The 72,089-nt window shown below is 33.2% G+C and overlaps 3 protein-coding genes, 1 long non-coding RNA gene and 1 pseudogene across 7 annotated transcripts in view; 1 reads left to right on the top strand and 4 right to left on the bottom strand.

Moving 5' to 3' along the window:
- Positions 1 to 2,964: 2,964 nt before the first annotated feature.
- LOC114375049 (protein CHUP1, chloroplastic-like) lies at positions 2,965 to 6,216 on the bottom strand. 3 transcript variants are annotated; one of them, XM_028332795.1, is made up of 6 exons: positions 6,091 to 6,216; positions 5,172 to 5,826; positions 4,339 to 4,655; positions 4,138 to 4,249; positions 3,385 to 3,516; positions 2,965 to 3,292 (listed from the first exon to the last, which is right to left on the bottom strand). In XM_028332795.1, exons 2-6 carry the CDS (start codon positions 5,805 to 5,807, stop codon positions 3,212 to 3,214), a joined length of 1,278 nt encoding a protein of 425 aa, XP_028188596.1. In that variant the 5' UTR covers positions 5,808 to 5,826; positions 6,091 to 6,216; the 3' UTR covers positions 2,965 to 3,211. The 3 variants fall into 3 exon arrangements, with proteins under 3 accessions (XP_028188596.1, XP_028188595.1, XP_028188594.1); XM_028332794.1 differs by lacking the exon at positions 6,091 to 6,216 and having other exon boundaries at positions 2,965 to 3,285; positions 5,172 to 6,084; XM_028332793.1 differs by lacking the exon at positions 6,091 to 6,216 and having other exon boundaries at positions 5,172 to 6,084.
- Positions 6,217 to 16,841: 10,625 nt separating this feature from the next.
- Positions 16,842 to 21,556, bottom strand: LOC114374375 (potassium transporter 1-like). Its single transcript, XM_028332018.1, has 9 exons — positions 21,428 to 21,556; positions 20,429 to 20,672; positions 19,623 to 19,868; positions 19,224 to 19,274; positions 18,879 to 19,139; positions 18,747 to 18,799; positions 18,522 to 18,636; positions 18,189 to 18,443; positions 16,842 to 18,110 (listed from the first exon to the last, which is right to left on the bottom strand). The coding sequence occupies exons 1-9, from the start codon at positions 21,470 to 21,472 to the stop codon at positions 17,095 to 17,097; spliced, it is 2,286 nt and encodes a 761-aa protein (XP_028187819.1). The 5' UTR covers positions 21,473 to 21,556; the 3' UTR covers positions 16,842 to 17,094.
- Positions 21,557 to 43,438: 21,882 nt separating this feature from the next.
- On the bottom strand, positions 43,439 to 44,991 carry LOC114373085 (mitogen-activated protein kinase kinase kinase 17-like). The gene has a single exon (XM_028330630.1). The coding sequence runs from the start codon at positions 44,819 to 44,821 to the stop codon at positions 43,439 to 43,441; it is 1,383 nt and encodes a 460-aa protein (XP_028186431.1). The 5' UTR covers positions 44,822 to 44,991.
- A 19,417-nt stretch (positions 44,992 to 64,408) lies between these two features.
- Positions 64,409 to 72,089, bottom strand: part of LOC114375300 — a 14,050-nt gene continuing 6,369 nt past the window's right edge. Inside the window, exons 5-10 of one of the 2 annotated variants that reach the window (XR_003658747.1) lie at positions 67,323 to 67,474; positions 67,124 to 67,233; positions 66,352 to 66,559; positions 65,538 to 65,880; positions 64,825 to 64,925; positions 64,411 to 64,659 (exon numbers count right to left, since the gene is read on the bottom strand). This is a non-coding gene — a long non-coding RNA (uncharacterized LOC114375300). Of the gene's footprint in view, positions 64,660 to 64,824; positions 64,926 to 65,537; positions 66,560 to 67,123; positions 67,234 to 67,322; positions 67,475 to 72,089 lie in introns of both variants that reach the window. The other variant, XR_003658746.1, reaches the window with a different exon arrangement.
- LOC114375299 lies at positions 68,911 to 69,921 on the top strand (annotated as a pseudogene).

Here is a 72,089-nt window from a genome sequence, read left to right on the forward strand (position 1 = left end):
AGGTCAATAGAGTTTGCTAGCAAATTCCCCAACCAAATCTTAGACAAAACCCAGTTACAAAGATTTCTAGGTTGTCTAAATTACGTAGGAGAATTTGTCCCCTATTTAAATAATATTGTCAAGCCATTACATGATAGGCTGAAGAAAAATCCGCCTCCTTGGTCTGACCTCCATACACAAACGGTTAAAGAAATCAAAGTCAAAGTCCAATCCATTAAATGTCTGTATCTTCCTATTCCACAGGCATTTAAAATTGTCGAAACTGATGCTTCAGACATAGGTTATGGTGGCATCCTCAAACAAAGAGTCCATGGCCAAGATCATGTCATTGCATATACATCAAAACATTGGAATCCTGCACAATTAAAATATTCAACTGTTAAAAAAGAAGTTTTAGCAATTGTTTTGTGCATTTCCAAATTTCAATCGGATTTATTAAACCAAAAATTTTTAATCAGGGTTGATTGTAAATCAGCCAAAGATATTTTACAAAAAGATGTTAAAAACCTTGCCTCAAAACAAATTTTTGCACGATGGCAAGCAATTTTAAGTGTCTTTGATTTTGACATAGAATACATCAAGGGCACCTCAAATTCACTACCTGACTACCTTACCCGTGAATTCTTACAGAAAAGTGGTAATGCCTCCTAAGGCATCGGGAATCTCCCTACGGGGAGGAAGGAGTACAGGCAAAGGAGCCAGGCTGGCTCTTCCAGAACCAACCATGAAGAAATCATCTACCTCTTCTGGGTCACCAACCCAGGCTGGGTCATCTACCCAGAAAACCAATTTAGAAGGGTCATCAACCCAGATTGCCTCAATCAAACCTGAGCCATCCACTCAGGAATCTCCCAAACCGGCAACCGCCAAACAAACATCGGCCGACTATGCTTGGCCAATTGAAACCCTTCAGGCCCTTCAAGACATGGGTCTGACCAAATTTCCAAAAATAATCAAAAAATCTTGGGCAGACATTGCCTCAGAATCTGATGATGAATCTGAATCAAATTTACAAACAATGATCCAAAATGCGTCAATGACCAAAATAGCCACCAATACTAAAGGAAAACTACCTTTAGCCAAAGCTCAAACACCACCTACCAAACAAACTAACAATTATATTTGTAAAAATAAATTGTTAACTGTTTTGCAGATGGAACCTGAATTTTGGGACAAAAATCCCTTCAAGGCGACGGCCAAGGCTTTCCCACCAGGATTTCACTACAAACCAACCACCATCCTGAAGACAAGAACTTTTTATGAATTGATTTTGGTAGATTCAAACTCAGTATCTATCAAACATTTCAAAGATCCAAAAGACCAAACCTTAAACACCCACTCAACCATCCAAATACTAAAAGTTCTTCAACCAAGACACTTTGGTTCGGACTTGAACAAAGGAAAGAGATTTTCAGTTCCATTTGATCCGGTAGGTTATACCTATTGGGATTACGTTGATGCTTGGACTAAGGTGTTTTGGCACCAAAATACCCGCTTCAAGCATTCATGGCTGATATATTTCAAGACCAACACAATTTACAATTTTCCCAATTGGTTTTTGCAATGGTGGGACTTCTTTGGACCAATCCCAGAGATATTCCCAGAAACGGTCCAACAAGGATTTTCCCAATTTAAGAAACAATACAATTCGCAGGAATCACGAATTCCAGCAGATCTTAAATACTTTTCAAGCTTTGCACTGTCATGGATATTCTCATGGCAATATCGTTACAGCAAGATTGAAAAGACAAACCAATATCCATCACTACAAAGACACGCATTTGTAAAATGGTGGACACAATTTGACTCATCCAAAGCGGATCCAGAACAAGTAAAACTATGGTTCAAATCCCATCCAGAATTCCTCAAAGCGGCTGATCCAGAGACTTCTGTGTTTTTGAACCAAAAGTCTCATCTGGCAGCATTTTTAGCAGGATCGACATCAAAGGAGGTCTTAGCTAAAAATCTGAAGGAAGTTCTACAAATGTTACAACAGGAAGAAGAAGCTTCATCCTCAAAGAAGGAAGAAACAAGTTCTGCTGAAGAAGACGAAGAAGATCCCTTTTACCAAAACGAAGATGATTGTTTTGGTATCTGTTTAGTTTAAATTTAATTTCGGTCACAAAACCGTCTGTTTGTAATTAATGTGTAATTAATGATGGACAATACTACCTGTCCTGTAGCCATTAAAGTCCCGGTCAAAACTACTTGTCTTGTAACAAACAGTCAAATAGTCCCGGTCAAAACTACCGGCAACTACCGGTCTTAGATTTTTGGCTATATAAGGAGTCCTCAAGTATGTTGTGAGGCACCCTTTCATTTAGCCATTTTTTCAGGTTTCGGAAGAGAGGTGCTCTGAAACAAGATTTTTGTAAGCGCTTCTTTCTAGATTCAATAAATTTCTATTTTTCATCCTTCTCTCTTCTCCCTTCACCGATCCTGTGCGGCTCTGCCGCCGCTTCGGTTTCTTTGTTTATGAAAACCTGGGGTTTGTAAGCCGGTCTCCGGTGTGCCCTTGATATCTGTTTTCAAGTTTATATTTTCATTTCAATCATACTGCATTCTTACTTCCTATCTGTCCGTTTGATCCTAATCCGCTGACCCTCTGGTATATATATATATATATATATATATATAGTCATGTCCGTGCTCTATATTTTGGGTATTACAGGAGTAAATGTGTCTGTGTCATGTTCGGTGTCCGTATCAGTGTCGGTGCTTCATAGGTTTTTACTGCCATTTTTTTTACAGAATTATAATAAAATTTCTTGATGTAATAAATAATAGATCTTACATAACATTATATTATACTTATGTTGATATTATTATTTTAAAATATATAACATAATATATATCTTGATTTATTAAAAAAACGATATATCTTGATTTTAATTTTGTGATTTATAAATGTATGTGTCAATATTTGGTTATCGCCTACAGAATACTCGAGTTTAAAAAATAAAATAAAAATAAAAACCTCTATCGTGGGTTTGGCTCTTCAGGTATAGTTGCATAATCAGGGAAGCATAAGCCTACATGTCAAACATAGGCAATGCATTGAAAAAGTACATAAATATGGGAGCATATGCATGCTTGTCAATTCCACCTTCGAAGTGTGAAACATCACGCAGTTATGGGAGGAAGACAATATAGGAAACACATTTGTGGTCCATTTTGGTAACAAGTTTGGTTTGGAGTAATGATCAATTTCCTATAGCTTGGTACTAGCACTAACAATCTTCTTCAATTCTTGGAATGCTTGTATGGTCTCTGAATCAAAGCCACCTGCAAACTGAATGTTTTGGTGGTTCATGACATGACCAAATTTAAATTAATGTTCCTTTTGTGAATATCTGAGGTAGTGCAAATGTGTAATCTACCTACCTGGTGTACTCTGAATGCGAACCTAACTCCTTGTACCAAGAGGTTATCTTCTTTTGAGGCTTCATTAGATTCCAACTCTTTGGTTACCCTTTTCATGAATTCCCTTGATAACTTCAATGAACTCAGCTTCATCTGCATGCAGCCAAATATACTAGGTTAATCAATTATTGTCATGTCATTAATTAATAGTTAACTACCTTGGTTCATGAATAACCAAAACTAAATTTCTTCATACACATTAGTTAACTAACCAATATATCCTATTTCTTTAAGTGCTTACTTTGTTTAGAGCAAAGCTTCTCTTACTTTCCAAGTGTACATGTCAGGTTGTTGTTCTTTTAAGAATAAAGGGTATTGTTCTCTAAGTAGAAGGGTATTAATTATCAATGTAAAGATTTTTATATCATAATCAGAAATAATTGTTGGTATGACTTTTAATAAATTTATCATACATTATGATTTGTAATTGGTTGATAATATAAAAGATGTTTATAGTGTTACTTTTTTTTATCTAGACCGCATGTATATTCTAGTGGAGGCAATCCTGTTGAAGTTGAGTAGAATCATTAAGGACGACAAAACTATTCATTTAAGTATTTAACACGATTGTGTATTCAGGACTCAAATCTGAGACCTCTAAGCTGAAACAATCTCATATCAGTTGATCCTTGGTGGTGTTTATAGTTTACTCGGTTAGTGCATGTATTCAAGTTTTTATTACACAATTGCAAAAATAAGCCAAGTATTGCCTACCTGACCAATGAGGCCTGTGTCCAGCATCCACTCCCAAGGGATATGGAAACTCCTATATCTTTTACTTGCACTCTCCCTTGTCCTCTCTGCACTGTTCACACTTCTCTCCAACCTGCACACTCAAAGTGGATCTTGGAATGACTCTAAAGCACTGAACAAACACACTAAGCTACTGAACATTCTAGTTTTGCACATGCTCGCCTGTCCTGGAGTGCTTGCATCTTTTTCAAAGCCTGGGCCAATGGCTCCTTTGGATTGTTCTCAAATGATGAGACTTCTGATTCAAGGCTCTTCAGATTTCGGTAGTTGCAAGAAGCTTCTCTGAGTGCATCTGTTTTTTGCTCTGGCCAGTGTGGAAAATGCTTTAGCACTGAACGTTCATCCACCAGTGATGATAGCTCCCCATCTAGCCATTTCACAAATGCTTCTACTTCTGAAATGTCTGCATATGTGGCTGATTCTACCTCTTTTATCAAGAAACTGATGAACTCCCTTTGTCTTTGAACTTCTGATTTTATCTGTTCCGTAAGTATAACATAGACACTGATATGACAACTTGACAAGACTATTTTTTTTTTATCCGTAAGAATCCAAGAGAGGGTTAGAAGATTACAGCAACTCATATACTCTGTTCAACTAACTGAGTTAGATCCCCTTCACACATGACAACACTATAATACCATGTATAAAATTAAAACAAATGTAACATAAAACACAAATACTTTATCAGAAGAGAAAATTGATGTTTTGAAAATAGGCATATATCTTTCTTAACATGAAATAATTTATAACTTATCTAATTATTGTGATATTCCCATCTCCATCTCAATTAATACCAAGGTTTCAAAAATAATATAAAATGTAGCTAAGAGTATTCAAATTTCAAAGTGTTTATGCTTATCTAATTATGATGAGATATTATGACACAACTACTATTTAGTGTTTATGCTTCCTTGAGTATCAAGATAGCATTGTGTGATATATGTAAATATTTATCAAAACTTGAAAAACAGGCAGACAGCAACTAAACTTACAGCTGACAGAAAAGTTGATCGATTTTCAATTTCCTCAATCATGTTTCTGGTGAATGCAGCTGCAGGAGTTCCATTGGTACTTATTTTGTTATCATTGTTGGCATCCTTTCTTGTGAGAGAACGATATAGTTCTATTACTTCTGGCACACGACGCACTGATTTCAATCCAACTAGTGATTTTGGTGGTGTTGGAGGAGGTGGTGGTGCTGTTCTTGGCAATGCCAATGGCTGCACTTTCATTCCTTTCTCAGTTTTGTGTGAAGGAAGAAGAGGGTTGGAAGAGGGTGCAGGTGGTGGTACTTTTACTGATCTGTCCTTAACTTTAGGTGTTTCTAGCAAATCTGAATTTGTATGCACTCTCTCATTTGGTGGACTCTTTTCAAGCATTGTTACCTTAACTGCTGCTTTATGCTGAAGGGTATCTGAATTATTACCATCCATGGCTTTCTGTATCTTCTTCCACAGCATGGATTTCCTCTCTATGTTATGTGCTTTGAGTGACATTATCTGTGACTTCAAACGTGCTACTTCTTGTCTGTGATTCTTGTTTTCTTTCTCTAGTGACACATTTCTTTCCATTTGGACTTTAAGATTTTTCTTGAGATGGGTGATCTCAGACTCATTCTCTAATGACATTTTCCCTCCTTCTTCCCTCCTTAGAAGGATGGTTATAGTGTGTGTTGTTATACAGAAAAACAAAGCAAAAGCAAACTGAGAAAATATGAAAAGGCAGAAAAATAGAAGACTGGAATTTATAACAGCAAGTACACTAATTATAAGCATGTTAGTGCTCCTTATAGAACTAAAGCATAACAGAAAAATAAAATAAAAATAAAAACACCACAAATCAGTGCTCTTAAAAACAGAAACATATCAGAAAACCTCACAATAACATCTTTTAAAGACTTGGCCTGCTTACCATTTATTCAGCAACTGAAAGCTAAGGCATTTTTCAACATTGTGATTATAGAATTGATATTTGTATGATTGAGTCGTTTTCTTTTCATATTTGGTTTTACTTTTGAAGTAAGGTTGGTATTTTTTATTTTTATTATTATATTGAAATAAGGTTGGTATGTTTAGGAGTAGGGGTTAATATGAAAGAAGCCAATGACCTTTTGGACATGCTGAGTAAATAAGTCTTAATAAGGATGCTTTGGACATTTCACAACTTCAATGCTCTATGCTATGAAGATTCATTATGATGCCTTTGTAGCAAATATTATCGTAGATGAGAGATTACTTCGGCTTTCTGGAAGTCACTAATATCTGATAACTGCCTTTAAAATGTTAAGTTAGGTACAACCTTAAATTCTTTTAGTCAAACTTACAAATTAATCTCTCTCTCTCTCTCTCTCTCTGTTACAATGTCATATGTTTAAGGGTTAGTGGAACATTCATGTACACTACTGAATTTTTTTTACAGAGATCATTGTAGGAAAAAAGGTGTTCAAAAAACACACATTACGAAATAAAAAAATCTATTTTGTATTTAAATTATATTATAAACAAATGACATATTAAAAATGTATCTGTTCATGAACTCTTGAAGCATAAAAATTCTTTAATAGTGTGAAGACTCTAGGTGTATCCACATCGATATTAACCACTATTCGCCAACAACTTTGACAAGTAGAAAAATAAGAATAAAGAAGTGATATTTTGAGATATTTCAACGTCCAGTCCAAGACTCTATTTATAGCACACTAAGGATACTAAATTTCTGATCAAATCAAAATCATTATTGATAGTATCCCTTTTTAAGCTATATTTGTTACCTTTTATTGCTAACTATTTAGTAGTTAAAATTGAAATAATAATTGACCAAGTTAAACTTGTATCTAATTGTTTTTTCAACCCAAATTCCAAATACAAAATCATACATGTTTGTTTCTCTTCTTTCACCAAATCTTTCATATTATTTATATTTTTAGTGCTAGCAAAAATATAATAATATTCTACCTTTTTTAAAATCAATTAATCATTTGATTATTTTAAATTCTCTAATTTAATTAATCATCAAATATTAAAATAATTTCTTTAACAAAGATTAAAACACTCGTTTGTGTGTGACTCCATAGGTTCAATACTAAGCCAGTAATATATTAATCAAATTAATATACTAATCAAGGTAGGCGTCTAGCAATACTCCTTAACGTCCGGCTAGCATGAAGTAGCATTTTACTTTCAAGAACCATTAGAAGAGTAGTGTGATAATTTATTTCATCTTTACAGCTCTGGGTTAACTCTAGAGTATGATATTATTGTCAAATCCTTTTGAGTTAACTCATAGTAACTTAAAAAACTCATTTCTTCTTTCATTTAATTTCCCTGGTCAGGATATAATTTTATTCATAGAGCTCAAACTCGTTACCAAGAGTTGATGAATTCTTTCTTGATTAATCATTAATTTTACAAGTATTTAATCATATCTAATATGCATTCAACAAGTGCTCTAAAGCATTAGGTGTTAGAAATCAAAATACGACAAATAACCTGTCAATTACTATGACAATCTTGGGTCAAAGAAAATTATTATACCTCTTCTTGAGAATTTCAATTCAATGACCATCTATGCAAATTAATAAATGAGATCTATTAATATTTATCCAATAAATACTATCACATATATATTAATCTATCCGGATTATTGATATCCTATTTACAATAATCTTATGACCAAAAGCGATTTAAATTAAAATTAGAACAAACTTGTTTCTCATTATCATAATCTCTATTATAATAACAAGTCTTTAATTTTAATCAAGAACATTATCAAATGAATCATTTAATCAAATAATGAAATATAACAATAAAAATAAAATAATACTTTATTATTAAAATTAAAATTGATTACATAATGACTTGAATCATGTACATACAAATTTATTCTTAATAATCATTTGTGCTTTCACACTTTTATAACAAGGGGCCACGCTTGTTATGTTTCTTATCTGAGTCCTACTCCTATCTTTCCTTTTTCAAATGCAATTTGATTTGGAGTTTCATGTATATTATTATACACGTGGTATGAATGTGATTGATGACTACTCAACTGATCACAAAGTCCTAACAACCATCCCAACATGGCAAATATCTCTTGTCCAAGTGTAATATATGGAGTGGTAACATTGGAAATTGGAATCATTGGTCAAGCTCTCGTCATTGTGATGGTTTCCTTTCATCTTTTGTGAGTGTTGTAATTTGAATGGCATTTGGTTATTCATTGCTTATCAAGCAACGAGGGGGGAAAGGACAAAGGTGGGTAGGAAAAAAAGGTACCATAGTGAGGTTTCTTGAAGTGAAAAAGTTTTCACAAGGAAAAGAAAGTTGTTGATTACTACAGCATAACAAATAAGATCCCTTTGATATCAACTATTTTTTATTTTATCAATTTATTATGTTGTTCAATGTCCCTTGTGAACTCCTTTACCTCCTTTTCTTTCTTCCTACTCCTACCATAGACTTCAAAGTTCAACCTCTATGCTACCAAAAGAGTGTGAAGTGATTGAAATTGGTAGTTTTCTGTATTGAGTGAGGCTTAGCTTCTCTTATCATTTGGGAGAAGAACGAGAAAGAAGTCAGTCAAAAAAAAAAAAACAGCTTTCAATTCCTTCAAATATTTGTTCAAAACTACAAATAAAAAGTTATACCAATACCAACCCAGATTATGAATCAATACCATTGAATGAAAATCAAACGATGCAAATCTTGGATAGTTATTAAGTCTGACCTACTAAGATAAAATGAACAATCTGCCTCTTCATCCAATAGTTACGAGTTACTCTTAACTGAATGCGTAAATCGGTAAATCCATGACTAAAAGACATTTGGGTCCATGCCATTACATACTTGAAGTCATTAATTAGCTAGCTGAACCTAAGAGGCAGTGATTTATAAGTTTAACTCATTTCATTAATCTAAGTTTAACTCATTTTAACCTAATTAATTACTCGATAGATCAATATTGGGTGAATTTATTTAAATTTTAAAAAATCAACTTTAAAATAAATGTTTTTTTTATATAAGCATTTTTTAAGAAGTAGATAAGATTTATTTCTGAAAATAAACAGAATTTTTTTTAACAGAAGTAATTTAAACAAACACATTAAAAAACCTATTTATTTTATTAAAATAAACTCTTTTTTCAACAAATAAATTTAATCAAACTGACTTTAAGTTCTATAAATTGAATTAACTCAATCAATTAGGCCCAAATTTATAACTTATAAATCCATTTTCTATATACATTCTAATGCTATATCCAAAAACAAGTGATTGCCCCAAGTCTTTGTTTTGATAAGTTAACACCTCATCCCCATGAAAAAGTTAGATCCTACGTATTAATAAAAAAAACAATTGTTTTATTTTTCTCCTTTTCTCAACCATCAAAGAATATGATTTTTGTCTCATCTATATTGAAAATGATGTGAACCTGAGTAGGAGTGGATCGTTTGATACAGGCTACGGAGGTTTGGATGACGCCACTTCCGGTGAAGGAAGATAAGTCAGGGTAGACGCCACAAGAATTACCTTGATAAGTCTGAGATTGGTTCAACAAGGAACTCAGAGAGAAACTCTCACCAAATTTTATCAAATGTCAAAAGTTTTTTTATTCTAAACAAAAGCCAATACTTATAGTGTAGCTGAACAAAAAGATAAAAATAAACATGGGCTTTCTAAACAGTTTGGGCCAAAATTACAATAAAAATAAATTATAATTAAAAACATATTTAACTTGGGCCTTCAAATTAGTTTGGGCCTTTAGCAACAATTAATTGTCTTGATAGTGTCTCTGCCTCTGGGCCTTCATCCTTCTCCACTCGGGGGCTTTGTCCTTCTCCACTTAGGCTTTCGTCCTTCTCCACTTGGGCCTTTAGCCTGTATTTGGCCAGTTTCATGATTCTCATCATTCCCTCCTTCTTGGAAAACATTTGTCCTCAAATGTCCAAGATTATCACCAGGTTCAAGTACCACTTCCTTCCTTTTCTTGTTGTCTTGCTTAGTATAACTTTCATTCTTCTTTGCAATTTGCACCTTCACTTGGTCATACAATCTTTTCACATACTCAACTTTGACCTGTGCATCCTTATGCTGAGTCTCTTGGGGCTTGCTGTTGTAAGTTGGCTTGTTAGGCAATGAAGCTTCTAGAAGGAGATCAACTTGATGTTCTATGCTTCTTGAAGGTGGCAGTCCATGAGGAATCTCCTTGGAAAAGACATCTTTAAATTCCTGCAATAAGGGTTGAACACTAGGAGAAACATAAATAGTTAACTGATTAGAATTATCACTCTCTCTCTCTTTTGTGTATCACTCTTTTCCTCGGGTGTATCACTCTTCTTTTTCATATTCCATTGTGGAGCCTCACTATTTTCTTTCTCTTGTTCTCTCTTTTCTCTCATTCTGATTTGGTCATCACACACTTCTCTAGGGGATAGAGGTTTAAGAGTAAACGAGGAAGATTTGACTATTCATCTGTAGGGCTCTTCTTTGTTACGGTTCAACAAACGTTGCATTTGTGTAGTCCACGCGTCCAGAAATAAGCGCTGAGATTCGTCCAGTTGATGATATACACCACCATTGTCACCAGCTCTTGCCATGATTAAGGAACAAAGAATTTTGCAGTAAATTCAAAAAAATAAAAATTCAGGACCTCACCACACTCTACTCACGTGTTTCTCTCTTTGATGATAGTTCACGCGTGTTTGATGCTCTCAATATAGGCTTTTGTGTGATGTTTTCACTCTTGCCTTTTACCACTCACTCCCTCTTAAGTTCCTGGATGAATCAAATTAGACACACAAGGTATATAACAGGAAAGACAGTTTAATTATCACAGACTGTGTAGCAGATTTAATTTGGATAACAAATCAGATTTGATTTTGGGTAATGGATTAGACTTGATTTGGATTTAGATTTGATTTGGATAACAGATTAGACTTGATTTGGATAACAGATTGGATTTGATTTGGAAAACAGACTAGACTTGATTTGATTTGGATAACAAATTTTGATTTGATTTGATTTGGATAACAGATCAGATTTGGATAACAAATTAGATTTAATTTGGATAACAGATATGATAACAAATAAGATAATAGATAGGATACCAGATAAGATAACAGATATGACAAGTAAACTTCAAATGCTCATAACTTTTGCTACGGTTGTCTGTTTGAGGCCCACTATATATCAAAACGCTCAGAATTCAGAGGAGAATCTAGAAAAGGGGACTTGATCCACGATTTTCTTTCCAAAAAAAACACCTCTAAATGCCTCAATTTCGTGTTCAAAGATCAAACACCCACTTTTTTTTCTTCTTTTCTTCTCTTTTTTTTTTAAAAAAAAATAAAATAAAAATTCTGCATCTTTTTTTTTTATACTTGAAACAGAACTCAAACAAATTTTTTTTTAAAACAAAGTCTGAAAGATACAAGAAACAAGAACAAAAACAAAAAACGTGACAAGAACAAGAACGAAACAAAGACACAAACAAGAACGTAACAAGACGCAAACAAGAACGAAACAAGGACAAATCACCAAAAAAAGAAAAAAAAAGGATAGGATAGGATAGAACCTGTATCAAGAGCCGAAGCTCTGATACCAGATGATGTGAACCTGAGTAGGAGTGGATCGTTTGATACAGGCTACGGAGGTTTGGATGACGCCACTTCCGGTGAAGGAAGATAAGTCAGGGTAGACGCCACAAGGATTACCTTGATAAGTCTGAGATTGGTTCAACAAGGAACTCAGAGAGAAACTCTCACCAAATTTTATCAAATGTCAAAAGTTTTTTTATTCTAAACAAAAGCCAATACTTATAGTGTAGCTGAACAAAAAGATAAAAATAAACATGGGCTTTCTAAACAGTTTGGGCCAAAATTACAATAAAAATAAATTATAATTAAAAACATATTTAACTTGGGCCTTCAAATTAGTTTGGGCCTTTAGCAACAATTAATTGTCTTGATAGTGTCTCTGCCTCTGGGCCTTCATCCTTCTCCACTCGGGGGCTTTGTCCTTCTCCACTTAGGCTTTCGTCCTTCTCCACTTGGGCCTTTAGCCTGTATTTGGCCAGTTTCATGATTCTCATCAGAAAATGTCTTTGCATATAACTTTTTGAAAAAGACAAATAATATATTTTTTAAAACACATTTTTTATTTATTGAAAATCATAAAATATTATAGATTTCATGTCATATTTAACAAATCTATCCGTTAATTTTATAGTTTTTTTAATGAATTTCAATCAATAAATACACCTGTGTTAAAAAGATATGTTAAAGAGTGTGTTCTTAAATCTTCTTTAACTTGCTAAAAAAAAAACACTTCTAACTTTTTTTATATTAAAGTTTGAGAGTAACGCTCAAATTCAATTGGTAGACTAGAAAGTAGAAACTAGAAACAATGGTGAGTTTGGTTGTTCCCCTTAGTAAGTAACTTTAGCTTGCCTTTTCTTTTGACTTTTCCTTGTCCCGAGAAAGAAAAAAGTGTAAAGCCAAGATAATACACAGGAAAAGAAATAATAAGTTATGTCCTTTATTATGTGTGAGGGAAGTAGTGCCACTACTCACTAATGTGCTACACATCAGGGGAAGTTAGGAGATTTTATTTTAATCAAGTTTCTTCAACAGACAGCTATAAACATTTATTGAGCAGTTGAAACAGTGAAGTTGGTAGCATAAATACATCCGTTGCTTGTTCAATTACTCAAATGGTTTTTTTTCTTCCTTGCACCCAATAGAAATTGTTCTACACCCAATATATTAAAAACATCCGTTGCTGGTTAAAAACATATTTATTGATATATCGACATAAAGTTTTTTAAAATAAATAAATTTATTTGTAAATAATTAGAATTATGTATGGTATTGTTAGTTTGTCATTGAATTTTTTTTAATGTTTTGTTAAGATGGATGAAGATCAGTAGATATATGACAACATAATGTCTAAAGAAATTAATATGAATGAAGACAATGGAGAAGAACCTGGTGTGTTTAAAAATATTGATTGTTTTGATGTCTTCAATACTTATCAAGTGTTGATTTGATTTTGTATTTTGTTAAAGTAAGTAAATGAATGTTCGTTGAAGACTAAACGTGTGTTGTCCCTTTTGTAGGTGTTTGCTACTCGTGATGACGTTTTGCATTGGGCTCGCTTTGTTACGTATGATATTAGTTTTGTGGCGGTGATAATGAGGTCAGACACAGATACTGGAAAGAGAGGAAGGACCTCATATATTTTAATTGGTTGTGAGAGGAGTGGAAAATATAGGACATACAAGAAAGATTTAGCACGAACAATAGAAAATATGGGTGTCCCTTTAAACTGCGAGCGAAACCAGTGTTGGGAGGTGAAGGGTGGATGGTGAAGTTAATATGTGAGAGTCATAATCATGCATGGGCAAAGTCATTCGTTGGATATCTATATGTTGGTCGACTAACCGAGGATGAGAAGATTATTATTGGTGATATGACAAAGTCAATGGTCAAACCAAAGAATATTCTTCTCACTTTGAAGGAGCACAATGCTAACAATTGTACAACAATGAAGCAAGTATACAATGCAAGATTTGCATATCGCTCTTCTATAAGAGGTAGTAATAGTGAAATGCAACGACTAATGAAGTTTCTTGAACACGATCAATATATTCATTGACATAGATTGAAAGATGAAGATGTTGTACGTGATACATTTTAGAGTCATCCAGATGCAGTGAAATTAACCAATGCCAGTAATTTGATATTTCTCATAGATAGTACATACAAAACAAATAGATACAAACTATCTTTACTTGACATTGTTGGTGTGACACCAACTGAAATAACATTTTTAGCTACATTTGCCTATTTGGAGGGAGAACGTGTAAACAATGTTGTTTGGGCTTTGAAACGGTTTCGAGGTATTTTTCTGAGACGTGATGTAATTTCTCAAGTTATTGTTACCAATAGAGATTCAACATTGATGAATGCAGTGAAAAATGTATTCCATGAGGCAACTAACTTGTTGTGTCAGTTTCACATTGATAAGAATGTGAAGGAAGACAAAATGTAAAACCCTTGCAGGTCAAAAAAATGTATAAGATTATGTAATGGAAGCATGGGGGAGTTGGAGGATCGTCCTTCTAAGCAAGAGTTCGATGACTATTTTATGAAGTTTGAAATTGTGTGCTCATCATGACTAATGTTTGTTGACTATGTCAAAAAAACATGGTTGATTCTCCATAAGCAAAGATTTGTTAAAGCCTGGACGAATAAGGTGATTCATCTAGGAGATACAACAACTAATAGGTATAAAAATTGTAAATGTATATTGGTTTTAATAACAACACGTCAATGGATAAAAAATAATTGTTTGTGTTTACTTGTTTTTGTTTTTCAAATGCAAGGTTGAGTCTGCACATTGGGCCTTAAAGAAACTACTGTAGAATAGTCTTAGAGAAGTATGTAGTATTTGAGAAATCATGAACAACATGATCACTCTGCAATACAATGAAATTAAATCATCTTTTGAGACAAGTACACATGTGGTCAAACATGTTTTTAAAGTTATCTTATACTAGAGATTAATTGGCATGTTATTAAGGTATACTTTAAACCAGATTGCTGCCGAGTTCGTGCGTGTAAATTATACTGACATTGACAGTTCTCATTGTGTTGAAGTTACCTATTTTTGTTTAACTAAATTTTAAAATATATATACATTATAAAAATTTGCAATTTTTGTTAATTAACTATTTTAAAAATAACTATTTTAAATATATAAAAGTATTAAAATATTGTTTATAAAATAATTAAATAAAAAAATAATTTATACATTCATTTTTAAATAAACAAATTTATTAAATAAATTATTTATTTATTAAATTAGAAAAAAGAAAAATAATTTATTAAATTAAATAATAATATAAAATTAACAACAATAATTATTTATAAAATAATTAAATAAAAAAAATTTAACATAAAATTTTAAATATAAAATTTATTAAATAAAATACTTTACGTATTAATCTGTATGGATTATACGGGTTGTCAATCCGTATACGTTCAATACAAAGAAAAAAAAACTTAGATGACAACGGAACTCACAGCGACGATAGCGGACAATCTGTATGGATTATATAGATTGTGAATCCGTATAATACAAAAAAAAAAAAAAACACAGATGACAGTAGAACTCACGGTGACGATAGCGGGACGATGGTGGAACCAACGACGAGCACACACAGATTGATGAAGATGGACCATGATTTGATCAAGATCAGCCATGGATTGAAGAGATGATGAGAGAATTTGAGAGAAGAAATGAAGTGAGCATGAATGAATGGTGCAGACGGACGAATTCCTAATCCACATTTCACATTTTAAGCATCAATGAAGGAGGGGCAAAATTGGTTTTTCACTACGTATGTTGGGTGTAGAAGAAATGATGCTGGGTGCAGGAAGAAAATCCCTCAAATGGGTTGTTTGCTACAATTTGAACATGCTAGTAAGTCCATCATGCCTGCTTATCATTTAATTATCCATCCTTCTCCTAGCTCAACTAGGGTCCATAGCATATTTACAACCAATATATGTAACATTTTTGTCCAAAATTAAAACTGACATTGATGATTGATCAATGGATGTGGGATAAAAAAGGGTTCATACCAGTGTTATCATACTCGAATTGGTTATCGACTCGGTCAAGGTACTGAGTCACTGGATCCTGTCAACCCAATGAGTCACCATTTGACCAGGTCTACATTAATAAAAATCTAAATAATTTTATAACATTGAACCTTGTAACTTAAGATTTAAAATTTAATAAAATTTAACATATTTAAAAACATAATTATGAATTTGTTTAAAATTGTAAACATGCGACATATTTTTTTTCCAGAATTTAGTATAAATAACCTTAAGTTAGAATTTAAAATATATATAATTGTTTTACAATGAAGACATAATTTAATACACATAAATTAGACAAGGGAAAATAGGAAATGACACCAGCTTTATTAACTCAAATTTTAATGTATTTATGCTTAGTAAAAAAATAAGCAAATATATAAACAACACAAGTGTAATGCATAAATTGAATTTTCTAATATGAGTAAAGTTATTCAAATGTAAGAAATAAAATAAAATAAAATAAACACCTAAAAAGTGCATGACCCACCGAGTCTACCGAGTTGCACTAAGTTTGACCGGATCACATGCATAACCGACCCAACAAGTGGCTGAGACTGGTTGGATATTTGATTCCCTGGTCAATGGGTCAACTCAGCCGGTCTGAGCTGGGTCCAATAATTATGGTTCAAACCTTTGCAGCTACTACTTAAAAGGAAAGAGAAATGTTAATGACAAACTATCTCTCTAGTCCAATTTAATCACTAAACTAGTCCAAGAAAATTTCAACCATGATTGGCCATGATCATGCTCACACATTTCCAATTATTAATTGAAATTTATGCAAGTCACACTAAAAAAAATTGACAACTCATTTCAGTGAGACTCATATTTTACCTAACAGTAAATTATGTGTTGAAATGAGTGTTACTAACATTTCTTTTCTCACAGAATGAACCAAAAAGAAATGAAACATCTGTATATCAGTAATAATATCACTGAAACACTCCTCCATCCACAAAATTAAAAGGACCAAGAAACAGAAAGTAGGTGGTTGTGATGAAAGAATAATAGAATATGCATATTTTTATAAGCAAATTTGTCAGTGTAATCTATTCTCTTGTGTGAAACAGTTTTTCTTTTTAATTACATTATTTGATACAGAAATATGGAGACCTAGAGATCAATGATTACAAATCTACCTCTGATTAATCTTGACCATTGATTGGCCTCTGGAGGTCATTGTCAGTGTCACTCTTTTAAACCAACATTTAACTCTGACTATTCTCTTCTGAGCAGATGCCTCTAAAAAATTAGACATAGTATGTCATGCCAACCTCTAGCAAAGAAGTGTGAGGAACATCCAGAACAGCATCAGACTCTCTGCAATTCTTGCTTAGAAATCCAAAAACAACATCTATAGCAAATTTCTTTAGGATGGAAGATGAGTTCTTTGCCTTTGCAAGGGAATGACCTAGTATATAGGTAACACCAAACTCTTTAGCTTTCATAATCTGCAGAGACTCATCTTCGTAGAAACACTTTTCTGGATGGTTATCACCATTCATCATTACCAGCAAAGCACGTGAAGATGGGAGTAAGTTCTCTTCACAGCATGACTTATCAAATGTGTTTTGTGAAAGAGAAACACCATGGTCTTCCACATTTGAGTTTTCATCATTTGCAGACAATTCATGTGTTGGTTCTTCTATGCTTTCCTCCTCTGATTCCACAAATTGTACTATAGAAGATATCAACTTGTTCTCAAAATTATATTTCTCCTGCTGAATGTCCTTGTAACCATACCTGACAATGCAATGAAACATGCCAAGCTCCTTCGAATTGACCCTACTGATGAGCAATCGTTCGGTTTCACTCACATGAGGGACTTGAACAGATTTGACACAGACAAAAACTAGCACCTCATGGAATGCTGGCAAGTTTGTAACAAAGTGACCAAACATAGCAGGGAAACCAGAAGCCAGATTAGAGTACATGAGTCCTACTCCCGGTACACGAACCATACCGAGTGAAGGTCCCATAGATAGCATCCTATTCATTGAAACCTTGTTTTCCACATCAAATTGGTGTTTCATCATTGTTCCATAGTTCCAGGTGTACATTATACACATAAAGATAAAGCATAGCACAAGTGAAATCCACCCTCCTTCAGGGACCTTGCAGATACAAGCTGAGATGTAAAGAAGTTCAATTGATCCAAACAATAGCAAACATGTAAGGGCTTTTATTATTCCTTGCTTCCAGACAATCAGAATTACTAGTGTCATCAAGCATGTTGTAACAAACATAACAGTGGTCACTGCCAGCCCTACAGATCCAACAAAATAGTTAAATTTTGCATGTCAATACACCAAACATCATAGTCATAGTGGAAAAAGGAGTGTACCATATGCATGACCTATCATGTTAGTGTCCCTTAGGCCAAATGTGATAGCTAAACAAAAGCACATCAATATCCAATTGACTTCTGGGATGTATATCTGCCCATATATTCTGGTTGAAGTATGAATAATCTTCACTGAAGGAAAACAATTTAATGCATGGCACTGGCTTATGATGGAAAAGGTAGCAGAAATTACTGCTTGACTTCTTAAAATGGCTGCAAAAGTTGCCACTATGAACACTGGCCAAAACACAGCTTCTGCAGAGTAAAAATAGTGACAGTTACACCGGAGAGACCAAAAATAACATAGATAGTCTGTGGTACTTAAATTCTTGCCTGGTATGGCTTTGTAGAAACTTCTTTGAATGTCTTCATGATGCCTAGAGAGGAATGCAGCCTCACCCATATATGCCAGAATTAGGCAGGGATATACTAGACATGTGAAAGCTATCTGAGATTAAAGTACTACTGTTAAAGCATAATTCATTTTGGTTAATTTGGTATGGAAGATCAACATAATGGCATCAGGTTAGTTAAACATAAACTGCACTGTCAATTTACCTTTATTGTGAGAGCAGAAAAATGTCCCAAGTTAGAAAACATGGTCTCCACACCTGAGAGAGTATTCAGAGAAAAATCACTTCCAGAACTCCAACTGGCTGCTAATAAAATAGCTTAGACATATATAACTACCTGTGATTGAAAGCACCACTCCTCCTAATGACAACCATCCTTCAATCCCAGTTGTTTTGATGAACTTCGCCATGTAGATTGGAGAAAGTGCACGGTATACTTTTGGGTTCCAGTGGAATATGTTGTATATACCAATACTGCTAATACACAAAAGCCATGTTGCAACAACTGGAGCAAACAAGAAAGCAACTCTATGTGTGCCATGATGCTGAATGGAGAATAGCCCCACTAAAATGACACATGAGACCATTATAACATAATCTGCAGGAAAAATCCTGAAGTTTTTATAGACTGTAAATGGATGATATATGACAGGTGGTTATGAAACAAGCTTGCTACACTTACTGTCATGGAGTTCACTGATTTTAACTTTAACGCCTGAAACTGCAGCAAGAACTAAAAGGAAAAAAGACACAAAGGAGAACACACATAAGTCTAAAAATATCAACTCCAGTACTAACTCATAAGTCATGATCTTATAACTAGTACACTAACTAAAGAAAAAAACTATATTGATTGAAGAATTTTGCAATGACATGAATTGAAGTGAAAAGAGAAAAATAATTTATTCATGACAGATAGTCTATCTGTAATTCTTTTATTAACAAAAAATGTAGTGGTAATTTCCTTATGTGTTATTAAGTAATGTCAGATAGCTAAAGTTTAGGTGATAGCTTACAGGAACCAATGAGGCATGTAGTAAACATCATTATAGAAGCTCAGGGGCTGCTCCAGATTAACTACCTGATATTGAAGGAGTAATCACACCATCCCCAATTGCCATACAGGTTCCTATCAGGACAAAGATCAGAAGTCCTTTCCGGATCCCCGGGTGCTTTTCAAAGAATAACTTCAAAATTGAAGACTGCCAGGTGTCTGCAAAATCTTCTGTGCCATAAGTAGACAATTTCTCATCTGTGGATTGTTGATTTGGTAAAATGCTTAGTCTGCCATTTCGACATAGAAGTGAGTATAATGCAAAGGTACCCCCTGCACAAAAGTGATTTGCTATCTCATATTCATATTGTTCATCAAAAGGGATATTACAATAGCAACTCTTGCTTAATGGCATATTGTTCAATCCATAAAATAAGAGGAAGTACATTGACAGGAAACTTCTATTTTAGAATAAAGAATAGTAACTATATGTAATTAAGTCTGAAAATATTATCCTTCCAATTAATTAGAAATATAGCCCAATTATATTACAAGACACTCGTGAAAAAAAGGAGAAAACAACTATGTTCATAATTATATAAATCCAAAATCCACAAATCACCACAGTAGCATATTTATAGACTATGCTTTTGTCATTCTGTGATTTCATGTGACATGCATGACACACAAATATCCAGAAGTTAGTGGAGAGGTTTTTTTTTCCTGGGAAACACTGTGATTACAAAGTTGTGCATCCTTCCCAAATAGTTATCATTGGCTTGGCTTCACTGGAAGGAAGTGCCAAATAGCAGCCTTAAGATTTGAAAGGATGGAGCTGGATAGACACATTCCATAATAATCTAAAACGCAAGAATCAAGTAGTGAGATTCTACCTTCCCCATTGTCATCAGCAGACATCACAATGAAAACATATTTGAAGAGAGCAATAATGGTAAATGTCCAGAAGATAAATGAAAGCACCCCAAAAATTTCTTCATCGTCTTCCTTGAGGCTCAATTTCCCTGAGAATGTGGTCTTGTAAACATAAAGAGGGGCAGTACTGAGGTCACCATATACTACCCCAAGACTTTGGTAAGCTAGAGTAAGCACAGTTGTGCAAGACGTCCTCTTGAAATTCTAACAAAGAAAGCCAAGCATAAGAACATATGCAATTAAGTTTTACCAAATGCTACATGACAATTGACAAAGCAAACAAAATTCTACACAAATTCATCATTTCAGTAGTTACTAGTTAGCATTTCACCACCTTCTAAGTATCAAAACAGCATTAATTCTTCCTCCATTCAATTTATTTTGTGGAGTACAAGTTGAAAAGCCAAACACTAGAATTATGACACCTCTCCAATTAAAATCTGTCATTACTTGTGAGTTGTGACCCTATAACTGAATACAAAAACACTAAGCAAACAAGACTTCTGAAGAGATGAAACAAATGGGGTAGTTCATCAGGACCAAGGAAACAAAAATGTATACTCTCACTGCTGAGAGAGCCTTATGTCTTCACACTTTTAGTTAATTCAGCTCTACCAAACAGTTCAAGTGGCAAAGTGAAGACCCCATTGTTATACTATACAATGTCAAAATTAATTACACTCAACACAACCAAAATCCACTATAATGCAGCCAATTGAAAAGGACACTAATACCTTTTCAATCCCTGTAATAACCCACAAATGCCCTTCTCAGTAATCATCAAAACAAAGGGTATTCCAAATTTTGCTCAAAGTTTCAGACTTTGCTCAATGTTATCTTGTTTGAGAGAAATTGAGCAGACAAAAACATTCACATTGTTGACAATAGATTATGCAAGCATTGAGGGGTGACAGTAAGTTTGCTTAGTTTAGAGTGCTAAGAAAAAAAGAAAAGGGTACCTGCTGAGATACTCCCTGTTCCATAGAATGCTCAGAGGGGTTCATGGTGATGATGTAGGAGAGAGGGTGTGAAGGGGAAAAACCAGATATCAGATTGGTTGTTCAGGAAAAAAAATGCTGGAGAAAATGGAATATATAAAGAAAGTGCAGGTAACATCTAAAATGGAATATTAGTGAGGATTCTTTCATGATATTATTTAAAATATATGATATTGTTAACTTATTAAAATTCAAGAATGAATATATATATATATATATATATATATTGATTGTTTAGATTATTTCATTTTAAAGGAATTTTTAAAAAAGGAAAATAAAGTAGAAAAGGCTTGGACTGGTAGCAAAAGTAGTAGCAGAAAGGCAAGTGTTGTGTGTCCTAACTAAAAAATCATGAAACACATTAAAAAATTATAGTATTGTTTAGGCTTGTGGGTTTGATTTATGGGTAAACGGTGATTTCAGTCATTAAAAACTTTCTAAGTTTTTGTTTTTGTTTCCAATTTATAAAATATTAGTTTTTGTTTTGGTATCTGATGAAATAATTAGACAAAAAAAATACCATTGGGTCAAGCCTAATTATTTCAATATATATATATATATATATATATATAATTCCAAATGATATTTTTTGTTATTGAAATTTAATATTTTGGTTGGTTAAGTAAAAGAAGATTTCAAAAAATTTAATTAAGTCAATTTATGAAAATTTATATAGATAATAAAAATTTGAAGAATTAAGAAAAAAAACCAATATGAAAAACTAAATTTACTTATTTTTAATTAAAATAAAAAACTAAATTAACTAAAAAAATTCAAAGCCTAAAACTACACATATAAATCAAACTAAAAAAAAAACTACATTAAAATCATTTGCTTTTAAATCTTGAACAACACGATTATTGAACCAACTAAAGCGAAACGATTTGTCAATAAACTAGAAACATTGCAATAGATTAATTTAATAATATTCCTTGACTTTTTGTGCAACTAAATATTGAAAGGAGCCTAGCTTTCCCATGTAGATAGGCCATTTTAGCTTATTTCCATGATTAAGTTTATGTTGACCTTAATAATGTCGTGTTTACATGAAAAGTAAAGTAAGGAGAAAAGAAATAAGAAAATAAAATAAAGTAAAACAAATATGACAAATTTTTTTATTATCATTTTATTATTATTAGTACGAAATATTTATTGGTTTGTTGATAATTAATATTTAGAATCTAACTAGTTATATCTTATGAAAATATAAATATTATATGGATGGATATAAGTTTAATTTTTTTATTTGGATGAATGAAAAAAGTGAATAAATAAATGTAAAAAAACTGTTTATACTAATTAAAAAACAAATTTAACATAAAAATATGAATTATTATTTTATTATTTTTATGTTATAAACAATTCAATTTTTTTTATCTTCCTACTAGGGTTTCTACACACCCTCTACCTCCAAGACTCTCAAGAATGTTTCATTTTCTCTCCATTACTCAACCTTTTTGTGAGATCTTATCCACTCTTTCTCTTATCCTTATGTGCCACCTCCTCCTCTCCTTCTACTAAAGATTTTGTTCTTCTATCTTCTACTCATTATGATCTAAAGAAAAGCTTGAAGTGGTATAACATTATTTTAAAATATAAAAAAATATGTCAACTATAAGATTTTATACATAAATTTAATTAATCCAAAAATTGATATACATAATCGTTAAGACAATGTTAACTAATTCGTTGATTATATTTTCTTTTAAATATATATGTTGTATAAAAAGTTGTGAAGATGACTAAGAGTTTACTGCTTATTAAGTGGATCATTCTCTATTTAAAAGCATATTATTATATATTGAAATAAATAGTAGAATTAAACGTCAATTAATTTTTAAATTATATGAAAAAATTCAAACAAAATATGAATGAGAACTTTGAATGCTACAATTATTTTGATAAAATCTAATATTAACAAAATATTTAACTATAAGTTTTCTAAAACTTACACTTACTATCAATTGATTTTATCTCTCTGTACAACATCTTTGCGTCAAATTTAATGGAGTAATTTATACATTTAACAACTTCTTATAAATGTTTAAGTTGTAATCAGATTGCTTCTTAACGACGAAATCCCACTTCGGTTCCCACTTCCCTACAATTATTTATAGGATTTCAATTTACATATTGTGATGGGATAAATTAAGCAAGTCCACATATAACTTCGATCGATCAAATCATTCTTTGATTTGGTTATCCGCTAAATCATGTTTTGTTGGTTTATAGGATAAAAAAAAAGTTGCTCGTACTTTGCAATACCGTACTTTGAATTATAATCGCTCGTACATTGCATGTTTTATCAAATTGGAACCTAATAGGATAATTGGAAAAGGGTGGTGATAGTTGCACATGTCTAATCAACTACCCTTCCTCAGCACAAGTCCAATCATTTTATGATAGGCAAATAAAGAGTGTTTGAAAAAGCAAACTATTTTGGTATGCTTTCTACGTCAAATATTAATCACTTTGAAGATGGAACACGCAGGAGTGAAGTTCTTGGAATCTTATCCTTTTTAGTTGCTTTGGTGGAGCAGAAAAGGCAGCGCATTTGTTCCCACATACGTCCTTCATAAAAAATTTATCCCCTTTTACTTCCACTCATTTGATGATTTGCTCATGCCTTTCAGTTTTTATAGCACTCGGAACAATTAGTGAGAGGTGGTTATTAAAATTTATTCAATAATTTGGGATTTGAGTTATATATATATATAATCATATTTAATATTTAGACTAAAACTTTTATCATCGGTAATAATATTAGTTATTCAGCTCTAATAAGATTGTCACTTATTAAAAATACTTACATTAAGCTACAAAATAAAACTAGTGTAATCATGTAACTAAGTATAACAAGTGAAATAATTAAGAACAACATGATGGAAAATTGACAATTCAACCATTAGAGCTTTAACACTAATTTTACATTAATTATAGTTACATTATCATGTTATATATATATATATATATATATATATATATATATAAAAGAGACATACAACAAATCAAATTACTTCAAAAATAATTCTAAGAAAGTTACTTCATGTTTTTATTATTCATTTTTTTAAAATTTAATAATTAAAATTGATTACTCATTAGAACCATTAGATTTTAAAAAAATAAATAGTAAAGATTGAAAGTAATTTTATCTCTCTTAATATATATATATATATATATATATATAGAAAGATAAATAAATATTATTGGTGAATTTATGAACTTGAGTTAGGGGATAATTAAATTAAGAAATAAAAATTAATAATTATTATTATGAAAAGAGTGAAAAATAAGGGAAAACGAATAAAATATACATATTCACCGTCATATATTTGTTTTTGAAATGATGGGATGTGAATGTGTATCTGGCATATATATAGTAATATTTATAAATGATCAAATTATATTAGTGTAACTTACATAACTATTACATCATTTAATAATTTGATATAAAATATAATTTTATTGATTCAACCGTTGAATTGTTTTTGCATATTTTCAAGTTTGTTTGTGTAAATTTTTTTTATCAAAATTGAATAACAATAAATAAATAATCATACGATTGATATTTTAATATATTTTAAAATTTTTATATTACATCAATTTTAATCTATACAAATAAAGTAACAAATAACTTTAGATAATATTAAATTTGTTTAAATGATCTATATAAATGAAACTTTCAATCCAACTATAAGTAAAAAAAATAATAAAATTCATTAAATGATAATAATTGGTCTAATTTGATTTTTCTTGTTTAAATGATCTATGTAAATGAAACTTTCAATCCAACTGTAAGTTAAAAAAATAATAAAATTTTTTAAGTAATAATAATTGGACTAATTTGATTTTTCCTCGTGTGTGTGTGACTGAACAATTCATTTATCTATCATGCATCCATTCATAAATAAATCTATAAAATTTATTCATTAAAAAAAATTGGATTGAATGCAATTTGTCTATTTTATTTTATGAATGGTTAGTGATATATTCACTATTTTTCAAAATCTATTAGATAAAAGAAAACAAAAATATGGAGGAGCAAATAATCATTAGAAGTATATTATAAGGGCATTACATGTCTAATTAAAACCTGATATGAAATGAAAGGGACCAAAATTGGTTGATATTATCATTGCCAATTAGAATAGTAGTTGGAAGATAATGCACTTGAGCTGCCCATTCTCATCATATTGTTGACGAGCTATGTGCTGCCGGTGCAATAATTCAATCGCACAATATTGTAATACATCACTATCAGTTCCTATTAAACTATAACAAATGATATTTATACAAAAAGTGTGCAATTAAAAGAGAGAAAAAGGGAAAGATATTTAAATTTAAAATATAATAAATAATAGAATGATAGAGAGATAAATACAAAAAAAAATAATGATATAAAAATTATTATATGTGTATTATATATCTTCCATTATTACACACTAATAATCGTCAAATATGTTTAATTTCTACACATTATTTAAGGTGATTATATAATATTTTTGATAAGTGGAGTCTTGTTTTGACATGGAGCATTTCAAACATAGAGTGCAATTGAATCTAATGAAGATCCTCACTTAAGTCCACTACAAGAAGCTTAAGTAAGGACAACCAAGCCAGGAGACATACAAAGGTTTTGCTTAAGCAAGCCAATTTGAGCGCTTAAGTGAGGTAAGACAATGGACAATTACAATTTCAAGAAGGAGCCTCACTTAAGTGAGGGAGGCCTAAGTCCACTGCAGTTTATAAAAACCTAGTGTGTAAATGAAGAAATAAAGGTCGTGGTATGAATTGGAGCAGCTGTTCTATGTGAGAGAGAGTAGATCATTCTTAAGCTTTTAGCTTGTTATTCATTACACTTTGTATGAATTCTATCGAGGACTATAATCAAGTTATGAGCAGCTAATCTTCTCATCTGTTGGGGTTAGAAGAATTGACCTAATTTCATGCAATTCTCCCTTTTAAATACAATTGTTTATGTGTTTATTCTTCTTCTTCAATTCTTAATGCATGTTCTAGATTGATCACCTATTGTTTGACCATAGGAATCTTAGTTTAGTTGAAAAACACTCTTTTGATTTCTGAATTGAGAAGAGTACCTAATCGAGATTGTCGCTACACATAGGTCAATACCAATTAGGCTCCGTTAATTCTTAATCGCTAATGTTGATTATTTAGATAAAATTTTCAAAACATTGGGAATTAATTTAAATAATTTAGGTTCTTTCACCTAAGACATTAGGGTTAGAATATAGGATAAATAGTCATTTTCATTCCTTAAAGTGTGTAACGCTAACAAATTGGTCCTTGAAAGATAAAAAAAACACAAGGATGGAAATGTCACGAAATTGATGCTCATGTTGACATAAGGATTAAAGCTGCTTACAAATATGTCACTAATTTAATAAATTATTGACATTTTCATCCTTCAATTATACAACTAACTGACAAATATTTTCATGAAATATATAAACCTAATTAGTTGAGATCAGTAACAAGATACATGCACCAACAACACATTAGACCTAGAAGTTTTTTATTTTCTTATTGCAAATATTTATTATAATGTATTATAATTATAATTACAATTATAATGTCAAATTATCACAGAGGAATCAAGACTCAAGAGGAGGCAAGGCAGGGGTAGGTTCCCAAATAAAAAATTAGTTTGTCAAATCTTAAATGGACCATCCACAAGTAGAAGAAAACAAATATGAGAGGCCTAGCAACTAGGGGTGTTCAAAACCAAACCAACCCAAACGAAAAACTGCAAACTGCAAAAGAAAACCCGAGATCCAAACCAAATCGCGGGTTTTTGGATTAGTTTGGTTCTTTTTATAGAAACCGAACAGTTTGGTTTGGTTTCAATTTCTAGCTGAAAATCCAAACCAAACTGAACCAAACCACATATTTACATATTATATATTTGTTTTAATTTTTATTTTAGTACGTGTGACATTACTCATTAGGTGCGGATTGTTTGACATGCAATTATTGGAGACTAAGGGTGAAGAATTGGAAGATTAGAATCATTATTCATATGTTTTACTTGAATTATTGTTGTAGCATATTTTTATGAATTATTTGGATCTATTGACTGTTTTATGTTTTTATGTTTTACTTGAATTATTGTTGTAGCAGATTTTTATGAATTACTTGAATTATTTGACTGCTTTATGTTTTTATACTTTATTTTCTTAAGGAATATTTAGATCTACAACATGTTAATTTTTATTATGATTATAAACAAGATTTTATAATTTAAAAAAATAAAAAGAATCGCCCAAACCGCACCGCATAGATTGGTTTGGTTTGGTTTGAATTTTATTTTTTTAAAAATCCAAACCGAACCAAACCGCATGTTAATTTATTGTTTGGCTCAGACGTAATTTTGAGAAAAAAACCGCCCAAACCGCACCTCGAACACCCCTACTAGCAACTAGAACTACAATGCTTTTATAGCTTCGCCGCTCAATTAGTGACCACCTATATAATTATAATATGTTGAAGCCCTTAGTTTTTAGTTTTGGTTTGATAAATTTGCAATGCCTAACATGTTTAATAGATGGGGCATTTGTATTGAATGTTTTAGACTCGACATGTATGTGATATAGTTTAAGCTTTTTTCATGCTTAGTGATTGATTAAATATGAAGTGAATGAAGTATTCTTATTCTCTAAGTCTCTTAAGAACTTACTTCTACTTGAAATTTGGCTAACAACATTGAATTAATCGATTGTCTAACTTGGTAATCAAATACCTAAGCCAGATTCAGAAGAAGGAAGTATTTGTAGCTTAGGATAATCGATTACTCCATTTGATAATCGATTACCCAACACCTACAAACAAAGAGTAGCTCTCTGTGTGATTCTAGAATCGATTACCACACATAATATTCAATTACCTAGACAACACAGAAGAAATATAAATACTCAGATTAAAACGAATTAATCGATTACCCTTTTGATAATTGATTAACCAATTTTCGGAAATGCATATCAAAGGAGATTTTAACGAATTAATCAGTTACACGGTTTTATAATCGATTAAATTTGTTTTAATTGTCAAAATTTATAAACACCCTTATGCGTTTTCTTTATGAGAAACTCTTGATACGACCAATCCTAGAGAAAAAAAATTCAAGAAATTCTTGTAAAAGAATAGCATTGCATTTAGTCTAAAGATTGAAGTTGATAAAAGAATCATTCATTCTACCATCAAGAATTGACAATCTTGTGAAGAAAAAATGAAGATTAAAGATCTACTCATTTCAGGAGTATTCAATCACTTATCTTTCATTGTTTTAGATTGTGTTTCTTGGTTACCAAAAGTGTTAAAGAATTGATAAAGTTTCAATTTTGGATCTTTTCTTGTAGGGTTCAAGAGAAAGATTTGAATTCTATTAAAGAATTATGTATGCATAGTGTTTGCACTTGTTTTCTCTATATAATGGAAGTTCTAAGAGGACTTAGAACAACTAGATGTAGGTCTAGATTGGATTGAACCAGTATAAACTCTTATGTGATTGTCTTATTCTTTAAACTCCGAGTCTTGAATTCATCTTGGTTGTGGAATTGATCTCAAGGGCCATCATAATATATTTTGTTTTCTTACACATGCTATAATCACTAAAGTTTCTGATTTGTAATGATCTTTTTGAAGAAATTTTGATTGGTTTAAATGGGTGTTTTTAATCTATGTTAAGAACAAATTGGTAAAGAATTTGAAAAAATCCATTCAATCCCCCTTCTAGATTCTAGCCTAATCCAACATAATAGACATCAAAGAAAAAAGTGACAAATTAATCTAATTTTTCTCTTTGACATCTATTATAAATATATAGGTGGTCACTAACTAAGAGGGAAAACTATAAAATCATTGTAGTTTTGGTTACTAGATCTCTCCTGTTTGTTTTCTTCTACTTGTGGATAATCTATTTAAGATTTGATAAATTGATTTTTTATTAGAGAACCTGCCTGCTTGCCTCCTCTTAAGTCTTGATCCTCTATGATAAGTTGACATAATAATTATAATTATAATTATAATTATAATACATTATAATAAATATTTGTAATAACAAAATCAGAAACTTCTAAGTCTAATGTATTTTTGGTGCATGTATCTTATTACTAATGTCAAATAATTAGCTTTATATATTTCATGGATATATTTTTTAGTAAGTTGTATAATTGAAGGATAAAAATGCCAATACTTTGTTAAATTAGAGATGTATTTGTCAATAACTTTAGTCCTTATGTCCACGACATTTTTGTTCCTGAATGCCAAAATATCAAGACTTATTTTATGGGTATTCTCTTCACTTAAATGGTGCTCAGTTTTCTCATTCCTACCCAATGTGGAACTTTACCAATGAGTCTCTTCCACATGGTAGTCTCCCCCTATGTCGAAACATTGACTCTAATATCAATTGTTATGCAATTGAGGGGGGAGCACTGAGGAGATTTTCACCAATGGACCACCAAGAAAATCCCATATGTGAACTTGATATCACACTTTAACCCAAAATCTTAAAGCTCTAGTTTATGTGTTTTTTTTTCTCACTTATATGATGCTTAACTTTCTCGTTTTACTTAATGTGGGACTTCACTCACCTCACACTTGTACTCCAACAATCCCCCCCTCAAGTTTGAGTCTCTTTCACATGGTAATTTCCCCCTCAAGTGAAAAATATTTTCAATCTATGAGTATCCGATGGTTGCCTTTAGAGCTTAACCAGTGGTTGTCCCGACTTGCCTAGCCATTACCGCCAACATACTCTAATATCTTGCATCGTCATGCTCTTCATCGTTCCATGGCCACAGGACACATCGCTGACCCTCCATGCATGGACTTACCTGTTAGGAAGACTTTAGATATAAGGGATCCCATGTTCATGGATTCATCATCACCATCTTTCTCGTCTGAGTCGGTCATTACATCAAATCATCGGTTTTGATACTAATTGTTGTGCAACTAAGGGGAGTAAACACCAGAAAAAATTTATACCAATGAGATATGAACAATCATATAAGTAAACTTGACACATACTTTAACCCAAAACCTTAAGGTTCGGGTTTATGGTCAGTCTTCTCCTCACTTGTATAGTGTTCAATTTTCTCATTCCTATCCAATATGAGACTTTATCTCACATTTATATTTTAATAATAACTTTATCTTTATGTTAATTAAAACTATTCATTTGTGTAGGGGTTTGACTTCTTTTAAGTGAATAACTTATTTCAAAGAATAAAATAATAAATCTTAATCGTTGATAAAAAATTAACTATTAATAGTTTAACACATTTATAATTTGTTATACATATACATGTAATATTATATACATGTAATATTTATCATTAATTTACTTGTAGAAAATTTAGATTTGTGATTTTATTCTCTTATAAAAAACCTAAATCCTTAGGACTTCAAGATAACTAACAATTGAATATTTAGGATAACACTAATATGTATTATTCAAAATAGAAAACTCAAAACTCTAATTAATATACTTCATCATGTCCTTTTTATATAAAAAAATTAATTTTAACATACGTAAAATATGCTAAAAATTATTTCTTATAAAAAGGACAGAAGATACTAATATGGCCATAGGTTATATATAATATTTATGTACATGAAAAAAATATTTAATTTTTACTTTAACATTATACTATGGTTTTGTAAAAAAATAAAAACATCATACTAGGGTCGTTCTAGTCAATATTAAAAAATCAATAAATTTGTAAAGAAAATAATTAATAAAACACTTTTAAACACATTTTCTTAACAACACTGACTGGGGACTGAAATTTATCAAAAAGTATAAAAATTTGTAGCTTTTACCTTTCATTTAACAAGTCAATCTCTCATTGTTTTATAGTTTTTAATTAATAATAAAATGTGTTGATCATATTTAGGCTCAGAAAATTTTCTGAATTTAATGAAATTTCAACTTTTAAACCTTCAAACTTATTTTCCTATCTTAAGTTGGTCAAAGCCTAACTATTATTATTTACGTTAAAAATGGGGATTTAGTATTTTATGGAAAGGAAAAATGATCAAACTAATGAATTTATTTATAACAATTAAAAAATAAAAATTGTAAGGAATAACTTCCAACTAAAAAGGCATTGGCATTAATCATAATAGAGGAGACAAAAGCATAATTAGTCCTTTTTCTCACTTGAAAATAAATCACGTTAAAAAATTAATACAACGATACATCTAAAGTAGTAAGGTTATCAACTTTAAAAGCAACCGCAAGCATTACATCAATAGTACTTATATTGATGGTTAGTTCATGTTTCATGATTGGTACTTGGTAGGCAATATTGTATGAAATATGAAGAAAATTTCTTCGTTAGTTGTTAGCTATATTTATTTTTATTCAGATTTTTTACTAATATTACACATCTTCGTATAATATTTTTCTTATTAATCTTAATAATATTTTGTAAAGTCTATTAAATAAAAAGTAAGTATATTTAGTTTTTTAAAAACATAAAAAATTGTCCTTAAAAACAACATAAAAATTATATATTTTCTACATCAAGTAATATGCAGGATAGTTCAAAAAGACAGATAGAAAAGCTCGAGGAAATTTTAAAGACTAGAAAAAATTGTAATTAAGATAAAATACAAATTTAAGGAGGAATTTTTAAAATATATATTACTAATTTTTAAAATATTGTCATCTTATCATTATTAATTTATTTTTTATTTTTATAAATCATATCATTAATATCATAAAAAATATAAATGAAAAAATAATTAATATTACGTTAAAAAATTAAAATAATAATTATTTAGAAATAATTTTTTTCTTACATAAGACGGAGGGAGTATATGTAAAAAAAATACTGGAATGCACAATTAAGGATTGAGAATGTGAACCAATATTATCCTAAAGATCACAATATTGTTGGGGAGAGCTTACCCAATAATGTTAATGTCTAAAAACACTGCTCCACATAATCATGAAGTCTTTTTGATGTTATTACTCTCATTGCACTTAATTAGTTTAATTAATTATATTAAATAGGTTAACTTTTTATGCTATTATTTCAAATTATTTTATTTTTTTAGCTACTTAAGTTTTTTTATTAATATTTGAAAAAAAATAATTAAGTAAAAATACGCAAAACAAATAATTAATAAATTTACAAATTAAAAGAATTCTTATAACAAATAAATTTTTAAAAATAATCTTATAATTAAAGATCAGACAATTGTATCTTATATGCAATCTATACTATATTGTCCCTCGAGGGCCCTCCTTCACCCTCACCTTGCTCCATAGTTGACGCTTCTTCCTTGTATGTTTTTATTTTTTACTTTTCTTTGAGAACCAACCCGACAGTGTCACGTTCAAGACATCTTCTAGCATGCACAAGTTAGATAGGTGGGAGCTTTATCATCCTTTTAAAGTTATAGTGTGTTTTTTTTTCCCCACTATTTTAAGTTAGAAAGAAGTGGTAACATTTATTATATCTTATATTTTTTTAATTAAAGTCATAAAATTATTTATAATTTTAATATAATTTTTTATTTATAACTTCAAAATCGTTAAGTTCTTTTCTTTTTAATTTTATAACTTCAAAGTGATAATTTTTTTTTAAATTTTGTAATTTTGAAGTCATAGTGTGTTTTTTTTTTTACCGTTTTAGGATTTTTGTATTTACTTGTATTTTTTATTCTGTTTTCAATTGTAAATAATTTTATTTATTTAATTATTAAATAAACATTTTAAATTTTATTGTTATGCTTCTTCCCTCGACTTCTCTGCGACACCGCATGTCTCAAAACCACGGCCGTGAACAGACGACATAGAGGCTGATTGGGAACTCACAGTTGGTCTCGAAGTGAAAGTCGGAATCTGGTGTGCGGTGGTTCTGCTAACATCGGAGAGAATCATGAAGGCTAGATAGACGGAGGGTTGTGGTAGACCCACACACCTATTTTAACCGTTAATTATAAAAGCTTCATATCTAACGTTCCATTTTCTCTTCGCTAAAAGGATTGTATGACTTCTGATTTAAAGTGCTGAAACTAAAACGGATAATTCCCAACATTCAAGACTTATGAAATGGATAATAAAATTAAGGCTAGCTTGTATTTTTGAAAGAAATTAATCATTTTAAATATTAAATTTAAATATATTTTTTATTCCTATAATTTAACGTTTCTTTTATTTATGTTCTTATAATTTTTCTTATTCTAATTTTGTACAAAATGTGTTTAGTTTATTTTTTTTGTTCTTAATACCGTTTAGATAGTTCTTTGAATAGTAAAAAAAATATTTTAACGATTAAAAAAGATGTTATCTAAAATATTTTAAGAATAAAAATTAAATAAATATATTTTATAAAAACTAAAATGAAAAAAATACAAGGATAAAAAAATACTAATATATAAAATAAAGATATTAAAGCCTAAATATTATTAGAGTTTATATATAAAAAAAACAACAAGAATTTTAATTCCTAATAATCAGTAATAATGCATTTATACGACTTCCCATTGTAGTCACACGTCACAACTTTGGAAACAAATAATAATTAAAAAAAAATAAACTATATAACATCAACTAAGCTAATGTCTAAAAAAAAATTATTAAATGATGTAAATCTATCACGTCATTTATAATCACAACTAATAATTATGTAACATGTGAGCAATCAAAAACATATCTATTAAATTAAAGATATATTCAATAATTATCTAACAAGAATTAATTGTATTATTCTTTAATTTAAGAAATCTTAATCAATTTAAAATATTAACTTATTTACCTATCATATGATGATTGGTCGAAATTATAAATGAGTAGTAATCCTGAATCATCTAATCATTTCTCCTCAAACAGATACAATCAGGATCATTTAGTCAACTTGCCTCTCATTAAAATGAACAAACAATCTAAAAAGAAAGAAGACAAATAAATCTTCTGAGAGTTCACGGTCACCAAATTGAGAGCATGTTTCCATATGGTCCTTGTAAATGTATGTCGTTATTAGAAAATCTCACATAATTTGTCTCAACTCTATAATTTATATATCTATTGAATAACTTCCCTTAATCCACATCACTTGCCTCAATTCTCAGGATGCATCTTATAGTCCTCTTCCTCAACATAAATTTCATTCAAAAAGCTTCATTGACAGCAGACTCATTGTTGCTTTGAACTGCAACCATGTATGGCTTAACTAATCTTTTTTGTAATTTCTGTTTACGCTCAATGAGGCACAGCTTGTACTTAGTTCAGTTTTTAATAAAATCTTTGCATTAAAAAAAAAAAGAAAACTAATCTGAGGTGGCCAAGCTAAAAATAAAAAATCCAAGCAACAAGCAATGTTATTACTTAATAGCATTTGAAACCAGTTGGTTATCTCATCAAATAAGATTGAAAATTTGAAACTGTAGGCATTTGGCAATAGTATTGTTCACACGAAGAGTATCTTGCATATAAAACTCCCAACTCAGTAAAGATACTCCAATCCTAACCCACTCTCCATTAGAGATATGAGTTCATTGAAGCATCCTTTGTTCTGATAATACTCGCTAACCTCCTCCAAATCATCTACCTTCATTATATAACAGATAGTAAATAATCAGACAACAGCAAAAAGTTTAGACAAAGCAATCAATAGTTTTTCTGTCTCTTTTTAGTATTTTGCTAGTAACTACATTCTTTAACTTGCTTTCAAAGGTTTTCCAATATTGGAGGGGGCAATTTGTGTAACAATTTTGGACTGAGGAGGTGTTTGAGCAGTTGCAATCAAAACCTGTGGTTCAATGGCATTTGTATTCACAATGACACGTTTGATATCAGGAAGCTCAGTAAAATGCTGCACAGTACAAAGACCAGGTTCAAGAGATATTCTAACAAGAGAACATTATACTGTCATCAGAATTTAAGAAGGAAAGAACATAGTTGTCCAATATGTGGGCGATCATAATGACTGAACATGCCATTGGCCAATATGGCATCAGCAGCATTTGAAAAGGTCACAAGCTTAATTTCCAGAACCTTAAAAAAATACATACAACATTGTGATTTCTTTTGTAAAAAAAAGAATCCATATATCACCATCTGAAATAAGAGAACCTTAACCTTTGTTTGAAGATATCCATCATCCAACAAAATGGTTGTTGCTCACGGATCAAATTCCTCTAAGAAGTGTATATATATATATATATATATATATATATATACTGTACACGGATCTAGCCGAAAACCCAGTTATACCCCAAAAATCTTTAAAGCATGGATTTTTCTTGAAAAGCACTATCAGAATTAGAGAACTAAGTGAACAGAACAAATAAGAGAAAACATTGAGAACAGAAAATGAAAAAACTGATATTATTGATTCTAAAAAAGTTAGTTTTAATGCAATTACAAATGAGGTATTTATAAACCTTTAGACCTTGAAGCTAATCACAAACTAACTAACAACTAACTAACATAATTCTATTAAACTAACTGACAACTAACTAACAGTTGTTAGTGAAAGAAAAGTAGTTAGCTTATACTAATTACCCTAACTATCTTGCAATAATTGTTTGTAACAGTTATTTTTATACATTCATTCTAATACCTCCTCGCAAACTCAAGGGGAAGGTTTTTCTACAGGAAAGTGCTTCACATTGAGTTTGTCCCTTAATATTTCAAATCTTGTTGAGGAAAGTGGCTTGGTTACAATATCTGCCCATTGATCTAAGGTAGGAAGATGCACAACTGAAAGTTGTTTGGCCAAAACTTGTTCTCTTACAAAAAGGACATCAATTTTCATATGCTTTGTTCTACTATGGAACACTGCATTGTGAGCTATGGACACTACACTTTTATTATCATAGTAAATCAAAAGAAACATATAATTATGTTAGAATGGTTCTAATCTAGGTTAATTCAGTAGATGTTTAGGCCAAGCTTCTATATTCAACTTTAGTGCTGGACCTTGCCGTGACTTTTTGCTTCTTGGACCACCAGAATATCAAGTTTGAGCCAAGAAAGATAGCTACTCTTGACGTGGAACGTTTGTCATCAATATTTGATGCCTAATCAGCATCACAGAAAGCATAGAGTGCCATAGGTTTTGAAACAGAAGTAGGTTGAAGGAATAAACCATGAAATATAGTATCCTTGAGATATCTTAATATCCCTTTGACCACATTCCAATGAGAATCCAATGGATTAGCCATATACTGACAAACCTTGTTAACAACATAACAAATCTCAGATCTTGTAAGGGTAGCATATTGTAGGTCATCTACTACTGACCTATAAAGAGTTGGATCATTAAATAAAGCACCTCCATGTTTGGACAATTTGCAGTTTGTAACCATAGTAATAGAGATAGAGTGTGCCTCAACCATTTGTGTTTTATGAAGTAGATCTCTGACATACTTGCTTTGAGACATCAAAATAGACCTATTAGGGAGATACTTAATCTACAGCCCCAAGAAATAGTATAAGTGACCTAGCTATTTGAGAGAAAAGGTTGTATTCAATTTCGATGTTAACTGCTGAATGAGAGAGTTAGAACTTCCTGCGATGATTATATCATCTACATAAACTACAATGTAGACAGTGTGTTGTTGATGTGTATAAATGAACACAGAGGGATCACACTTGCTTCCTACAAACCTAATCTATATTAGTGTTGACCTTAACCTGTCAAACCACAGACTTGGAGCTTGCTTTAACCCATAGAGAACCTTGTTAAGTTTACAAACCAAGGATTTTCTTTCAACTTTAAAACCTGCAGGTTGAGTCATATAGACAGTCTCCTCAAGTAATCCATTTAGAAATGCATTATTGACATCAAGCTAAAATAGGTCCCAACCTTGTGAGAGAGCAAGAGTTAGAACTACTCTAATTGTAATTAGTTTTACCATAGGAGAAAATGTTTCATGAAAGTCAAAGCCATGAACTTGATGAAATCCCTTAGCAACTAGTCTAGCTTTGTACCTATTGATTGAACCATCAATATTTTCTTTTATTCTAAAGACCTACTTGCATCCAATAGCTTGTCTACCAACTGGTAATGGAACTATATCCCAAGTTTTGTTTCTCATTAGAGCATTATACTCCTCCTGCATAGCTGCAAACCATTCTGAACTTTATAGGGCTTGCTTTACACCTTTAGGTTCAAAATGAGTGAGAAATAATGAAGGATGCAACCTATGATTGTGTATTCCTGATTTAGACCTAGTTTGCATAGGATAAGTGTTAATGGGAATTAGAGTTGATGGAGACACAAATTCACTATAGTATTTGATGATTGAGGATGAGTGGGAGAGGGTGTAGTTGGTATAGATTCACTAGATGACACTATATTGGATGATTGAGGATAAGGGGAAGTGGATTTAGATGAGGTTTGATTTAAGGCAGTAGTAGAGAAACCAGGAGGAATAGATGGAGCTGAAAGGGAATTGGAGAAAGGTATTTGGGAAAGTGAAGGTGTAGAGGCTGAAACAGGGGGAGATAGGTTATGATTGAGGCTGAAATACAAAGTAATATTTTGTGTTGAACTACAGGAAGAGGAAAATAGATCTAAGTATGGAAACCTCAACTCATTAAACAAAACATCCTTAGAAATATAAATTCTACCAGTTGAAGATAGACATTTGTAGCCTTTATGTGAAGAGGAGTACCCCAAGAAAATACACTCTTTAGACCTGAAATCTAGTTTGTGAGTATGATAGGGTTTCAATAAAGGAAAGCATGCACAACCAAAAGTTTTAAGAAAGTGAAAATCAGGCTCTTGGTTAAAAAGAGTGACAAATGGAATAGAAAAGTTGAGTGATGCAATGGGTAACCTATTAATCAAATAGACTACAGTGACAAAAGCATAATCCCAAAACTGTAGAGGTAGAGTTGCATGATGAAGTAATGTGAGTCCTAGATCAACTATATGTCTATATTTCCTTTCAACTACTCCATTTTGATGATGAGTGTATGGGAAAATTAACCTATGTGAAATGCCATAGGAAGCTAATAAAGCAGAGAAGAGTCTATATTCACCACCCCAATCACATTGAACACTTTTTATTTGAGTGTTAAGTTGAATTTCAACTGATAACTTGAAAGTTTGGAAAACAGACACAATTTCAACTTTAGTTTTAATAGGAAATGTCCAAGTATATCGTGAAAATGCATCAATAAATGATACATAATATTTGAAACCAGAGTAAGAGGTTAAATGAGAAGGCCCCCATAAATTTGTAAAGACAAGTTCAAAAGGAGAATAAACTGAAGTGGAAGCATGAGAAGATAGCCTATGAGATTTTCCCACACAACAAGAGGCACAAAAATCTGAAATCACTTTATTAGATGATGAAATGTTACACTGATCAAGAACAAGTTTTAGTACATGACTATTAGGGTGTCCTAACCTAGCATGCCAAAGCCTAATAGTGTTAGGAGATGAAAAACCAGAACTAGATGTAACAATAGAGTCTTTATTAGTAGTAGAAGATGTTGTTGATAACAACTGAGGTCTGTGATCCTGGAGTTTGATGTTATGAAAAGAATAGAGACCATCAGCACCCATAACACCTTGAAGGAGCACTTTATTGGTCCCATGTGATTTGACAAGGCATAAGTGAGGGTGAAATTCAAAGAAAACAACATTATCTTTAGCTAAATGACTAACAGTTAGCAAATTTTTCGAAATGGAAGGAACATGTTATAGCTTATTAAGCTTGAAAGTAATACGATGGTTATTAGGAGACAAAAATGATGAAGAACCAGTGTTGGAAATACTCAAACCTTCACCATTTCCTATAAAGATTTGGTCAGGTCCATCAAAATGCGACAATTGTTTGATATGTTGTGATTCACCAGTTACATGAAAACTAGCTCCAGAATCTGGAATCCATGTTGAGCTAGCTTGACCATTACCCTGAGGTGTCGAATTGGTAAGCATCACACTAGGCTGACTGGAGGACTGAGTAACTGGTTTAGAGTTAGAATTAACCCTAGTGTTTGAGGTCCTACCTGAGGCAATCAGATAAGGAATTGGTTGGAGCGTAGTTGGACCAACAAAGGTGAGCGACTCATGAGGTTGAAAATTCATATCAGAACGAAAGTGACACATATTAGCAGTGTGACCATACTTGAGGCAAATTTGACACTGGAAGTTAGCAAATCTGCCTCCACCGTGGCCTCTTTTAGAACCACTACAACCACCACCTTGATCAAACAAAGTATTACGATCACCATTACTTCTACCATAAGCTCCTCTAGAGCCACCAAAATCATTACCTTTATATGAGCTTCCATACGAATAACCTTGAGTGTAATTAAGGGATGCAAGCGCAAGCATCTTAGTGTCTCGATTGTACCGAACAAGGTGAGTTTCGTAGCCTTAAAGCAGAGCCTCAATCTCTGCAATGGATGGTGTGCGTTTCTTGCTTTCAATAATAGAAACTACTGGCACATAGTATGAAGGTAGACATTCAAGAATAGCATCAACATGTTCCTCATGCTGTACTGGAACTCCAACGCTAGCAAGCTCGTCAATGTAGCCTTTGATTTTGTGAAGGTACTCATCCATTGTTTTTCCTTTGAGTGAGACAGCACGCATCGCGGTCCGTAGTTGTCGTGCTCTAGACTTGGTGTGAAGGCTGAAATGCTCGTGAATCTTCTCCCATATCTGATAGGAGTGATTCGAGCCTAGCACGCAAGAAAGGAAAGACTTCGAAAGTGTCGATTGAAGCCAAACAAGCAAACTTTGGTCCTACACTTCCCAGGCTTTGTATTCAGGATTAATGCGATCCATGATTCGATCATCTTCTTTGAGAAATTGAGGCGGAATAACTGGATTAACCACAAACCTCTACAGCTTATGCAATTTAATGACTGGCTCGACGTGTTATCGCCAGTGTAGATAGTTGGAATCATCCAATTTCTCAACTATCGTTGTCGGAAATGAATGTGAACTGAAACCTTGAGATGCGGAAGCCATGGATGTGAAGATGCGGCTCGATAAACTGAAGAGAAGAGCTTTTACGAAGAAACAAACTCTAATACCATATCAGAATTAGAGAACTGAGTAAACAGAGAGAATAAGAGAAAACATTAAGAAAAGAAAAAGAAAAAACTGATATTATTGATTCTGAAAAAGTTAGTTTTAATGCAGTTACAAAGGAGGTATTTATAAACCTCTAGACCTTGAAGCTAATCACAAACTAACTACCACAATTTTGTTAAACTAACTAACAAAATTCTGTTAGTGAAAGAAAAGTAGTTAACTTATACTAACTGCCCTAACTGTCTTGAAATAACGGTTTGTAACAATTATTTTTATACATTCATTCTAATAAGCACTTGGATGCTCCACTAGGTTGAACACTTGAGTACCCTCAAGCTCGTGGTATATCAAAGTGCACACTTCTAGAAAAACCCTGAGGTACTCGGCTATGTTGAGTACTCAAGTACTTCCCATCTTTAGTATAACAATGTTCTTGAAGAGTATTCAGGTACTCGGTTAGGCCGAGTAATTGAGTATATGTATCTCCTCGTATACCCATAGATCTGCTCTTGGAAGGTACTCAGGTACTCGACCTAGAAAGTACCTGAATACCCCTTATACTTATTACATGAAGGTGTCCTTCTTTGTAAGTACTCAATTATTCGACAAGGCCAAATGCCACCAGAGTACTCCAAATGCCTAAAAATATTCCCAAAGCATGATTATTTTAAAGAAAGTTGTTAAGACTATTATAAAAACCCTTAATGACAATTATAAGAGCAATACTTGATATGGTAATGAGGTACAAGGGCCATAGGTTCAAGGTCCACTTAGATTTGTATAAATAACTTCAAGATTATCGAGATAAGATATTGTATTAAATACTCTTTTATTGTTCTCGTTCAAGATCTAACTTGAGCGTTTGAATACTTTTTAAAGATACCACACTCTTCGGATTGTCGAATACCAAATAGTGGAGAAAGAAGACCTTAGAGAAGAAGCAAGCTAAGAGAAAAAATTATTTGTCTGCTCTCGTGTAGGTACAAAAATAAAAAGTTTCAGTTCACAAATAACCAAAATAAAGTGTAAAGTTGGATCCTACTTAAACAAATAATCTTTAGATGAAATTAGAGAAAAATATGTTATCCTAGCAAGATACTTATCAAAAGGCCTTGCAAAAAATCATAACTTACAATCTGTTACTTGTTCATTCTGGTATTCTCTGTCAAAACATAAAAACATATACACAAGCATATGCTACAAAAATAAATAACATATTTTTCATCATTTTCTTGCACTCTTGTGCTAATTGTCTTGTTGATAATTGCTTTACTCTAGATGACATAAAATACTTTTTAAGACAACTACAATCTACTGAGACACAAAATAAATGTAACAATAAATATTATAGTCAAGTATTCACCAGTCAATAGAACATCAGCCAATTCAAAAGTCAACACATGAAGCTTATGAACTTTAAAAATTAAAACTACATAAAAGTACAAAATTATCAAATGCAGCTCGAGTTACCAATTCTAATGCACCGGGGAGCTTTCCTCTTCTAACAATATACCAGAAGGTAGCAAGTAAAGCACGATTAAAAGGCAAGAACATATACTATGAAGTACAAACACTCTATTGAAGCTCTATAATTACATATTCTGTTTTTATCTCATATTTTATTCATTAATTAATTTGATATTTAAAAAAAGTACTCTTAAGACTATTTTTTTTAAAAAAAAAACTTTTTATACCAATATGTAGGAAATAGGAATGTGTCAACTGGCTGATAAAGCATAATCAAGCAATGCTTATACCTGGCTGGGCACCAAGTTCAATGATAATGACATGCATCTTTGAAATGTAACCTGTCCAGCATTGATTCTCTTGGATGCAAAACAAATAAGAGTTGAATCCTTATCTCAAAGAATGTGCTTCAAGAGGCCAATGAGGCAGCATGTGCTTGGCTCCACTGCTGAGCTACAAAGAAGAATTTGATAGTGCTTCAAGGCCCTGTCTCCACTGCTGAGCTGCAAGGAAGAATTTGATATCAAATTGTAATATTTAAGAATCATTTTGAAGTTAAGTTGTAACTTAGAGAATCAATTAATATTAATTTATAAAATTTAAAAATCAATTTGACATTAAGACTGTTGTACCACAGTCAAAGGATATAATTATTTTTCTTTTTACACATTCAAATATTAAATCAAAATTCTCGTTGTTCACTAAATTATTTCCATTGCTCTAGTCTTATACTTTCAAAGATAAAAGGGACTACATACCAAAAGATCCTTTTAAAAGTATATTTTTTTTCTGTTTGATCCTCGGAGGGTCGAGGTGGTGGTGGGCATTGGGCCTACCAGGCCCAATCTGTTTTGACATTTCTGAATTACTAATGATGAATTGAAATTTTGTTAGCATGACATTCATTTGCGTTGTGATTAATCTTTTCGTGGTGTGGTGTGTTTGTGTATCTTGTTGCTAACGTGCGGATAAGCTTTCCATTTGAAGGGATGGGTCAGTAAGCAACACTGTCTGACCCCTATTGATGGCTAAAAAATCCTTGAGGTAAGGTCCAGTTAAAATAATGAAAGGAAAACAAAAATTTATTTTTCTTTTCAAGTTTGTTTATCTTGTTGGGGTTCTCTCATTCCATTAACACAAAGCGAAAAGGACACCAAATTGCACGTGTCACAGGCTGCAGTGTGCAAGTGTAGATTATGATTTTATGTCACACTCACGCAAAGATCACAGCCTCATATATAGTTATATACAACTCTTCGTCCCATGCCTCCATGCCTGATTTCAACTAGAACATGTCGGGTATACATGCTGCAGCCAAATTCACCCATGTCAAATCTCCACAATGCTATCATGCACGTGTACTCAATTGCAAACAAACACTTACTGCGTGTTTAGATATTATTTGAAATTAATTCTGATGACCAAAATCTTGATGTGATCATGAAAAAAAAATATTTTTGTCACAATGTCATAAAAAGTAATCAACATAAATAGCCCAAAAACATAAATATGTATTTAGATACTCCAAGAACAAACAACGTGATTTCAATAATTTACAGTACAACCTGTAAATATTCATTTTCATTATTATTCCTTTTTTCTTATCAACATTTTTCCACACACACTGACACCTCCAACTAGCTTCACTCTCCCTGTGATTGCAGTTGCACTGCACCAACCACCCCCTCCCACCCAAATCCCACATTTTCATTTTTACCCTTTCGTTTTCTATATTTTTAAATTCCGAATTTGTCCCTAAATGAATTCCCCTTTCTACCCTCTCTTTCCGAATATTTCGCGGGCATGTCAAGTCTTTAACTTCTTCAGAACTGTCAACTGCCACCGCCGGTTCCGCGTCGGAAGCCAATTCCCTCACCACCACCCAACCTTCTGTTTCCCAATTTACCATTTCCCTGATCGCCAATTTTCCAATTCTACCCCTCGCCCGGTTTTCATTTTCAGTTATCGTTTCTTCTTCTTCTTCTTCTTCGTCGTGGTCGAACTCGGCGAACTCCGAGTCAACTCGGTCGAGAACACACCGCGGCGACGATTCCGCAATCTCACCACACGGCAACAAAAACGGATGCTGCAGCAGCTGATCGCAGCTCCACCGCCGCCACGCTTCCCTTCTCAAACACTTCTCGAGAAAATCCCTTCCGAGCTCCGACAACCGCCTCGGAAACTCCGGCACCTCGCCGGAGAACCCGATCCGGTTCAGCGTGTCCACAATGTTCCCCTCCAACGGCGGTTTTCCGGTGATCATCTCGATCACCGTGCATCCCAACGACCAAACATCCGACGCCGGACCTTGCAACTCCCGGCGAACCACCTCCGGCGCCATCCACAGCGGACTCCCGCGCGGCACCACCGCCGGAAACCCTTCGCCGGAGAACTCCGCCGCCGATCCGAAGTCAGCGAGCTTGCAATTGAAACCTTTCCCTCCGTCTCCGACGAGAACGTTCTTTCCCTTCACGTCGCAGTGAACGACGCCGTTTGCGTGCAAGTGCTTCAGAGCGCTCACAAGGCACCACGTGTAGTGTCTCACTAAAATCTCGTCCACGTCAGCATCCAGGTCAGCGAGCGTGCCACCTGGCATGTACTCCATATGAAGGTTCCGCTGCTCGCACGTGGCGTCGTCGCCGAGAAAAGTTACCACGTGCGGAGAAGACATGCGCTGGAGGATCCGAATCTCGTTCTCCAACGCCTCCAGCTGACCCGGGAGACCCGTTTTTAAATCCACGGACTTCACCGCGAAAATTTGAGTTTGATCGTCACGTTTGCGAAGCGCGACACTGACAGTGCCAAACGCGCCCTTACCAACGCACTTCCCTCTTATCCAAGAAGAACCCATTTTCAAAGCTTCTAATAACTCAACATCACTTGGTTCAAATTTTGTTTTTTATCCTCTGAGGTTGCAATTGAAGGGATGTGAATGTGAATATATATAGTGTGGAGTGGGTGTGTGCTTCTAATTGGTTTCCAACTTGAACTTCTAATTTTTTTTTTCTTTCTTTGGGACCTATGTGGAATTTAATGGAAGTGGATAATTAACAAAAACGGTGGTCGCAAGAAGTTTTTTCAAATGACGTACATAGTGATAGAGATTAGAGAGGGACGAAAGGATTAATAAAGAGTTTTTTTTTTTCTTCTTCTTTATTTTCGGGTGTTTTGATCCTTATCCAATTTACTTGGGTTTGAGTAACTTTACCCATTTTACTTCTTTTGTGGAATACTTACGTTGTTATTAATGGTATGTGTACAAAAGGAGAATAATTAGATCCTTATCGAACAACACTTCTTTAAACTAGTAGGTTGGAGTTGAATTGAGAGAATGTTTGTTTTGTTGTAGTGTGTGTTTTAAGAGAGATTTAACGGATGAATGCAAAAGAAAGGGGATGATGTTTTGGGCAATTTCTGTTAGGTGTGTCACTAACGGATTGTCAAATATGTACTTAGACAATATAATTGTATTTGAACTAAATCAGATTAGGAATTAGATTGAGAGAATACGGTTGTATTTAACTCAAACTAGATTAGTTAAATTTGGAATGTAATTAAACTAGACAAGCTTTTTTTATAAGCATTTATAAATGAAATTAAAAAAATAAAAATAGAATAAATTTCTATCATAAATTATTTTTTAATTTTTTGGAGAAACTTTTTTATAAGCATTTTATGTTTAGGTTATTTTTAGTTAATAACTTATTTCTTTTTTATTTTCTTCTATAAATGCTTACAAAAGAATTTATTCAATCAAGTCATTTTACTCCAACCTTTTTAGGTGGCAAAATTGTGTTGTGCCTAATAAATAGGCTAGCTTATTCATTCACTTAAGTTGTCACATGAAAGACATCTATCGAACAAAGGATAAAAGTGACTTGACAAAATATTAAGCTTTCTAAATTTATGTAAATAGGACAACACTTATTTTTTGTAGTCCCTTTATTCGACGCTTACTCCCAAAATTCACAACATTTTCTTCTTGTTAACATGAAACACGAGTAGGGACCTTGCTCTATTGAAAAATTATCCATTTTTTCACCTAATCGCTTGTCCTACTTTAAATCTATCACTCTGGTAGGACAAAAGACATGTATCATGACTTTTAAAGTAAAAATGTAATTCTATGTGTGTAATTCTATGTTCTTAACTTATTTTAATGCATATATTCAACTTAAATATAAGAAAAATGCTAAAATATACTAATACTCTTTAATATATTCTTTTATTTGTTTAAATTCATGTGAATCTTATATTGTTAAGTATATAGTTTTCTTTCTTATCTAGCAGGCTTCATTTTTTAGGTAAATGGTATCTCAAGCAATACAAATTAGTGTACTAAAAATTAATGTCTTGTTAATACCATTCTAGGGATAATATTTGGTGCATGAATAAAAAATCACATGATACAAACATTCTTTTGTTATTTTTTTTCTAACACTTTTTCTGTTCTCACAGTTAATTTTAATTTTCAAAATTTAAATATTTATTTTTAGTTTCTATAGATTTTATTTCCGGTCTCTATCATAGAAAATACGTCACTGAATGTATCATTCCAGAAGCAATCATTGAAATCAACGTTTAGTATATTATAAAGTAAAACCTAATATGGGATAAAATTCCAAGAACTACAATCAAAATAAAATGAAATTATAAGTATCAAAACCTAAATAAACAAACAAACAAAATTATAGAGAATAAAAAATCTAACTTTTAAAAAATAGAAGTCAAAACTAAAATTAAGGTAAATTAAATTAAAAGACAAAAAATATATTTAGCTTTCGTTATTTTCCATCTTCTCTAGTTCTATTTTTCAATAGAATTAAAATATATTAATTTTTAACTCAATCTCCTGATGTGTTTTATTTTTAAAATAAATTAAACATAAAACAATACTCACACACATACACACACATCAAGCATTCATTACGGGTTCGGTTTTGTTACCTTCCATAACTTATTTTAGTTGTTTTTTTTTCCTTATTAGCTAAAGAATGTCATCAATTACTGACAAAAAAAATGTTATATTATCAATTAGAACATGTGGCTGTAGTGAGGAATGTGGCCTTTTTCTGGTTGAGGTGGTTATTATTTTTGGCTAAGAGAAACAGAACACAGTAAAATAAAAGGGGGCAAGTGAGGCTGGTGTCGAAGATGCCCATTCCATGATGCTTGTTGCTCTTAGCCACACAATGTTTAAAAATACTTTATATTTTGTTTCTTTTGTTCAGAAAATTTGTTGCATGTGGATACTTTAATTCTTCGGTAAGATCCCAAAATCTAGTCGTATCTTTTAGAAAATCTGAACCAGGATGCATTATATAGGATCTTCTTCTCTGTTTCTCCTGGACAACATCATTGGATTTTGCTACTCTGTTTCAGTCTTAGAAATGTTAATACTATAGTTTTTTGTCAATAAATAAATTTGTGTTAATCTTACAAAATAAAAATTAAATGCAAACTAATTCATATAAAATTGGGCTTACAAATTTGAACATTGTTGACATTGAGTAGTACTTTTTCTTGCAACAACAAACATGCTGGTATAAAAAATAAAAAAAACTTTTCAAAACGACATTTGCAATGACAAATTTTGTTGCTAAGTATAGTTTTTTCCTTTTGACATTGTGGACAAAAGAGAAGTCTTATTACATCGATAATCAAATATCATTGTCAAATATTTATCTTTGCCAATAACTAAGTTATTGCTGGAAAGAAAATCACTCCGAATTTGATTTTTTTATTTTTTTTTGTAGTGACAGTTATTGTAAGCATTCTTATATTTGTCTGTCTAATTGTAACCCCAAACTGCTGGCTAGTAGATGAAAAAGCATAAACATTTTGGAGCAGTTTCCATTCATATTTTTCCTTTTGACAAATTATTAGTCAAATTATTAGTTTAAAACTTAAAAGTTTAATGTTTATGCACAGAAGATATAAAATAATTTCATATTTTTATTCAATTATAGATTATCATTTAAAATATTTTAAAAATTAATAAATTTATCATACATCATGGTTGTGATTGAATTTTTATATTACATAATTATTTTTTTCAAAGATTAATTGATGGGAAGATAAGCATGTCCTTTTATGATTTTTTTTCCTTTTTTCTTTCCATTAATTGGTTTCGTGCATGCAAACTCAAGTTCAGTGGGCTTAAAAACTATTGTAGTTGTGCCACTTGTCATCTTATGAGTACTTCTGAAAGCCATTTGAATTGAATTGACCCAAAATGATTATAAAATAAGAAACAGCGTTACGCAAGGGGAAAGGGAAACGAAGGGAGGGGTCGTCCACATAACATAACTTTTGACGCAAAATCTAGATATGTGGAAGGAAAACAAAGTTTGAAAAGGAAATTTAGATGCAATTCATCAACATGTCTCTTCATTGTTTTCTAAATTTTTTGGAGAAAAAGTTCGAAAAAGGAACAAGTGGAAGCAAATTGAGTTTCTAGTGGATTGCCATTTGGCTTGCGTAGAAGCAACTTGGAGGGTGGGGGGTGCCTACCACCATCAGAGTTACCATAAGTGACATAATAATCACATAGTGACGCGTAGGAATAATGATTTCACAGTAACTTCAATTTGGATCGTTTTCACATGAGGACGCAAAGGAGAAGCAAATCACTAATTGGAATATGCGTTATGTAAAAGTATGGAACACAGTACTTGGTTTGGATGAGGTTGTTTTTAGGAGGGTTATGTAAAGTGCTTCATGACTTTGACTTGCATATTATGTTCATCTCGTTTCATATAGCAAAGAAGAATAAAAGTTATCTCATTTTGTAGATATTGATGCATAAAATCTTTTTAAAAGAATTAAGCGGTAAATACTTTTTTCTGTTCACGTGCCAATAAAAGAAAGATCGTTGAAGCAAATCCTAATTTATACAAAAGGGTTCGTAATAACAAACTAATTGATGAGAAAACAAGTTAATGAATTACAAACAATATTATTACACATCATTATCGGTTAACGTACAATTACTTAACAATAGAAACTAAAAAAAATATAAAAATTTAAAGACTAAAATATAAAATCAAAATGTTTTTTAAGTCCATATAATATCTATTTAGATTTCATCATTACCTCTACATAGCATTTTTGTGATGGTTCCTGCAAATTAAGAAGAAGTAGACAAGTATCTACAATCACTCTCAAGCAAAACTAGTATAATACGGTGTTTATATACATATATCATAAAGTGATAAAAGAGAGTCCCAAAGAAGAAATATCTCAGGGGAAGAAACATAAAGAGGGAGGGAAAACTGCCATAATACCCACACCCCACTCTACCCACAATTCCACTAATATAAGATAGTACTAGTTCCTAAAACATGCAGGCACATTGCGCATGCGGTTGCTCCTTCTAACAGAATTGTACATATTATCTTTTGTACTTGGATCACCCTCCACGTGTCCCTTTGATGCCACACCTTTAGCATTATTAATCATAACATTACCCTCCCATCGAAAAGGACCTTGTCCGCAAGGTCAAACGTTGGAAACTGTTCTTGAATGTATGAGAGAGCTTCCCATGTGTAAGCCTTAGAACCTTCCCACTGAATCAACAATTGAGGGATCCAAGTGTTATCTAACAGAACCTTGCGAGTATCAAGCACAGCTATGGGTTGCAGTTGTGACCCTGCAGATGATGACATAAGAGGCAGGGAAATATATTGAGATACAAGATCACCCTGGCACAACTTCAACAATGAAACATGGAAAACAGGGTGAATTTTGGCGTCTAAAGGGAGCTCTAATTTATATGCCTCATTACCAATCCATTCTAAAACCTTAAAGGGACCAAAATAGTGCATGGACAATTTTTGGTGGCGTTGAAGACGCACAATATGCTACTGGTAAGGTTGCAACTTCACAAAAACAAAATCACCAACCTCAGTTCGCTTCCTATCAGCATTCAGTTTCATACGCAATTGGGCCTTTCGTAAATTGCTTTTCAGTTCAACAAGTAGACGGTCTCGCTGCACCAATTGAACATGAACATCGAAAGGTGTATCATCACGAACAACACTAGGAATGATGTGTTGGATCAAGTAGCCTCAGAATAATTAAGAAGGGGGGGGGGTTGAATTAATTATTGATGAACCTTTACTAATTAAAATTTACCCTTCTTAGGCTTTTACTATGTTGTTAAGAAAGTAAAGAATAGAAAAGAAACTTAACCAAAAGTAAAAGCGGTAATTAAAGTGCACAGCGGAAATTAAAAGAGTAGGGAAGAAGAAGACAAACACACAAGAGTTTTATACTGGTTCGACAACAACCCGTGCCTACATCCAGTCCCCAAGCGACCTACGGTCCTTGAGATTTCTTTTCAACCTTGTAAATTCCTTTACAAGCAAATATCCACAAGGGATGTACCCTCCCTTGTTCTCTTTGATCAACCTAGTGGATGTACCCTCCACTAGAATTGATCCACAAGAGATGTACCCTCTCTTGTTCTCAGTCACAATAACCCAAGTAGATGTACCCTCTACTTGTACCACAAAGGATGTACCCTCCAATGTGTTAAGACAAAGTTCTCCGACGGTTATTCCTTTGAAACTTTATGAAGGGGGAAACAAAAGAATTCTCAGGCGGTTAGTCCTTTGAAATCTTTTGTTTATGGGAAATGGAAGAATCAAAAGAATTCTCAGACTGTGTCATTTTGAATTTTTTGGCAAGGGAGAAGGGAGACACAAAAGAATTCAAACGGTTAGTCCTTTGTTCTTTTGGAAAAGGGAGAAGAGAGACACAAAAAGAATTCAGGTGGTTAGTCCTTAACGAATTCTTTTTGGCAAAGGGAGAAGAGAATGAAAAGATGAATAACACAGTTTTGTATTCAAGGTTAGGAAAACCAGAAAACTTTGGAAAACTTTTGACAAAAGGAAGAAGAAGAAGAAGTTCAAAGAGATTCAAAGGTTGTAGAAAATTGTAATGATTGTTTGTAAAGGTTGTAAGTAAGTGTCTTAAAATGCAAGTCAAGGTCTTGCTTTTATAGACTCTTCAAGTCTGGTCAAGAAAACCATTAGAAGAGTTATAACTTTTATAAAAACTTGAAAACCATTGGAAGAGTTACATCTTTTTATTTTTGTTCAAAACCTATCACTGGTAATCAATTACCAAATCATTGTAATCGATTACACAAATCATTTTTGTGAAAGGATGTGACTCTTCACAATTGAATTTGAATTTCAACGTTCAAACACACCGGTAATCGATTACCAAATTATTGTAATCGAATCGATTACAATAATCTGGTAATCGATTACCAGAGAGTAAAAACTCTTTGGTAAAAGGTTTTGTGAAAAATTCATGTGCTACTTAATGTTTTGAAAAAAAATTTAGTACTTATTTTGATTGAGTCTTTTCTTTATTCTTGAATCTTCAACTTGATTATTCTTGATTCTTGATTCTTGAAACTTGAATCTTGAAACTTGATTCTTGAATCTTGAATTCAAATTTCTCTTGATTCTTGAAGTGTTCTTGACTCAATCTTGAACTCATTCTCTTGGGCTTTTTGTCATCATCTTTGTTATCATCAAAACTCCTTGAATCAATTTTGATTCATCATCATGAAGTTTGCTTCTACATGATGGTCGGAGGGTCTCTACCATATAAAATCTTGAATGGAGTCATGCCTATTGAAGTTTGGAAGAAGCTATTATACCATAATTCAACCCATGGTAGAAAAGAAACCCACAAATGAGGGTTTTCAGAGACAAAACAACGTAAGTACATTTCAAGGCACATGTTCAACGCTTTAGATTGCCCATCCGTTTAAGGATGATAAGCAGAGCTCTTCCTCAAAGAAGTGCCCTGCAATTTAAACAAGTTATGCTAGAAAGAACTAGTAAATGTCTTATCCTGATCAGAGACAATAGAGGTTGGAATTGTAACGACCCGCCTCGTTGCTACGATATCAACACTCTATTATGCGATAATTTCAATTTTTATAAAAAGAACTCCTTTAATTTTGCTTATGAAAATATAAGTAATTTTGTCACAACATACATTCACCAATCAACACGTCATTACTTAAGTGAATATACATAATTATATAGAAACAATAATTTGGTACACGTCATACACATAACGAAAATTAAATATGTTCATAAGTATAATTAAAATCTCAGTTTTACATCTTTGATTCAATAAAATAAAACTTCAAAACCAACTACGGAGGAGTTGATCACAAAACAAAACTCTCTCCCAAAATAATGTCAACGTCATCACATCGGCTCGGTGGCTCCTCACCAGAATTTCACTTCCTACACCCTGCTGTTGTCATTCTGCTCCCACGAACAATGTTCGTGATCATCACAGGTATCAACCACACGATACAAAATTGCAAGGGTGAAGTCATTATAAAAAGAACCAATACCAATTCCAAATAACCACAAATAGCAAGGAGCATAGGCAAACATGATGAGCATACACGACATCCATTATTCAACACTCATATCCAACAAATATTCATCATCCACATCCAACAATTACTCATCATCCATCCATGGACCCAATCAAGACTGCACAGAATGATGCATGCACCTGACTCAACACTCAAATGCAATGTGGTACGTACCAACAACAACCAAATATCATGAAATAGCCTAAGTGTGTCCACACGACACTCTCACTTAGGAAACTGTGTTGAGTTTCTCGAGACCACCCGGGTGTGCACGTAATAGCCCCCTCCCAAAGGTGATCAGCCTGGGAGCCCAAAGGTGTTTCCTACTAGGTGACAAGCCCCCTAGTACAAAGTACACTTGGCCCCAGTTACTCTATTTCCTATGTCGTATGAGCTATGATCATGGCCAAAAGTAAGTGCCAAAGATCATGGACCAATTAAAGTGCCTAAGCATCCCCTCAGAAATGCTTAGATTCTCTAACCACGCTAGTTACCCATGTCTGGGCCATCCGACAAGGTCAGTGCACTTTACCCCCCATGACATACACTCCCTACGACGTATGATCGTGGCCAAAAGCTAGTGCCAAAGACCCTGGAACGTCAGTGCACAGTGCCTCCCACGATCATACACAACATCCAACGTATGAACATGACCAAAAGCTAGTGCCAAAGACCCTGGAAGGTCAGTGCACAATGCCCCCCACGAACATACACAACATGCACATGCCAATGCATTTCCAATATTAATCAACATTCCATTTTCATGTCATTCTCAACATAAATATCATCTCGTCTCAATGACATTATCAACAACAACAACAACAACCTCATTTTATATTCACATATTCATCAATAATAACAATTCATGTTGACATGGTCTTTATTAACAACGTCATCTCAAATCAATATCGTCATAATCATCATTATCATCACATATTAATTAAAATCCTCAATAACAACATCAACAACAAATCGCATTTCGCGCGAGCGCGCACACACACACACACACACACACACACACACACACACACACACACACACACACACACACACACACACACACACATATCTTTCATGTTCGAGATTCACACTCACGGTCTTCAAGTAACACAATTCAGACAAACACAACAATATCATTCATTACAATACATATATATACATATATCGCATCCCATTCGTCAAAACATAATTTCTCCTGAAAAACTAGCATGCATATCAATAACAATTTTATCGCATCCCATTAGTTAAAAACATAATTTTCTTGAAAGAAAAATCAGCATGCAACAGGGACAAGTAGATATCTTCATAGCTAGGTTCCCTGACCCTGACTATGGTGTTAAAACGGTAAATTTTATAATAAACTCTCCTCACCTATCGTGAGCTACCCCGCGGGTTCCTCGTCGCGTCACTTGAAGATTCCTTTTTGTCCTTGCTCGTCGATTCCATGCAAGCCTTTACCATACCAAAACAAAGGAGACTTAATATGGATTTAAAAAAAAAATAAAGCTAATAACAGTGCTCTAGGTCAAACACCCACATCACTACATGAAAGAGCTGAGAGCATTTCGGGTTTTACAAAGGAACATCATTTGGAAATTCCGACCACGCCAATGTGACCGGGGTTCAGTGTAGGTTACGAAAATAACATGCATTTCATAAAAGGATAACGTTTACAAAGTCTCTTTCTCTAGGGTTTTTCAAAGGAAGCATAAGACATGCAATGACAGTTTCAAAGTCAGAAAAGAAACAAAGACAAGCTGAAACTAACAAGAAACAAGCTTAGAACCATGGTTACCTCGAAGGAAAATGAAAGGTCAAACTAGGGTTTCGTTCTCTACCGAAACCGCGAGCCAAGTTGGAAGATTCCTCTTCGGTCGAAGGGTTCCTCTCAGTGTAGGGTTGCAACGGAGAACAACGGCGGTTTGTGGTGGCTAATGGTGGATGTGGGTGATGGAGAAAGTGCTTGGGACGTTTGAAAAGGATTTGGAAGAAAGAAAGAAGAAGAAATGGTGCTTTTCCTAAGCTACACGAAAGCAAAGGCTGAAAACGCTTAAGTGAGAAATGGTCTCGGACACGGAAACGCCGCGCACACTCCAGACATCTTCTCAAAGATCCCAATGGTCAGATCGTGGACGAGTGTCTTGTGAAGCTGCAGACCAAATTTCGTGAAGATCCAATAGTTAACGAAGGCTGCACAGCGTTTTTACCAAGGCAGCTCATGTAGCTTCCTTGAGAAGCTTCATTAAGAGGCTTCCTCAAGAAGCTTCCTCGTGGCTTCTTTGAGAAGCTAGATCCTTATCTACCCACACCCCTCTATTAACTAAATTAACCTCCTTGAAAATAATTACGGATAAAATGACACAATAAATATAATCAAACATCAAACATAATATATTAATATATATATATATATATATATATATATATATATATATATATATATATATATATATATCAGGGTGTGACAGGAATGCCATGCAATTTCACCACATTCTGAAGAAACACCTCTGCTACCTGTTGTGTTGTAAAATAGGACCGTAATGAAGCAAAGTGAGCAAACTTAGACAAGCGATCAACAACTACCAAAATAACAGAATACCCATTTGATAGTGGCAAACCAGTGATAAAATCCATAGCCACATCTTCCCAAACCTGAGTAAGAACAAGGAGAGGTTGTAAAAGGCCAGCGGGGTGAGTTTGATAAGTCTTGGCTCTTTGACAAATTTGGCAGGTTTTAATAAATTCATAGATATCCTTACGCATATCATGCCAAAAAAAATAAGTAGCCAATCGAGCATGAGTGCGATGAAATCCAGCATGACCACCAATCGGAGAGGAATGAAATTCATGTAATATACGTGTGATAAGTTCACGTGCTTCAATGGGTATGATTACACGGTGACGCAAAAATAGTAACCCATTCCTCAATTTATGTTGCGGCATGGAAGCAGGATCAGACTGGAATTGTTGGATCAATTGTTGCATGGTTGGGGATGATGCAACCACATCCTTGATGTCATCTAGAAGGTTTGCTTGAGGGCTGGAAAGAGCCATATAGAAAGATCGTGATAAAGCATCGACAACTTGATTAGTGGGTCCAGGTTTATACTCAATCGAGAAGTTGAAGCCAAGAAGCTTAGGTAACAAGGACTCTTGCTCTGGTGTTTGAATGATTTGGTCCGTAATGTGCTTGAGACTACGCTGGTCTGTCCGGATGATGAAATAATGACCCAAAAGGTAATGACGAAACTTAGCCACTGCTTTAGTAATTGCATACAACTCACGAACATAAGCTGATTACTTCTGCATACGAGAAGAAAGCTTCTTAGAGAAAAAAGCAATTGGATGACCATTCTGAGACAAAACAACACCAATTCCTTGGCCTGAGGCATCTGTTTCAACAATAAATGGTTGAGTAAAATCAGATAGAGATAAGACCGAAGCTGTGGTCAAAGCTTGCTGCAAAGCACGAAACGCAACATCCGCTTCTGAAGTCCAACGAAAATTATCTTTATGCAAAAGATCAATGAGGGGTCCAGCAATAGATGCATAATGATTAATGAATCGACGATAGTATCTGGTGAGACCAAGAAAAGCCTTCAACTGAGTTACTGTGGTAGGACAAGGCCAATCTTGGACAACTTGGACCTTAGAAGGGTCCATTTCAACCCCTTGGTCAGAAACAATATGACCCAAGTACTCCAGCTTGTGTTGTCCAAATGAACATTTTGACAATTTAGTAAATAGCTTATGTGTCGGAGACAATCCAACACTATAGCTAAGTGCTCCATATGTGTTGTCCATGCGGGGCTATAAATCAGAATATCATCAAAGAAGACAAGCACAAACTTCTGCAAAAAGGCCGAAAAACATCATTCATCAATGCCTGGAAGGTAGCTGGTGCATTGTGAGTCCTGAAAGCTGTTTTGTGGAGATCTTCAGGTCTAACCAAAATTTGGTGATACTCGGAACATATATCCAACTTTGAAAAAAACTTAGAGCCCTTAAGTTCATCAAGTAATTCGTCTACTGTTGGAATAGGAAAAGAATCCTTCATCGTTACAGCATTAAGAGCCCTGTAGTCAATACAAAAACGCCATGAACCATCCTTTTTGTGAATTAAGATAACTGGAGCTGAAAAAGGACTAGTACTTGGCTAGATAAGGCCTTCATCTAGCATTTCCTCCACCATACGTTCGATCTGAGTCTTCTGAGAGAAAGGATAGCGATAGCGCTTGACTCAAATTGCAGAGACACCATCTTGTAAAGGAATAGAATGATCTTGAGTGTGTGGTGGTGGGAGACCCTTCGGAACATAAAAAACCATGAAAAATTGACGTATAATAGCCACCAAGTCAAGATGTAAGTCAGCTGACAAGTCCATGGAATGAGCAACCGATGAATCATGTGGGGAGCAAGATAAAGTATATAACTCAGCAATAGCATGATTAGCAGAATAACGCTTAAGATGGTGAAATTGCACAACCGAAGGGCAATAGGAAGTGTCTCCCTGTAAGGTCACAAAAGCATAATCCAAATAGAACTTGATACTAGCAGAGCTGTAATCTGCAATGTGGGCCCCTAATGTGGCAAGCCAAGATGCTCTAAGAACCACCTCTGCACTTGATACAGGCAAAATATATGACGGAAAATGAATGGTCTGACCACTAATAGTGAGAGGTAAGTCGCGGACAACTCCTTCTGCATGTAAATAATGCTCGTTCCCCACCATCACTTTCACATCTCCGGCAGGTTCCATAGGAAGCTGAAAGTTGTGGGCCAAACGAGGTTGAATAAAACTATCTGAGCTACCTCCGTCCAAAAGTACTTGCACTGGTTTTCCTGCAATGAAACCCTTAAAGCGGATGGTGGCACAACTAGGAGAACCTTGATAAGCCTGTAATGAAAGATGGTGAAGTAAAGCAGTAGAATCACTCTCTTATACAAGACTTGGAGGAGCCATGGAATCCTCTGAGGATGGCAGTTCCGACCCATCAAGATCAGAGAGAAACAACATGAGGTGTTTATTAGGACATACATGTTTCCAAAAATACTTCTCGTCACATGTAAAACAAAGGCCCTTTTCTTGACGTATTTGCATTTCAGCCGGCGAGATGCATTTGATGGGTGGTAATGGCTTGGTTGTAGGCTTGGGTAGAAGGGGTGGTAGTTGTTGTGGATTTGAGCTGCTCGTGGATTTAACCATAGAAGGCGAGTGAGTAGTGTAATGACCCGCCTCGTCGCTACGATATCAATACTCTAACATGCGGTAATTTCCATTTTTATAAAAAGAACTCCCTTAATTTTTGCTTGTGAAAACCGAAGTAATTTTGTCACAACATGCATTCATCCAACAACATGCCATTACTTAAGTGAATATACATAATTATATAGAAACAGTAACTCGGTACACGTCATACACATAAACGAAAATTAAATCTATTCATAAGTATAATTAAAATCCAAGTTTTACATCTTTAATTCAATAAAATAAAACTTCAAATCCAACTACGGAGGAGTTGATCACAAAACACAACTCCCTCCAAAAATAATGCCAACGTCATCACGTCGGCTCGGCGGCTCCTCACCAGAATTTCACTTCCTGCACCCTGCTGCTGTCATTCTGTTCCCACGAACAATGTTCATGATCATCACAGGTATCAACCACATGATACAAAATTGCAAGGGTGAGTTCATTATAAAAAGAACCAATACCAATTCCAAATAACCACAAATAGCAAGGAACATAGGCAAACATGATGAGCATACATGACATCCATTATTCAACACTCATATCCAACAAATATTTATTATCCACATCCAACAATTACTTATCATCCATCCATGGACCCAATCAAGACTGCACATAATGATTCATGCACCTGACTCAACACTCAGATGCAATGTGGTACGTACCAACAACAACCAAATCTCAGGAAATAGCCTAAGCGTGTCCACACGACACTCTCACTTAGGGAACTATGCTAAGTTTGTCGAGGCCACCCGGTTGTGCACGTAACAGCCCCCCTCCCATAGGTGATCAGCCTGAGAGCCCAAAGGTGTTCCCTACCAAGTGACAAGCCCCCTAGTACAAAGTACACTTGGCCACAGTTACTCTATTTCCTGTGTTGTATGAGCTATGATCACGACCAAAAGTAAGTGCCAAAGACCATGGACCAATTAAAGCACCTAAGCATCCCCTTAGAAATGCTTAGATTCTCTAACCACGCTAGTTACCCACGTCTGGGCCATCCGACAAGGTCAGTGCACTCTACCCCCCATGACATACACTCCATACGATGTATGATCGCGGCCAAAAGCTAGTGCCAAAGACCCTGGAAGGTCAGTGCACAGTGCCCCCCACGAACATACACAACATCCAACGTATGAACGTGGCCAAAAGCTAGTGCCAAAGACCCTGGAAGGTCTATGCACAGTTCCCCCCACGAACATACACAACATGCACATGCCAATGCATTTCCAACATCAATCAACATTCCATTTACATGTCATTCTCAACATAAATATCATCTCGTCTCAATGACGTTATCAACAACAACAACAACAACCTCATTTTATATTCACATATTGATCAATAATAACAATTCATGTTGACATGGTCTTTATTAACAACGTCATCTCAAATCAATATCATCATAATCATTATTAACATCACATATCAATTAAAATACTCAATAGCAACATCAACAACAAATCACATTTCGCACACACACACACACAAACACACACACAAATATATATATATATATATATATCGCATCCTATTCGTCAAAACATAATTTCTTCTGAAAAACTAGCATGCATATCAATAACAATTTTATCGCATCCCATTAGTTAAAAACATGATTTTCTTGAAAGAAAAATCAGCATGCTACATGGATAGGCAGATATCCTCATAGCTAGGTTCCCTGACCCTAACTATGGTGTTAAAATGGTAAATTTTATAATAAACTCCCCTCACCTATCGTGACTACCCCACGGGTTCCTCATCGCGTCACTTGAAGATTCCTTTTCGTCCTTGCTCGTCGATTCCATGCAATGCTCTACCATGCCAAAACGAAGGAGACTTAATATGGATTTTAGAAAACAAAGCTAACAACAATGCTCTGGGTCAAACACCCACGTTACTTCATGAAAGAGCTGAGAGCATTTCGGGTTTTACAAAGGGATATCATTTGGAAATTCTGACCACGCCATTGTGACCAGGGTTCAGTGTAGGTTACGAAGATAACATGCATTTCATGAAAAGATAACATTTACAAAGTCTCTTTCTCTACGGTTTTTCAAAGGAAGCGTAAAACATGTAATGGTGGTTCCAAAGTCAGAAAAGAAACAAAGACAAGCTGAAACTAACAAGAAACAAGCATAGAACCATGGTTTCCTCGAAAGAAAATGAAAGGTTAGACTTGGGTTTCGTTCTCTACCGAAACCGCGAGCCAAGTTGGAAGATTCCGCTTCGGTTGAAGGGTTCCTCTCGGTGTGGGGTTTCAACGGAGAACAACGGTGGTTTGTGGTGGCTAATGGTGGCTGTGGGTGATGGAGAAAGTTCTTGGGACGTTAGAAATGGTTTTGGGAGAAAGAAAGAAGAAGAAATGACGTTTTTCCTAAGCTACACGAAAGCGAAGGCTGAAACGCTCAAATGAGAAATACTTTCGGAAACGGAAACTTTGCACACCCTCCAGACATCTTCTCAAAAATCCCAACGGTCAGATCTTGGACAAGTGTCTTGTGAAGTTGCAGACCAAATTTCAAGAAGATCCAATTGTTAACGAAGGCTGGGCAGCGTTTTTACCGAGGCAGTTCATGTAGCTTCCTTGAGAAGCTTCACTAAGAGGCTTCCTCAAGAAGCTTCCTCGTGGCTTCTTTGAGAAGCTTTCTTGAGAGGTTTCTTTGAGAAGCTAACGCTTTAACTACTAGCACCCTTTTAATAACTAAACTCACTTCCTTGAAAATAATTACGGATAAAGTAACACAACAAATAAATCAACCATCAAACATAATTATATATATATATATATATATATATATATATCAGGGTGTTACAAGTAGTGCGATAGGCACCAGAAGATAAACCCCAACTAACCTTTTCATCAAATAGACAGGCTAGAGAAACTGCCCGTAATAGGGTGGGAGGAGATTGGGCAATGACGTCACGTCGAATGGGGTCCCACAACCCACTAATAAAACAATCAAGCAAGGCCGGCTCAGTCAATCCCTCAACCCGATTAGCAAGTGTCATGAATTGGGTGTAGTAATCCGCCACAGAATTGGTTTGGGACAATTTGAACAACTGGGCCCTTGGGCTATCAAATTGGGATGGGCCAAATTGTTCCTCAATAGCTTGCGCAAGAGCGGCCCATGTAGGAATTAGATTGGATTTTTGCAACATCTGAAACCATGGCACCACTGAACCTTCAAAATGCACCACAGTAATGATGAGCTTTTGCGCATCGAAAGTTACATAATATGAGAAAAATTGCACCGCACGGAATAACCACTGAAGAGGGTCAGAACCATCAAATTTTGGAAAATCCAATTTCACCGGTCGCGATTGGGTTCCTGACGACAAAGCTCCAGTCAGAGTGTTTGTGGTAAGACAGTCCACGGAACGGGTGATAGTATCGAGTGTGTGTTGGAAGGACGCTTGAGTATCCTCAATGCGTATCAATTGTTGTTGAGTTGTGCGGTGTTGTGCGTCGTGCTTCGAGACAATATCGGTAACTTGTTTGAGGTCAGCGACCAAATCCTTCATTCTGGTTGCTTCTGCCATTAGATGAAAGCACCAATGTGATGGTTCTTGCAAATTAAGAAGTAGACAAGTATCTACAGTCGCAGTAAATCAATCTCAAGCGAAACTAGTATAATACGATGCTTATATGCATATATCATATAGTGATAAAAGAGAGTCCCAAAGGAAAAATATCTCAGGGAAAGAAACATAAAGAGGGATGGGGAACTACCATAATACCCACACCCCACTCTACCCACAATTCCACTAATATAAGATAGTATTAGTTCCTAAAACGTGCAGGCACATTGCGCATGCGGTTGTTCTTTCTAATAGAATTGTGCATATTATCTTTTGTACTTGGATCACCCTCCACGTGTCCCTTTGATGCCACACCTTTAGCATTTTTAATCATAACAATTTTATCGTGAAAATAAAAACAAAATAGTTTTTAAGCCCTTAATTACCACAACAAACACACAACCAAGTTGGTTCAACACAACAAGCTAGCTAATACTGTATTTTTGTTTTTTATGAAAGAAGGAAAGCTTAGAAACATATTGATTAGATGATGATGACTGATTCTTCTCTAAATTAAATCTTTAAATTAAATGAACTTGAGGTGGTTAGATTAGACAGACTCCATATAGAATAGAAGAGTACGTACATGCACTAATTAATATCACAAATATTGTTGGTTGTGATTGGGTATTTGTGTTGGTTGCATGTACATGCTTCTCTTTGTAAAAATATATATTATTTCTGAAGGATCACACCTCATCGCCACACACAAAATTTGGTGCGCCCAATTGTTTAAAGTTTGAAGAATCAAGTTGCGCCTACAATAAAGTGATGATGGCGCGTGTCAAGTTCCTCAAAGCCATGCATGCACCTTTGGCATCCATCATGAGTCAACCTTTCGTCAAACCATACCAAATATCATTTTGTCATTATCATTTCATTATTGTCCACTTTTTAAATTTCCTGATGAGTTCAGAAATGTAGGGTAGAGGGCAAAGAAAAGCAAATAATTTTTTTTATAATTAAAATAGAGTAATAAAAATGTGGAATCCACGTTCATTTTTTAAAATTTCTCTTCCTTTTTATCTTATTTTTTCTTGACCAAACCCATCCTTCATACTTGATTTCCTTCTCTCTTTTTCTAATCTGAAATGTTTCTAACAAAAAGTCAAAATACTAATTTTTCTAATCACTAATATATGTGTTTAATTAAGAAATTGACCTCTTTTATTGGATTTTTTTCCCACATATACCTAAATTTGAGAATTGACTACGGATCAGAATAGAGGTATAATTATTTACTAACCATATTATAACATACTAGTTTTCTACTTTTATATAAAAGATAGTGAACATTTTAATACGGGTTAATTATAGTTTTGGTCTTTAAATTTTTTAAAAAATTTGACTTTTCAATTTTAGTGTTTTTATCGTGAATTATATTTTTTAAAATAATTTTATTTTTTATTATCAAGTAGTAATATTAATTGATGATATCAAAGTCATATGATTTATTCTCATCAAGAATTCCCACGTAACAGCTACACATTAAAAGATTATGTTTTTAATTCCTTTTTTTCATATTCGTTGGTAATGACATATTAGTTGATGAGAAAAATAAACTTTAATCACCCAAATTAGTTTAATTTTAAAAAATAAAAATAATTCCGCTTCATTAATTTCTTTTTATGCAAATGGGATTTGAATATACCATCCAAGCAGACTATATAAATTATATGACCAAAATTTAATTTACAGTCAACAATTCATCATTGTCCACTTCTTAAATTTCCTGCTGAGTTCATTTCAGAAATGTAGAGGGCAAAGGAAAGTAAAGAATTTTTTTTAATTAAAATAAAGTAATAAAAATGTGAAATCCACATTAATTTTTAAAAATTTCTCTTCCTTTTTCTCTTATTTTTTTCTTGACCAAACCCATCCTTCATACTTCATTTCCTTCTCTCTTTTTTAATATGAAATATTTCTAACAAAAAGTCAAAATACTAATTTTTTGAATTACTAATATATGTGTTTAATTAAGAAATTGACCTCTCTTAAACGATTTTTTTCCATATATACCTAAATTTGAGAATTGACCACGGACCACAATAGAGGTATAATTATTTATACTACTAGTTTTCTACTTTTATATAAAAGGTAGTGAACATTTTTATATGGGTTAATTATAGTTTTGGTCTTTAATTTTTTTGTAAAATTAATTTTTAGATTTTACTGTTTCTATCCTGAATTATATTTTTTTCTGTTAACAATTTTAATTTTTATTGTCGAGAAACAACATTGACGGATGATATAAAAGTCAAGTCATGTGACTTATATATGTCATGAAAAAATTTCACGTAGCAACTACAGATTAAAAGATTATGTTTTTAATCCCTTTTATCATATTCGTATATTTGTTGATAACGACATATTAGTTGATGAGAAACAAACTTTAATCACCTAAATTAGTTTGATTTTAAAAAAATAAAAATAATTTTGCTTCATCCAAAATCCACATCATTCACTTATTACTGTACGCATAGTAACAATTATTGACTTATATATTGTACAACTTTATTAATTTCTTTTTTGGCAAATGGAATTTGAATGTACAATCCAAGCAGACTGTATAAATTATATGACCAAAATTTAATTTACAGTCAACAATATCCCCTACTTAATTGTATTTGTGGTGGAAGGAGATGGTTCCATTGTTCAACCATTCATGAGTGATTGTTCTACCAGAAAAAATGTTTTCTACGTTGTTTTATGACAAATTTAAATATGGCTTTTAATTGTATTTGAAGTCAATTTCGTTAAAAGTTAAGATTTTTCATAATGGTGCTAAAAAATTGTCTTAGAAAAATTATAATTTTAAGACGGTTTTAGAAAAATAACCGTCTTAGAATATTTTTTTTAAAAAAATTAAAAATAGATTGATGATTTTTTAAATAACCGTCTTAAAATATTTTTGTAACATTCAAAAATAAATTGAGAATTTTAAAACGATTTTTAAAATAACGGTATTAGAATTTCTAATTTTTTTTAAAAAAATAAAATAACAAATTTCACATGAGAATACCATGAGCCAAACACCAAAGAGAAGTCAAAAAATAAAAATGTTATTCTTCTTCATAAAAATCAACATTAAAAGCAATAACGAGAATAATGCATTAATGCATGACAATAAAATTATTGTATCATATGTGGTCATATACTATATGTATGGATCAAAGGCAGTATGTGGACCTCAAATGATTTGCAAATTTATAACAAGATCCAAATCAATAATACAAAACATGAAGAAATCACAATGATGCGTTTAAACAATTTTTCCAGTAACAAACTATGTAAATAAATGATAGAATTGAAATTTGTACCTTTCCAAATTCTCTTTTGTCTCACTTCTATTGTAAGAGTTACAGATGAAGTTGGTTCCATTTTAAAGAATGATGGATTAGTATAACGCTTTAGACATGTCCCAGCCCTAGCTACATCAAACCTTTAAAGAAGCCAAAAGCCGAAAAGAACAAATTTCAAAAATGTATAACATAATAATTATTTAGAATATATTAAAAATGCATTTGCAAATAATAAGTAAAATGTATCTTAACAAATAATATTACTAAAAAATTTCAAAAAATTTAGAAAAAAACAGAACACCTACTCATTCTGGGAACCAGCATATGCAATTCCCAGACCCATAATTACACCAATCCTGATTGAAGTGTCTTCTTTATCTATATAGTCACCTAGAAGTGTCATTGCCTGAAAAGGAGTAAAATTATTCAAATATGCAGAAAATTCAGATGCTGTTTTAGCAAGGAATGCACCTCAAACAAATAATTCAAATATTTAATGTCTCACCATTGATGACGAACATATAAATTATTTCAGTTACTAACCTAGTCTCTTTTATAATGAGGCTCCAAATTTTACAGAAACCAGCACATCAAAACCCAATTGTTGCATTTATAAATTAGCAACAAAATCTCATGTGAAATATTATTAGAAAATGATTAAGTAACCTATGTACTAAAACACTAAAAATAAATATGATACGGCAATTCTGTAGCAAGGCATTATTTCAAATTCCACAAGAGTATATAGCAAATTAGAACCAACTGGTACACAATACACATATAACTATCAACAAAAATTCTTAGAAAGCAACCATAGTACAAGCTGCAAAAACTAATGTATGCAAAAAAAAAAAAATCATGATTCACTTGTACATTATTATATCAATTTGAACCGTAATTTAGTGAAGTAAAAATTAAATTTCAAGGCATTAGATTTAAATACTATACATGAACAGGAAGTTATATCTGGTACAGAGTTCATATTATAGCAAAAGTAAAATTATAATCAAAATCACACCTTGTATATATCCTTAGGGGACTTGGGCTCCATGACTTAAATATCATGAGCAAGGGTGAGATATCCTTCACTTAGAATTGTTTATGATTTCCTGTAACAATTCTCTGTCTTCATCATCTGCAACCATTCTCTGTCTTCATCATCTGCAGCCATCTCCTCATCAAGCTCAAAAGTAATTCCGTGCATGTAAACAATCAACACAATAAATTGTTCTTTCAGAAACACCATATACTTGGCGTAGCTCTTCGTTAGCTCCAACATCTCTAGCTCCCATAAACTTCCATTTGCTTCTTCTTGAACTACATTTTGCAGCTTCTTCAACTTCAACATCCATCTGCTTTATCTGCTCGTGTAGATATTAGATAACATAAACTGGCAGCTTTATCCCATAAGCATAAGCAACATTGACTTGAAAAGAATGCAATGAAAGTATCGCATGTTGAACAAGGGTTTCAAACTCCAAGCAATTTGTTAGAATATAGGCAATTATCTTGTTATATCTTTAGATTGTTCTCTTAGTTTCCCTATTTCCTCATCATCTTTTAGAATTAGTTACCAAATTTCCTTATCATATCCTGATTTGTTTCCTTAATTAGTAAGGATTATGATTTACATAAAGGGTTAGTATTGTAGGCTATATGAACACATCAAACACATGAATTCATTGCAATACATCTTAGTTAATATCAAATTAGTGTTTCATTCTCTTCTCTCTTTCTCCCTCTTATACCTAAAATCCTATAATTTCAACACAAATCATAGCTTTAAAAAATTAGTAAGAAAGCACAGGATCCCAAGTTCAGTTAATAACTACCCTTCAAGTTAACAGGAGAAGCAGTCATTCCAAATACAGATGGCTTGTTCTCTTTGGGTGTTGTATGGTAGAACTCGGACATCACCAGTGAATATGGGTGTTTCTTCATGGCATGGAGGCACTCCAGAATCAAGAGATTGATTGCTTCCATTTTTATTATGCTATTCCTCAAAATGTTCAAAAGAATTTGAGCTGTCATGACTAAAACCTACAGCAAGAAAAATCGATTTAAGTAATTGGAAATGACCAAGGAAGAACAGTAGCAATATGAATAGGGCGAGAGAGGGGGAACTTATGAATTTATAGAAAAACAATTTTCCTACAACTTGTATCAAATAAGAGAATAAAAATTTCAGAAACAAATACAGTAATCTTCCCTAGGTGATCCTTTGATAAACCTCAAAACAACTGCATTCCAACTTCCAAGCAAAAATCTGCAAGTGCTATGACCCATTTACTACAAAAAAGTCTGCAAGTGCTATGATTTTGATATCCAAGCAAGACTTTCCTTCAATATGAAGAACACGTGCATTGGCCATAAATAAACAACTTGTTTCAATAATAATAGAAAAAAAAGTTACACTTAACCAGTAGCCAACTCTATACGTGAGGAAAATATGGACAAACATGAAGAAGAAAAGAGAATCTGAATTCAGAAAATGCTATATCGTACAGAATAACCATATATAAATGCATACCACATCAATAGACTAAAACACAAAGTGACACCAGGTACAGGCCAGCATATCTTCAATAGAAATTTAAAACATACATGCTTGGTGTCAAATTCTCGCAGCCACCTTCGAGCATCCCAGAAATCCTGCCCTATTTCTCCACAATAGTGGCCTACTTGATAACCAGTCCGCTCACGAATTACTTCAGCTTGTTGTAATTAAGCAAAGAACTAGAATTACTACAGCTTACTGTAACAGAATTTTTTAAACTAATAAATTCTAAAAATAATCTAATACCTTTCTTGGCTACTGCTGTTGCACAAGAATGCATTACTATAGGCAAAGGGAGTATTGTCAATCTGTTTCTCCGATTCAAGAGTTTTTTATTGGCAAGTATTGACTTTTAAACTATAGGAAAAAATTATTCTCCTTCTGTGTTCAATAAATGACTGACAACATAATGAAAAAATACAAGATTATTAGATTATACACTAGTGAAGATGCTTATGACTCATGCCTGTTATTTTAGAGCTACACTGTTATAAAAATCAGCATATCCAAGCAAAGATAACACTGAATCACCCTAGCTTACACAAAATAGATTAATTTCATAAAGGAAGCCACAAATCAAGCTCAAAAGCTAACATGTCAGAATTGTAACCATAGCAGTGAAGATAAATACTCTTTCTGCCAAATTACAAGAACTACAAACTGTCATTTTAAGTTTTGCAGAAGATAAATACTTCAATTTTTTACCTTCTTGAGCTCTACATTCATTTTGTAGAAGATAAAAGAAAGAAAGAATAGGAAACATAGGGGCCGTTTGGATGTGGCCCAAAAGATCTTTTATTATCTTATCTACTGAAAAAAGATCTTTTTTATTTTTTAAGAGTGTTTGGTTATTATTTTTTTTTTAGCTTTTACAAAAGTAAAAGCTCTCAGCAGATCTTTCTTTTAAGCTTAGATTCCTAGCTTCTCAAATCTCCTTTTCGGGAATCTGATCCCAAAATAAGGCTTGGACAATAATGTCCTCAAGAAAATTTCAAAATGACAAGCATACATTCCTCATTTTCAGAACCCTAAAATTTTCTCTCGTTCCTCACAACTTGCCATGTTGTGCCTTCCTCGGAATTTTTCTCCCATGCTTCCGATATCCTTCATCATCTCTTCTGATCATCCTTGGTCATCTATTCTTATCATCCTTCGTCATTTTTTCCTCTTCCTTTGTTAGCATCACAAGTTAACCAATTCTTCATTAATTTCTTTTTCTTCTCAATATTGTTATGGATTAGGGTTATGCTTTTGTTTGTTTCATTAAGCTTGTGAAATGTCTCTCAATCAAGTTCCTGTGAAAAGAAAGAAAGCAGAATGGTGTGATAAAAATACTGAGATTATGTTGAAAGTGTGCATAGAAGAGGTGAATGTTGGAAATAAACCTCACAACCACTTCACTAAGCTTGGTTGGGCAAATATTGCAGAAAAGTTCAATAAGGCAACAAATTTGAGATATGAATATAAACAATTCAGAAATAGGTGGAATTCTTTGAAAAAGGAATGACAATTATGGGCTAAGCTTATTCGGAAGGACACAGGTCTTGGCTGGGATGGAGAGAAGAAAACCATTGCAGCTAGTGATGAATGGTGGGAAGCCAAAATTCAGGTATGTGTTATTCAACGAAAATAGAGTTTTTGTGCATGCCACTCTTTTGTTCTTTTGTTTTTTATGTGTGATTCTTGACTTTGGGGCCAAAATTGCAGATGTAGACTATTTTTTAGAAGCTTGCATTTGAAATTTTAGTACCCTGAGACTGAAACAGTACCCCTTTATATACCCTTCAAATCTATTGACATGTTCATCCGTGGAGGAAAACATTTTTGTTCTTATTTTGCTTCATCTCTGTATATCATCACAACTTCAGAGGCTTGGTTCTAGGATTCAACTTCCAAAGGCTTACTTACTCTAATATATCTCTGATTCAAGTCGTTCTGTGAGTTTTCCTATTTTAGTCTGAGGCTTTGAGCTTTGTTTGATAGATATGCCAAAGGCAAATTGCAGTTTCTAATTTGTTGAAACTACAAAGATTGAGTTTAGAACTGATAGAAGAGTTACCATGTGTATCAAACTAGCATTAGAATTGGTCATGGGTGTTTGTTTTTTACGTTCTTAGTTCTTATACACTACTAGAAACTAGAAAGAAGTGATTGGAATTTCAACTACCATTGTTGGTTTAGAGGGCAGAGGCTCCATTGAGTTAAAAGTAAGAAAGCAATTAAAGGCCTTTGAAGTGAATTCGGATAAATGGTTTCTTCTATATATACCCTTATGTGTGTTCTTCATTCCACAATAGCTCTTACTTGTGGAGCTTTGATGATATTCTACTCCAAAGAGATCTCTGTGCTTGGCCACGGATCCGAGACCGCAAGCAAGCTTCAAGGGACAACACCCCATGATCAGCTTCTGATTGACACCTCTGATTCCTTCTCTGGCTTGTTGTTGTTCACAATAGGATTCCTTCTCTTGATGGTTGCTTTTGTTAAGGACATAGACTTTCAGAGTTTCTTTGCCTAAGGGTGTGTGATGCTTCACATTTCCATTGCAGTGTGGAGATTCTTCTTTGAGAGGAAGCTTGGGGATCTTGCACATGAGTGGCCTAGGCATGCTGTTGGGGACATAGCATTGGCCATTTCATGGGTCTTTTTTCTTGTGTACACATGGAGAGAGAAATATGATTAGTTAATTTATTTTATAATTTTGTAAGTTTTTGGTGCTTGTGGTTGTAGAAACAACATGGCCCAAATTGGCCTTGTGAATGCTCAGATTCTTGACATAAATGGAGAACCATTATATGAGTTCTGTTCTTCTTCAAAGAGAGAATGAAAGAGGTTGTTGAGTCAACTTTTTGGTTCTTCGGTGCACAACTTCATTATTTAGAATCTGTATTGGCAACTTTTCTTGATTGCTTTTCAATTGGGAGCTCAAGTAATTAGTGTAAACTTCATTTTCTACATTGAGTCCTTACAAAAAATTTACAAGCTTTGTACCCTGTTTCTGACTTCAATTGTGAAAGTTCTAAATGTATATTTTTCTTGTTTTGCATCCATAAAAAATTTACTTTTTACCCTGTTTCTGACTTCAATTGTGAAAGTTCTGAATGCATATTTTTCTTGTTTTGCATCCATAACAAATTGTCCTTACAAAAAATTTACAAGCTTTTCAATTGTTTCTGACTTCAATTGTGAAAGTTCTGAATTGCAAACTTATATATATATATATATATATATATATATATATATATATATATATATATATATATATATATATATATATATATATATATATATCTCCTTGTGGCCACACCTTCTGCAGGATGTGCTCAAGGGAGCTTATGGTTAGTACGGGGAATTGCCCTCTCTGCAACAATTTCATTTTGGAGATTCTTGACATTTTCTGAGTTTTTTTTTCTATTTTCTGTATAATTTCTGGGAAATTGTTGTGTTTACTATTTTTTTAAACTTTTTTTCTGATTGATTGTTACTGTTCTTGATTATTATTATTGCTATTTTGGGTTTGTTTCTCCCCTTGTGAGGTGCTGTTCTGAGGTGTGAATAGGAATGCGGATGATCATGTTAATCTTGCTTTTTTTTTTTCATGAATGGATTTGAAAATTCTCAGCTTATTAATGTTTCTAACTGGGTGATATAAGTTATATTGCTTATTTTTCTGTATCCCAATTGGGGTTATAAATTTGAATTCCATAAGTGAGGTGATGATGAGAATGGGAAAGAAATTATTTTTCATCAATCAGGGTGTTTTCAGCCAAAATCTCAGCCACCATCACTTTCTCCAATCCAAACGTTGCCTAACATCCCACCTCAGCCCTTCCCACAATTCGCAAACACCCTAAAATTCATAGTAAATACCGATGGACCTTACTCTGACCCTGCTCTCCGTCACGGTGTTTTCAGCAGCGCGTTTTATGTTGATATGTTTCTGGTGGTGTGTCCTGTTTGTGGGTTATTTTTTATTTTTATTTAATGTTATTACTTTATTAGATACTCTGATATTTTTTTTATGGGGCAATGGAGGGGTAGGAACTGATGATGCTGCTAATTCTCATTAATGCAGCAGAAAATGCTCAAGATCATAATATTAGCTAATTGTGCAATCTGGTGCTAGTTGGATGAGAGGAGATGGTACAAAGTTATAGTCGTGTGCGTGTGTGATGGGTAGATTTGTGGTATGAAGGTTAAGCCTTTATGATGAACAAATAGTTTTGACAAGTTTTCAATGTAAATTTGTTATTCCTTGTTTGACACATGTTAATAATATAAGGAAAAAGATTAAAAATGTATTTTTTTTTAAATTTGAAGGAATAAAAAAAGATACGATTCAATTTTGAAGGATTAAAAATATATTTAAATTTTTTTATATATATATTATTAATATTGTAGCAGTTTAGTGGTTATATATAACTTGTCTTATTTGACGAAACACAAGTGCAGTCACACGGGAATAATTGTCCAGTGCTTTCAGTACGAGAGAGTGAAACTGATTGAGGGTTTTAGTGGTTATATATAACTTGTCTTATTTGACGAAACACCAGTGCAGTCACACCAGTAATGATTGAGTGAAACCTTGCAAGTTATGTTTGTTATATATATATGCTATACTTTGATTTTTAACTTGTTTTCCCTTCTAGATTCTCTCATTAGCCTCTCTCCTACTCGTGAATGGGATCAAAGGAAGATATTCTGTGCATTTCCTTGTGGATCCTATAATGTAATATAATACTTATCCTAATAAATATTTAAGTAAAATTATATCCTTCAATTATTGCAGAAAGAATATCTCTTGAAATTATATCCTAATAAATATTTAAGTAAAATTATTTAAGTAAAATTATATTTGGCAATTCTTTGGTATGTTTTGCAAGAAAATTGTAATTAAATTTTCATGAGCTGAAGTGATGGCCTTGGCAGTGAGCGTAAGGTAGGACCTGTTCTATAAATATTCTTGATTTGTGACAGCTTTAATGTGTTGGGTAGTTGGTAGGCACGTAGCTT

This window comes from Glycine soja, chromosome 11 (genome assembly GCF_004193775.1).
Source record: "Glycine soja cultivar W05 chromosome 11, ASM419377v2, whole genome shotgun sequence".
NCBI classification, from domain to species: domain Eukaryota; kingdom Viridiplantae; phylum Streptophyta; class Magnoliopsida; order Fabales; family Fabaceae; genus Glycine; species Glycine soja.

Bases quoted from the DNA above. Each gene is read 5' to 3' on its own strand.
- LOC114374375 (XM_028332018.1), bottom strand. From the start codon at position 21,472: ATGAACCCCTCTGAGCATTCTATGGAACAGGGAGTATCTCAGCAG. The intron at 19,140-19,223 runs GTAAGTGTAGCA...TTTTTCCTGCAG, and splicing joins AATCAGTGAACTCCATGACA to ATTATGTTATAATGGTCTCA. The intron at 18,637-18,746 runs GTAAATTGACAG...CTTTAATCTCAG, and splicing joins TTTCTGCTCTCACAATAAAG to ATAGCTTTCACATGTCTAGT.
- LOC114373085 (XM_028330630.1), bottom strand. From the start codon at position 44,821: ATGGGTTCTTCTTGGATAAGAGGGAAGTGCGTTGGTAAGGGCGCGTTT.
- LOC114375049 (XM_028332793.1), bottom strand. From the start codon at position 5,954: ATGCTTATAATTAGTGTACTTGCTGTTATAAATTCCAGTCTTCTATTT. The intron at 4,656-5,171 runs GTAAGTTTAGTT...CTTACGGAACAG, and splicing joins GATCAACTTTTCTGTCAGCT to ATAAAATCAGAAGTTCAAAG. The intron at 3,517-4,137 runs GTAGGCAATACT...GGCTGCATGCAG, and splicing joins ACACAGGCCTCATTGGTCAG to ATGAAGCTGAGTTCATTGAA.